Below are 72,089 nucleotides of genomic sequence, written 5' to 3'. Positions count from 1 at the left end.
GCAACTTCACTCGTGAGATCAGGGAGAAGGAGGTTCCTCAGTCCCATGTGGCGAGCAGGGTAAACACAGGGATCTGACTACAGAAGGAATGGAATGATGCGAGGGACCCTTTGCTCCAACCACCGCTTTTGCTTCTCATCTCCCCACACCATGGCCAGATGGCCGCCATCTCCATTCTTCCCTCTTTCACTCCTGCTAAATCAAACACTGAATTCATGTGGTTTGGAGCTTACTCTGCACAGTGTGAAGTATGAAACACACACACTCATCAGACACTGGTTACAGAGCTGCATGGGAGCTCACTCGGGAGAAAAACATGTCTTATTGTGGCTGCATACATTACTTCAGTAAGTGTGCACAGTGTGTGAGCTGTGGCATGCATTGATTTTTCCATGTATGGCTTTGTGTTCCAAGACAGCGTATGTTTTATACTCTTCCATCGGTTGTTTTGTAGTTCTTCCTGAATCTTGGCTCATCCAGAGCTGAGGAGTACGGTTATGAAAAGGGTGTGTCTGAAACTCCTCGTTTAGATTTCACTTATCAAGAAAAGTGTATATTTGCACTCTTCATGCACACGTAGCCCAGCTAATCACATTTGAAAGAGAAGCATCTGACCTGTGTTGTTTTTAAGGTACTTTCTAGCATTATCATTTGTATTTTCCACTTGAATCTTACAATTAAGTTTCTTTGCACGAGTGAGTTTTAGTTAAAATCCTCTGGTAATCAGAACCAGTTCTAATACACCTGGAGTAAACAAGCTGCTTGGCTGCGTGCACAGTTGTGCTCAGTGTAGCATGAAGACACAAACAAGCACCTCTGTGTTGATGGTTATTACAGAGTTTCTAAGACTTTATCCTTTTACAGTGAGGCATTTTAGGACATTGCCTGTCCAAAGGCTTCATATGATTTGCTCATTCATTTTGTTTATTTTGATTGCAGGACTTATCCATATGATCTTTCAGCCACTGCTGGAACATAAGGACCCGTCACTTCTTAAAAATGATCTCACCAGCTAATCGTATAACCGCTCACACTGACATAATTCTTGACAACAGTTTTGCTGAATTTTGGGACCAACACAGGACCATTCCTTTGCCAGAGACCGACACTTTAATTAGATTTGCAGAAGATATTAACCATCAATCATGTTAATGCCCAGCCAACCGCAAGTAATGACTTTCATGGTCTGATCAATCAGCGCGGCTTTGTCTCTTTATTAAAAATGCCAAATATATTTGCTTTGAATCTCTGTTTTGAATTCTGCATTCCTAATAAAATGCTGGTTTTTGAATCAGTGACGCAGGTTAGTGTGAAAAACAAAGTCTAATTAAATCAAGACCCAGCTTATGAGGGAAAGGCAAACTTTGCACTTGTTGAAAAAAAATGAAAGAAAATGTTCAAGAATAACAACAAATTACTTTACAGTTTTATAGTATAACAAAGGGTTTTTTCAGTCTCACACTGTTGCTTGAATTTGTCCCAAACTCATCTAATGCACCACTCACACTTATTCATTCACTCATTTAGCACAACTAAGTGGTAAACTACTATACCTTGAAAACTGCTTTTGTAGATTTTGTTTACTATTAAAATTATTATTAATAATAATTTAATTTAGATTACAGAATGTACAGTGTAAAATTCCAGTACAATGCTTGAAAATCTAGCAGTTTTTACAGAAATCAGCCATGAAAACCTTGAAAATCAGTAAATGGTAAATGGCCTGTATTTGTATAGCACTTTACTAGTCCCTAAGGACCCCAAAGCACTTTACACATCCAGTCATCCACCCATTCACACACTGGTGATGGCAAGCTACATTGTAGCCACAGCCACCCTGGGGCGCACTGACAGAGGCGAGTAACACAAATAAGTAGTGAATACAAAATGAACCATTCAGCCTGTCACTCTAAGGCCGCTGCAGTAGTACGGAGTACAAACGAAACACAATGTGAAATGCCAAACACTTAATAACTGTGAAACGTGGTTCAGTCTGCCTCTGTTTTGCATTTGCCTGCCACCATCCACTGTGGAAACACTTTAGAAACTAATTTTGTCCACAGGCAGCTGCTTTATGCAGCGTTTTTGGGGGGAAAATTATTTTTTCAGAAGAGCTCATCCTGAATCAAAGTTAATACCCTGGGGTGTGCTGAAGCCAAATCTGAGAGCAGCTCACTGGGCAAAAAACTCCGTAATGGAGGCACGCACCATTAAACAATACAAACTCAATCCATCTCTATCACAGCAGCGGGACAGCTAAATGATAGCTTTGTGAGTGTCTCTCTGTGTGTGTGTGTGTGTGTGTGTGTGTGTGTGTGTGTGTGTGTGTGTGTGTGTGTGTATTGTATGGTACTCTTCAAAACACTGTCACCTTTATCATTTTAAAGGCACCTGCAATCATCACAGGAGTCACTCTGTCTGTATTCATGCATTACATTAAAGACGTCCTTTAATACAGCACTTTTACTTTTTTTTAATATATACAGCTTTCTACTTTCTTGGTCATTTCTACATATGTTTCTAAATGTCTAACAAATGTTGGAACCTGGTGCCATAAATATAAGGTAAGTTATTTCTTTACAGCAGTGCAAAACTAGCGAATCATTTTACTCTGTGCATTGGTTGGACAACTTCAGGTTTTCAGCTCTCTTTTCGAGTTTTCATCTAAGAGTCCCGTGTCTTCTCTTTCTCCTATCTCTGCCTGTCAGTGACTGACTCTCACTCTACCCCTTATCACTGTTTCACTGCCAGCTGACAGTCAAAAGCACCTAAATTAGCTTATCAAAGTGCAAAGCTCCCTGGGTAACACAGTAAGCTAAGATTCCTATTTCAATTTGCCGTTTCAATTTCGTTTATACTGTCGACAGAACAAAAGACACTGCTATACCCATGAGTCCAAACGGAGATAAGGTAGAGATGCAGGGACGGACATGGGAGCCACTGAGACTTTGGGACAAACACAGATCTATTAACAAACAAGCAATAAAAAATGAGGGCGAAACTGAAGGAGAACGCACCAGTGAGGTCTTTAAAAGTTATGGCTGTATAGGCTGTTTTAATGCTATTGATGCACAGGGATCGATTTATAGACACCTGATTTTTTTTTTTCAAAGGAATAGGTCATAATGCAATAAAAAGTGCTGTCGGATTGCTCTAAACTGCACATTCCCCCATTAGATTACTTCTGTTTTTTTCCTTGTTAGACAAGTCAGCAGACCTGAATAGATGTACTCTCATTATGCCTCAGGCAACCATAAGTTCTCCTACTGCCATGCAAAGTGACCTGACACTTGTCTTTTTGTTCCATATGTGCTCCCTGACCAAAACTCTGTTTTAAATTGCATGATTTAGCCACACAAAATACATTTTTGAGAGAGAGGTGATGCAAATTACCCAATTAAGTGCAACAGTGCTTAAAGCCAAAAGATCCCTGAGGGAGAAGGGAATTACTTTAAAGACTCTCACAGCAAATAGCCTGACAGCAGACTTAGGCTGAACTGTTACGTGAGCTGAAATACACAACATCTGTATCTTTAGCTATGGTTTCTAACCCTTATTGCTTACACTTGTTTGTACGCATGACCATGCAATCCTGCAGAAAGTGATGAAGCAAGCGTCTTGGCTCACCACAGGCCCATCTCATCTCAATAAACAGCATGTGACATGACCTCATCTGCTTGGAGGACACCCTCTGGATTGGCTCTGAGACTTTAATGACACACTTATATTTCTGCAAATGCATGTGAGGTGTCCTGGAATTCAAAGCAAGGCTAACAAGTTGGTGGTCAAAGGTTCACAGTGCTCATCCAACACATGAGACATAGGAATGCCTAATTTTGGTCATGGAAGGGGACTGCTTTCTGGTTTCCATCAAAACCAGAACAGGTTAAAGCAGTGATGGTATGATTGTGTAAACCAAGACCTGACCAGTGCCATTTGAATTTATGAGTAACAAAGAAAATAGGGAGGATTTAGGAAACTTATTGAATGAACTTTTTAGCCTTGGAAACAAAAGAACATGTGTTCATAAAGTCTTTAAAGTCAGGTTAGCAGCACCAGAGTGTAATGGATGACATCAAGATAAGATTCTTGGCACTCATTAGTGTTTAGCCCAGACTGAGCCTTTTCCATGGAAATATCTACACTGAACTGTCCAAGATAATGGCAATAACATATGTGAGGTTTGTCAAGGGTGGAATTCCTGTCATCTAATATGTGAAATGGAACGGTGAAGCTCACTGACTGACTGTGTGTACGCTGAAGATACTATAAGGAAATTGAAAGGGTTTGGAAAGTGTCGTGTTTTCAATAAAACATCCGTAGTAGTTAGCAAGCTTCTTTATTTTAACGTGGCTCACATCCATGTACGTAAACATAACCTGCCGCTGCTTCTACGACACAGTATATATCACAATTTGGTTAGACAGCCCCCTAGTGGTGAAGCTGAACTACCCACATAACTCCTATCAACACATCCCCTTTTCTTTAGATGTTATCTGCTGAACAACACTATGGAAACATACCTAACATTGCATAGCTTGAATAACATCACAAACACTTGTGACAGTGTAAACTACGGAACACACAATAATGCAGAAAGTTCCTTTTTGATATATGCATATATATCTAGCTATATATGTATACACCAACATATACATATATATATATGCTTAAAGGTTTAGTCTATCAGGTGGCTTGATAGAGCGTGCTGATCTTCTGACAATGGGTGACTGGTCTCTTTGCTCCACACTGTCCTTCACGGGTGTTGTTGGTTCAGGTGGTGTGTTGTTGTCATCACACTGTTCTTCCGATGGTCCCATTGTCTTTTGAGTGTACAGTAAACTCCTCCGATTTCTCCTTAATATCAGTCCATCTTCAGTTTTCACATTGTACGATCTTGGGTTTACCTCCTCCAGTACAGTTGCTCTCTTTTCCCAGATGTTTGCATCTTCCACTCTGACTGCTTCATTGGGTGCGAGTGGTTTTAGACTTTTTGAGGACTTGTCAAAGTTGACCTTTTGTCTCTTCTGCAACTGTTTCATTTTGTCTCTCACTTGTTTATGTTTCCTGGTTGTTGTGTAAGGAAGAGTGGTCCGTAGTTTTCTTCCCATTAATATTTCTGCTGGTGACTTGCCATGCTCCAGTGGTGATGCTCTGTAGCTCAGTAGTGCCAAATAAGGATCTGCCTTACCATCTTGTGCTTTCTTTAGTAACTGTTTCACAATGTGCACACCTTTCTCTGCTTTCCCATTGGACTGTGGATGCAGGGGGCTTGAGGTCACATGTTTAAAGTCATATTCCTGAGCAAATAGTTGGAATTCTCTACAACTATAGCAAGGTCCATTGTCACTATGAACAATCTGTGGTATCCCATGTCTAGCAAATATTGATTTCATGTGCGTTATGACACAAGTAGCTGACATGTTGGACAATAATGCCATCTCTGGATAGTTTGACAAGTAATCAATAACCAGCAGGTAGTTTTTTCCTCCTAGGTGGAAAATGTCTGTTCCGACTTTCTGCCATGGTTCCTCCGGTATGTCTGTTATGGTCAGAGGCTCTTTTGGTTGTTTTGCCTGGTGTTTGATACACGTATCACAAGTGGAAACCATTTGCTCAATGTCTGCATTTATACCTGGCCAATAGACTGCTGTTCTGGCTCTCCGTTTGCATTTCTCTATGCCTAGATGTCCCTCATGCAGTCTTTTCAGGATGTCTCCTCTCAGTGAGTGTGGAATTACTACTCTGTTTTGTCTTAGCAGAAGTCCATTCACAACACTTAGTTCTGCTCTTATGTTGTAGTATGTTTTGCATTCACCTCTTGGCCATTTCCCATTCAACAGTGTTATAACTCTTTGCAGACTAGAGTCCTTTTGTGTTTCAGCCTTGATCTGATGTGATTTTCTGTCTGACACAGGAAGTGACTCTGCTACCAGGTTTACATGTATATTTACATCCATCTCTGTGGAGCTTTGCTCTTTGTTTGGGGTTGTGGCCCTAGAGAGTGCATCTGCTAACACAATGTGTTTACCTGGTGTGTAGATCAAGTTGAAATCATAGCGCTGTAGTTTCATCATCAATCTTTGAATGCGTGGAGACATTTCACTTAAGTTTTTCTTGATTATGGCTATCAATGGCTTGTGGTCAGTCTCTGCCACAAATGTTGGCAAACCATAGACATAGGTGTGGAACTTTTCAAATCCAAAAACAAGCCCCAATGTCTCTTTTTCTATTTGGGCGTAGTGAGATTCTGTCTCTGTCATTGCTCTTGAGGCATATGCCACTGGCCTCCAGTGGTCTCCATAAGCCTGCAACAACACTGCGCCGATCCCGGCCTTCGATGCATCTGTTGACACTTTTGTTTTTCTTTTTGGATCAAAATACGCCAAAACTGGCTCTGTTGTGTCTTTTTCAGTTGTTGCCACTCGTTTTCCAGTTCTTCATTCCATCTGAACTCGCAGCTATTGTGTAGAAGCTGTCTCAGGTGCACTGTTTTGGCCGCCAGGCTTGGGATGAATTTTCCAATAAAGTTAACCATTCCCAGGATTCTCAACACACCTTTTTTATCTTCAGGACGTGGCATTTCCAGCATAGCTCGTAGCTTTTCCTTGTCCGGCTCGATGCCTTCGGCTGTCAGCTTGTCACCGAGAAAGGTAATGTCACCCACGCCAAACTGACATTTTACTCTGTTCAGTTTAAGTCCATAACGTTTCACCCTTTCCAAAACCTTTACTAGTCTCTCATGGTGCTGCTGTAGTGTGGATCCCCACAAAATGATGTCGTCCATATAAACTCTGACTCCCTCGATTCCCTCGATCATATGCTCCATGGTCCTGTGGAATATCTCAGGAGCTGAAGAAATTCCAAAAGGCATTCTCAAGAAGCAGTAACGCCCAAATGGCGTGTTGAACGTGCAGTATTTTGTACTGTCCTCATGAAGCTTGAGTTGCCAAAATCCTTGGGACGCATCTAGTTTGCTAAAAAATTTTGCACCAGCCATTTCACTTGTTATTTCTTCTCTTGTAGGTATCTGGTAATGCTCTCTTTGTATGTTAGCATTTAAGTCTTTCGGATCCATGCAGACTCTAAGAGCGCCGGTTGGTTTTTTAATGCACACCATGGAGTTAACCCATTCAGTAGGTTCTTCAACTTTTCTTATGACTTCCAGTGCCTCCATCCGCTCTAGTTCCTCTTTAAGCTTGTCTTTAAGAGCAGCTGGAACACGTCGAGGTGCATGAACCACAGGCTGAGCTCCTTCTTTCAGCTTTATCTTGTAGGTGAGGGGTAAGACTCCAAACCCCTTGAATATGTCTGGGTACAGATCCACGATTTCTTTCACACTTTTGGGCTCAGAGCTGTTTATACTGTATACCCGTCTGACTAGGCCGAGTCTCTCACATGCTTTATCTCCCAACAGAGATTCATGTCCCTCTGGCACAATGATAAACATCAGACTGTGATATTTTCCTTTTACTTGTACCCGGAGCCTGCATTTACCTTTGGTTTTGATTGGTTCTCCATTATATGCTTGGAGTAAACTGTTATTTTGGAATATGTGTGGTTTCGTTTTCATCGCTTTCACATCCAGCTCATTCACCAGATTAGCCTTGGCTCCTGTGTCCAGTTTGAAAGTTACCAGGGCTCCGTTCACTGGTAACATCTCTGTCCATTTGTCCTGCTTCACTGTACTGACTGCAGGTTGGTCCATGGGTGTATCTTGCTGCATTACCATTCCCACAAAAAACGTGTCACTGAGAGCAGTTTCTTCTACTGTGTGTACTCTTTCTTTTTGTTTATTCTTTGAAAAACATTGCTTGGCAAAATGGTTTTGTCCATTGCATTTTTTGCATATTTTACCATAAGCTGGGCATTGTTTCCTTCCATGTTTTGTGCCACATCTTTTGCACAAGAAAGTGTCTTTTGATTCTTTCTGTTCTTTTTTGTACGTGCGCCCTGCCTGCCGTGTATTAACTGCAGCTACAGCTGTGCTTTCCGTGTCTGTTTCCCTCGGCGACCTGCTGAAGGTTTTTGCATGTTGTATGGCGAGCTCGCTGGCATGACATACTTTCACAGCACTTGCTAAAGTCAGATCCGCCTCTCTCAGAAGCCTCTCTCTTATCTTTATATCTTTTATTCCAAATACGATCTGATCTCTTATCATAGATTCTTGCAGCTGTCCAAAATTGCATGTTCTTGCCTTTAACTTGAGGTCAGTCAGAAACGTATCAAAACTCTCTGAAGGTTGTTGTATACGTGACCGAAAGACGTACCTCTCAAATGTTTCATTCTTTTTGGGCGAACAGTGTTCATCAAACTTTCTCACTACTTCGTCAAACTTTTCTTTGTCTTCTGCAGTTGCGAACACAAACGTGTTATATACTTCCACCGCTTGTGGACCTGCTACGGTAAGAAGCAGTGCAATCTTCCGTGTATCAGGCTTACTATCTAGGCCGACAGCTTGCAGGTATAGCATAAACCGCTGTTTAAAAGTTCGCCACTCACAGTCCACATTTCCGTTCCAGTTGACGGCATCTGGTGGCTTAACACTGTCCATGATGACCTGCTTTACTACCCCACTCCTGGTACCATGTCGTGTTTTCAATAAAACATCCGTAGTAGTTAGCAAGCTTCTTTATTTTAACGTGGCACACATCCATGTACGTAAACATAACCTGCCGCTGCTTCTACGACACAGTATATATCACAATTTGGTTAGACAGCCCCCTAGTGGTGAAGCTGAACTACCCACATAACTCCTATCAACACAGAAAGAATGATGAATCTGACATTATTTTCTTTTCATAACGAGTAGGATCTCAACTTCCAAAATTAATTGGCTTGCACAAAGAAACACTCAAATAATGCTGGAGACAAACTAGACTTTCAGGGATTATAGTCATTTGTTGTTGATTTACAAACCTAAATAAATAAGGCGATTAATTATGCTTAAAACTTTTTAAAAATTAGGTTTTGACATGAGTTGAAACATAAGAAATATATTTGTTTGCTGCTGGAGAACAAAATGGAGAAGAATTTAGGAGAATGCCAAGATTGTTTCATCATAAATCCAATGGAAATCTACTCAAGTTTTTACTTCATTGTGGCTCTTGATGGTAAAAAAGGGTAACTAAAACCATTAAGACACGGTGACTATAAAAGTCACAACAAAAAAAGCAAAATATTACAGTCAGGACCAATCCAAAATATTGGAGTACCAACCATTAGAACAGCATCGCCATCCCGAAAATCAGTTTTCGCTCTCATTATATTTACCGCTAGTAGTTGAATCGCCACACATTTTCCCCTGAAAATGACATTTTAACAGCAGGTGCCAGGAGTTTGAGGAAGATAATAAAAATATTGATCTAGATAAAAACTGGTTTGAAAAGCAAAAAAAAAAAAATCTGCACATCTGCCGGCATCGCTCACATTATCTGTGGCACACTGCTCACTGCAGGCAAAGAGGGTAAATGTCAGAAAGGGTTTCCTAGAGAGAGAGAGAGCTCCATGACATTAACAATGACTTTAACTGGCTGTGAACTACAGGAAAGCGGAGCAGAACTTCCTTGTAATTGAATTATACAGCCAGGAAGCTGCTGCATTGAATGACAACAGGTGCTACTTTGCTCTCTGTATTGTGCTGCTTCTTTTATGTGTTTACTTCCTGCAAAATGCAAAAAAATGTTTGTGAGAAGCATATAGTCTATAAATGTCACCTTTAGGTCTCCTGCAACATATTCTTCTCTCACATCAAGGCAGTCTAGATGTTCAAAGAACTCCACGTCATTGGCTGGAGCCGTTATTGTGACGTCTTTACTTCCAGTGCACGCTTTGAACACAATAGGGCAAGATCCCACTGGAGTATAGGCTATATAACATCAGAGAGCTTTAGAAGAATAGCCACATTTATGCTTCCATATCTAGATCCAGTTGCCAAATGAAACTTGATTTGTTGACCGCATCAAATGGTTTCTTGGAAGTTATCGCTGCCCAACTTTCCAGTTTAACTGTTGGATTGTGACACATTTTTCAGCAAGAACAAGATGTTCTTGGAGGATTTATTATTCCCGCTGTCATGCTGCACACCTCATCTGATCGCACAAATGACCGCAGGGCTGTTAAAATACACTGTAAGATTATTAAATGAAATGTGGGAGGATAGGAGTTGAGGACTCAACGCCAATGCTGGAGAGTCTTCTTCTTCTTCTTTTTTTTAAAGGGATCATTAAAGCTGAAATCTCAGCAACCAGAGAAAAAAAATTTACGGTACTTTTTGTGAAACACATTTTTAAGGTTTCCAAGACTAAACTTCAGATGTACAACCTTCTCTATATTTTTTAACATAAGCATTGGCAGTGAGTCTATGGCCCAAAGTTTTCCACATACAAAAGTTAGTTATGGAGTTCCACAGGGTTCTATAGTAGGGCCAGTATTTTTCAACAATTAACTTTAAAAAAAAAGAATATATTCATAATGATCACTGGATTTTTAAAGCAGTTTTTAATTACCACACCTAATTCTAATCATAAAATCATAATTTCATCCAACCCTGTGCTCACAGTCCCTGTCATCTTTACAGTCTCCATCAAATATCATGGTAGGAGCTCCCTGTTTAATACCTCCATCGCCCAGCATCTCTGCAGGTGACAGACATACACCGTACCCACTATAGAGGAATGGGCAAAAGCTTGCAAATAGGCAGACTGTCTGCAGGCGTTCTCTGATCTAATCTCCTCCACAATCTGGCATTTGGCTTCTGCTGGGATGCCAGGTATACCATTCAGATGTAGGCAAAAGCAGCTCTTTTTGGTTAAGAATGCACCCAGCACTGGACTGCAGGAGAAACATGGGCAGTACAGATGGCTGTAGACTGCCCTCTGGTGGAGAAATATAATCAGCACACTTGTATATGACGCTGCAACTCAAGTAGTGTTTGTTGGGTATATTATTCGGCAACTGGAAATTGTATCCTCATCACAAGGTTCAGTTTTTGTTTATGTTTCAATGGGAAACTCCGTAAGTATAATCTTTCTCAACTTCACTTAATGTATAAAAGCTTCTTTGTCTTGCAGTCTCAGCTGACTGTTCTGTCTAGTAGCTGGTGTTTTGCGCCTCTGGTATTCTTGCCAATCCCCGCTCATGTATTGACCCATGTGCCTGTTCATCTTAGCCGATATGATGCCTGACATGTACTACATTCCATGTAGTACTGAGGCAGGTTATTGGTCGGTAGTTGGATGGGACCGGTCCCTTCTTGGGGTCCTTGGGGATCAGGACCGTCCGACCTTCGGTTAGCCATTCCGGGTATCTCTCGTCAACTAGCAGCTGGTTCATTTGTGCTGCCAGACGCTCGTGGAGTGCAGTCAGCTTCTTCAGCCAATAGGCGTGAACTATGTCGGGGCCTGGTTCATGCTTTTCATACTAGAGACCCTTGCTTGGATGTCTGCCACCGTGATGGTTACTGGACCCTGTTCAGGGGGAGGAGGTTGCTATGGTCTGCCCTCAGATCCACTTGCCAACTTCTAGCCAAGCATCTCACTGCTGCCGTATTGTAGATCAGTCTCGGTAAGCGTGGCTGTAGATATCATCCGTAGTGCTGCATTAACATTATCGAGCAGACCTTCTGAGGCCACTTCTGCTACACTGCAGTAGTGATGTCGCGGTGGGAAAGCTCCACTTTACACAGTCTGCATTTGTTTACTGTGAAATGTTTTCACTTTTTAAAAAACCTGTTTCCATTTCCTTCCTTCTTCGTTTTGCCGTTCGCGCTAGTTTCTTCTTTGTAGTATTGAGTGCAGTCTTAGCAGAATATAGCTTACTGCAGTGTACTGCAAGTACAAGAAACACACTTGTGGGTTGTTTTTTGTTTTTTTAGAATAGGACGTGTGGACAATAAAATTCCGCGTCGTCGATTATAACGACGAATTGTTGCAGCCTTAATGTCATATTTTACTTTTGTGCAAATGTTATATTGTAATGGCAAATTATGTCAAATCAAGGACAGATACAGGTAATTAAATAAAAATTATTTTATTCATTTTTTTAAATAAATGCATTTTTACAGTCAGAAAACAGAACAGCAGGACATGCACTGCTACTCTTGACACTGAAGGCAAACAAAAAGTCAGAGAAATTAAAAATTAACAGAACAGTTTTCGCTTACCTCTGTTCTTTTTTTCTTTTTTTTTGCTGATTTGTCTCTCCTTCATATGGACATTATTTAATTGCACACTTCAATTGTGTCAAATACCAGACAAATAGTAAGTAGTGAAGTAACCTAAAATGGCATAGTCAAACTTGCAGCAAAAAAAGCACATCAATGACAATGTCAGTTCTTTTTTTAAATGAGCTAAAAATGACAGAGCTACAAATGGAAATGTAGAAGAGAAAGCAGAAATGGGGGGAGACAGGGCACAGTGAAAAAGGCTTGTGTATCTGTATTTTAGAAAAATATATATACTCAACAGAACTTCTTAACCAAACCTGGAGTTTGAGACTAGTGTTATCTTCATATATATTCACATATATCTTCATCTGAAACTCAGTAAGACTACAACATGAGCAGGCACATTTACTACACGTGTTGACAGATGGCTTACCTGCAAACCCCCAAAATGCAGAAAAACAAAACAAAACTGTACAATTCTATAAAAATGTTTGTGTTTTTTTTACATTAGTTACAAAAAAAATACTTCATTTACTGATCCTTCATACTGAGGACAGAACAAAAAAAGTTTGCATATTTATTTTTTAAACTCTGTGACCTTTTGCTGGTGTGTACTGATAATAACGATAACAACAACAACAATAATAATAATAGTAATAATACTATATGGTGTGACAAACAAAACAGCGTTAATGTAAAAGCCAGTACAAGGGATATGTGATAATGTCCCTCCTGTTATGTAGTGTACATGCACTACGCTATGAGACATCAGTGGTTTCAGATCTGAGGATGCCGTTCAAAGCTGACCTAAAACTGTGGTCAGAAAAAGAGCCATAAACAGATGTGTTAATGCTCTCTGGCATAAAATCTGTGCACTTTAAGCTTTGTCTAAACAGAAGACTGCTTACAGTTTGGAAAATATAAAAAGACATCATGTTTTAAAGGCATGTTAATTACCTTAGTTGAACATTCTAACTGAAAATTTTTACACCTTACTTTAAAAAAAAACTAGTAGGCGGTTGTAGTCAGCGCTACACTCTATCAACATTTCTGCAGCAAGGACATTTACATCAGCCGGAAACCAGATAACTCAAACCCACTTGATGCTCATGCTGTTGCACTGAACTGTAGTGTGCTCTCATTTTTAGCGGTCTATTAAATACAGAGTACATCTCACAATGTCAAACCTGTCAGCTAAAACATAATCAACAGAGAGACTCAACAGGAAGGACACAAGTTGTGAGGCAACGACAGAAATCAGAAGCAAAAAAATAAACGGAAAGTTCAGGACAGCTTATTCATAAACAGGACTATATACTGCACAAGTGCACTTACACGTGACTTCAAAGAAAAACCTTTCACAGAGTGGACAGGATGGACATGCAGATCTGATCGACTGACCTCTGCTGTTATAGATACTCTTGATAACCACCTTTTAGGATGAGTAACTGTAGGTCCCTGAGGCACTACAATTACATTTTTATCTACGTTGTTATGTCAGCCTCTTTAGTCCAGTTCCAAAAGAGAGAGAAAAAAGGAAAGTGAAAAAGAATAAGTGGGGAAAAAAGATTCTTTGGGATTTATTCTGATGTTTGAATGGTGTTAAAGGGTCGTCATGGACGTAAGTTGGTGGCCAGTCCAGGAGGAGAGGAGACAGGTGGTTGTAGGACAACAGACAAACTTAGCTTTCTGCTCAACCACTGGAGTTCATCTGAACTGCATCCACCACAATATTAGTGTTGCAACAAATGACCTTGTCAGCATTAATGCAAAAAAACCTCCAAAAAACTATGACCTTAAAAATAGCGTCAACCATGGCAATAGTCATGCTGCTCTGGGCTTTTCAGCGCAGACCTAAACAATTAAAAAGAAAAAGTAAAATAAATTCATATATTGAGGTTTCCCCCCGACCTCCAGCCACTCCCCCTCCTGGCCCCTGACCTACAATCATTGAACCCTGGCAGCCTGGAACAGCTCAGACCCAGCCGCTTGTCAGCTTATAGAACATTTCCTCATCTAGAGACTCATTCTGGTCCTTGGCACGCGTGGACAGGAAGATGTAGCCACCAATGAACTCGTGGACCACCTTACAGTCCACTTCGGCGCAGATGAATGAAAGACTGGGCTCGTCTGCAAATTCCACAGTCACCTGTGCACACAGAGCACGTCACATCAGTCACATCAGTCACATCAGTCGTTTTTTGGCTGACATAGTCGTTTTATATGTGTGATCAGCTAAGCTAACATCACAACAAGCAATGCAAAGAACTTTCACTGTTGACTTCCACCCTTTTTACTAGATTAATAGATCAACAAATTCAAGTCATTCACTTGATTATCAAACACAATTAAACAAACCAGCAAAATAAATCCAAGAAGGTTAAAAGGAAGCTAAATTTGCCTCTTCTGTTTTATAACACTGTGTTAATTTTGTATCTGATCGAATCAGTGTGCCTGTCATGTTCCAATAATGTTTTTAAGAAGGTAATACTAAAGGTAAAGCAGTTATGTGGGTTTCCTACCATCTTGATCTCCCAGTTGACGTTCCACTGTTTCATGTTACTAAAGCGCCATGTCTTGATGGCATCTCCGGTGCTGGCGTCCATCCGGATCAAACGATTATAAGTGATACCGATCAGCTCCTCCCGCTTTCCACCCTGGAACCTGCAAAGAAGAAAAGAGTTAGAATCTATTGTGGAATGAAAGTGTGTTGATACAATGACTAAATATGTGACTGTCAGTATGTATGATGAGTTTTTTTGGATGAAGACACATCTTTAGTCAGTTGTTACAAACATACTTTGCAAGGAAATGAGTGATCCCAAACTCAGGAAGGGACTGCCATGCCTGGATAAAGCGCATCTTGGCCTCAATGAGACTCATTTGGGCCACATTCTGGTGGGCTTCAAGAATCCGGGCTGAAATCTGACAGAAACAAAACCGCACTCATTACACACATGACTTTTTTTTTTTTTTTTTAATGTATTTTTTATTTACTCCCACCATTTAAAGTATTCACGAACATACACACTAATGACTGTAAACAAATGCATCCCACACACCACACTCTAACAACCCAATGCACCAATTTAACACACACTTAAAGTGTAAACAAGCTGTGGTTAACCCCATAAAGCTTTCAGAGCAGGGTGTCAATAACCAGTGAACGTTCACAGTGAATGTCTACTACGTACAGCTAGAAAACAATTATGAATCCGAGTCTGCTTTAGAACCCAGACTGAGGTTAATGAGCCAACTTAAGGAAGCTTTCAGGGTGAACTGTGTGAATTGGCATGCATGTATTCACACATGTGTGCCTCCCTCCAGTGGTGCTACATGATTCTTAAGGCTGTAACCTAAACCTTACCATGAGCACAGGAGCAGAAAGTCAAAATGACCACATAGCCCAAAACAAGGATTCTACCATTTCTGTCAGTACACTTAGAGAATGAGTAGTAAACTCCCCTAAAGATAAGTAATCCATCATGGACTGATCATTTTATACATTAAAAAGGTTGCAGTGAAGCTGCCTGAACATCACAGCTTCTCTAATGCACTTGAAAAGCTTTAGTGGTCTCTGCCGGACTGCATTACAATAAAATACGTAAATTAGATTTACCGTGATGGATCACTTATCTTCAGCAGTCTGGGCTCTGCTTTACATATATTAGAAATACATGAACTAAAATAAGCATCTAACTAAAGGCTAAACATATTATTAAAAAAAAGAAAGAATAAAATACATTAAACTATTCATCAGTCTAAAAACATTTTCACAAGGGTCTGCTCTATTACATCAGTGAGGCTAACGTTAAATGCTGCATATGGACTGTGTGTTAAATGAGCTAAAACATGCAAAAGACCTGCATGGTCCATTTGTTTCACTCAGTCTGTATATTTATAGCCCCACACCACACAGATGCTCACTTGATACAATTATGTGTTACTTTCTTATCTTGTACACCCCAAAGAACACTGTTAGAGTTAATAACAAGTGACATACAGAAACTATACCATCTACTATGGCGGCCACTATGACTTGCTATAGTTATTGTTAGGTTTGATAACCCAGATACATAAATTGTTCAGAGTTCAAACAATCATGCAAGTATCTAAAGCTTAAAACAGCAGCCAGTGGACACAACTTACCAAGTCCCTGATATAGCCTGGCTGAGGAGGAGAGGTAGGTATGGGAAGATAGATGGGAATGAAGGAGATGCATACAGATAGAAGGAATACAACGTTTGGACAAAGAGAAGAAGACAGTAAGATCACTGTTGAGAGAGGAAAGATAAAAAAAAACAACAACAACAATGCAGGACATGACTGTAATAACAGAAAGCGGGGAGGAAGGCTGTGGAGCTAAAGGGGCATGCAGCGTTCAGCCAGGAGGAGGAAAGTACAGCTGCAATCAAGGAAATCACACATTTTCACATAAAGGAAGTGGGCAGTGTAACTGCAGATTTTAGGTCAGATCATGCCTGCCTGTTCTTTGTAAACACAATGAGCCATTAAAAAAAACAAACCAAAAAACCCTGAAGTCAGTTTCTATGTAATATCTTTGTCAGCCACAAGATGGCGATGTGTGACAGCAGCAGTGAAAGGTGTTGGGCTTCTCCAAGCTGCAGGTCTTTATTTTCTGTTTAAAATAAACCCATTTATCCAGAAACCACCCTGACTCACGTAATCACAAAACTCCTGTGTGCGTGTATCTGGCTGGAGATGCAGCACAGAAGTCTACTCTGACAAATCTTGCAACAGGAAGTCCAGTTTAAGGGAGGTGGGGAGGGGCTGCAGCTGGCCAAAGAGTTAATGGGCTTATCCCAGACAGTTTTCCCGCGCAACATTCCCAAGCATGGCTCATTTCCGGATGTCCCACGCCCACTACATATGTGTGTGTGTGTGTGTGTGTGTGTGTGAACAAGGGACTGTACACCATTACGCTTTAATGTTATGCCCAGGGAGATCATCTATTAGACTGTGTTTGAGTGCGAGACTGGATCTGTGCCAGAAAGGACCACAGACAGACACACATCCTGTGCTATTACTACTAATACTCAAAAAACAAAAAGGGGAAAAAAACCTTCCTATTTAAGCTAGCCCCAGTTCCATGCAATTATTTTGCTACAGAGTGTTGCTTTTCTGTAACCCCCCCCCAAACAAAAAAAACCCCTTATCTATTTCTACACCCCTTTTTTGTCACTGGCCACAACTGCAGCTCTGATTAAGTTATACAGCAAGCATGTAAGAAAAATGTAAAGAACTCTAAAATAGTGCAGGAAAAGATGAGCCAAAGTGAGCTAGGACTCTTCTCTGTCTCTCAGTGACATCAGGTAAACTGTAGGTTGGGCAGTGACACACATTTATGGCATTTTTACCTGACACTAAATCAACTCTTTGATTTTATTTTTTTTATCAGTAGGTTTTGTTATAGATGTGGAAGTAATTTCATGTGGGTGACCCCAAATATATTTAAGGGATTTCCTGACTAAACTAAGAAGATAGCGAGTCAGGCTCAAATAGAAAGACAGAACTGAAACTTTAAATTTGAGCTGTTGTAATTTGGGATTAACTGCTGACTTTTAGTACTGCTGTGTGTTTGATCTCTTAACATGCACATTTCCTCTATGAAAGGAGCATTAAAGAGAAACACTGCTTTGTACTGTGGTAACCTATAGGAAGTTTGCAGCACAGACTAACAAAGTCGAACTTCTCCTAGAGTGTCAATAATTTCTATTTCAACTGCTTTTAATAACATTCCTGGTTTCCTATGGTTCAAACCTGCCTAGATCCTTTCCTGTTCTACGTCCATTTTTACCCCTTTATTCCCTCATTTCTTTGAGCAATTTTTTTCCAGACATCAATGATACTTAAAGTTATGCTTCAGATAATATTTGAGTCGTCACCTGCTGTACCAGCAGCAGCTTCCCAACATCATTCTAGCCTCCTAGCACCACTGTATTTTCCTACTACGATAAGAACAAATCCAGATTGAGTGAATAAGCTACGAGAAGAGAACCCCCTCCCTCACCCATCCCTGACCATGGCAGCTGTGTACTCAGCTGTTCCAGGGTACACAAACACACAAATCTACATAACACTTGAGAACATTCATCGTTAATGATTAAATGTTACACCAGATTATAACGAGGTCCATAATAACGGGTTTTCTGATCCATTGCATCTGATATGTATCCATATGACTCTCTGCTCTTTAAGTCCTTTTGTCTACAATCACAGAGCTGAGAACGTGGTGGGTAGAAATGTAGAGAGGAGGAGTAGAGGAACAGGTATTTAAACAACTCAGATGTTAGGAGGACCCCACCTGGAATGAATCAGATGCTTTTCAACCTTTCAACCATGTAATCAGCTTTTCTAAAAACACACACTAGACTAGATGATAACCCTTTTTTTCCCCTTACCAAACATTTCTACCATTTTAACCTCCACATTGCTGTAAACAGATCCTAACCTGGACTACATGGCTTACCTGTTTGTTCTTGTACTTCTTCAGGTAGCGCGGAGACACCAGGCATTCTGGGTTGATATCAGTAGCAACTGGTTCAATGGGTAGGTCAGGGTTCATGTGCTGCATCTTAAGGAAGGACAGAATGTTCTGGACCTCCAGGTTGTATGAGCTATCCGCCATGGTCTTCCCCTTGGAGGCCAAGCGGCATGCAGCCATCCAGTGGGCGTACTGTTTCTCCTGGAGATGAAAAGTCATAATTAACCAACTCTAAAAAGGAATAAGACAGCGCATTAAAGGGTGCACCAACTTCAGCCTCACCGTGTCACACCGAAGCCAGATCTCATTCATGCCATCAGCCACAGGGATTAGCAACTTGATGTTGAATTTCTGACCAGAGATGTTAACATCTGGCGTTACCTCACAGCCTACAAATAGAAAAGCATGGTGCAGGCAGGAAAAAGAGGTCAAGTGTCAGAGCCTGTTCTTTAGACATGCAACCTCAGATTTTTTTTATTTGCAGGGAAAAAATAAATGGGCATGACATTGAGGGTTTTTTTTTTTTTTGTGTGTGTGTGTGTGTACTCTTATGCAACTAGGGATGTCTCTGCACCTCTAAGATTCATTTGATGGGAAGGTGTCCCATGTGCCTCCTCTTTACTCTTGTAACAGGAAATTGTGATATCCTTGAATGTGCACCAGTACTGCTTGTAGCCCTTCAACGTCAGTTTCTTGGGTCTAGAGAGAAAAAAAGCGGAAGACATGTCAGAGTTCAGGTGGGAGAAAAAAAGAAAAAAGGAAAAAACAACCATTTTCTTTATTGGTGGTGAGGAGGAACAGCGGGGGAGGGGAGATCATAAGTACAAAGGAGGGGGAGGAAAAGAAGTAGAGCTTCTCAAGTGCAAAGTCAGCGAGATGAATAGGAAAGAAGCCAGCACTGTGGAAAACCATTAAAAGAGGAAATGCCTCTTGATATCATACCCCCCATTTTATGAGACAACCACCCAAGGGGCCACCTGCCTGTCAGCAAAAGCTTCAAGCCAAAAATGAATATGATTCGAAAGCTTGGTCCAACTATAATCACTCTAGATTTTTTGCCAAAGAATATTTGCAGGCTGAGCTTTCAGGTTGCCTTTTAAGCTCATAAAAAAATAGAAAAACAGGCTTACTTGGCCAGAGAATGGTCCCGCCATAGTCAACAGCTTTTGGATAAAATGTAATCTTGCATAGACTAACATGCAGTGTTTAGTGGTTTTGCTAATAGTAAAGGTGCATTTAACCTCATGGCACTGGACTTACTTGAAGACTTTAACATAGTCTGCTAGCTCAGGAATAGATGTGATGTCACCCTAGGAGAAAGGGGAAAGCTATTGTTAAAATAAGCCTGGAACACTTTAACATACATACATATATGTGAATAAAAGGAAAGAAAAAAAGGGAAAGGATTAAACACAAAACAATGACCTCACACTTGACTTTGTACATTTTCAATGTCATTGCTCAGCACAGTAAGCTGGCTTCTTATGTAATATCTCAGAGGTCAGTTTCCTCTGATAAGCTAAATACATGTTTCAAGAAGTTGTTGTAACAGTAGAGACATATTTTCAGTGGGGCCTTAGAACCCCCAGCTCTTTGTTAGATGCAGAGCTTTTGAATAACTGTGAAATTTTGCACTTCCAGCAAACTGTAGTGCATTGCATTGTCTTTGTGCGTTTCCTGTCATGTTTATGAGTGCTGATGAAAGGACACTTCGTCACAAGTAGAAACAAAAGCACCTAACTGATGCCAAGATTTCACAATTGGGAAAAACAAATTCACATAATGACGCCCATTTGGACAAAAAGGATGCAGGCAAGCCCAGTGCACACTCAAGCACCAGTGGTTTTGTCTCATACCAGTGTGTTGGAAGTCTTCCCTCCCTCCAAGGTAATCTCCAGATCTGACAGGGCTGCATCCACTTCATCCACCTCCTTCTCACTATTATTCATGTGGTTGTCTGATGACATGATTGACAGCTTGTTGATGTGGTACTGAGAATGAAACAAAGAGCGATGCTCTGGTTAAAAGCATGAAACCTGCAATCTATTACTAAAGTGTCCATTCCCTTAAAGCTTCCAGGTCTAAAATAAAACACTTGAGACACGGGGATTTAAAGAAAGTGTGAGGTGGAGATAGACTGTTAGCAGCTTGTTATCTGTTGCACCAACATGGTCAACAGTATTGCTTTTTTCTATAAAGTTTTGCTGTGTGCTACCGGTGCATAAACGCTCCAGCTACATCTTATAAAAAGGAAAAACAATCTGTGATAATTGCCATATAAATACTTTAAGATGTGATGGCATTTGTGTTAGCAAGTGCTGCCAGCATACACCACTGAGTTTACCAGCTATGCCGTTTTTTTTGGAAGAAGCTGAAGATAAAGAAAGTTGTCTAAAGAAGAGAAGTGTGCTAAAGTTACTGGTAAAGATTCACTGAGGTCAGGCTGTTATAGGCAATGAAATTGTTTTTACCAAGTGTATACTGAATGTAGGACTGGTGCAAGACTGTAGTAAGAGATTGTTCTCTATTACAAACCCCCCACAAACAAACCCATCAGTGAGTCACAGATACCAAATTTAGCTTGTAGATAAATGGTATTTATAATGTCACCCCATCAGCAACCCCCACCAATATATGAATGAACAGCTGTCAAGAAAGTGAGCGATACAATGCAGCGTTTGATAGAGATTTAGCTGATTTAGCTAGGATTTAGCTGGCTAAGGCTTCATATTGTAGGACAAAGAGCTTGCCATGATGTCCAATCCTCTGGCTCATCTTTAAAAAATGCAACTCTGTGAAGGAGTGTTTCCCATTTTTCTGTTTGTTTGTGTGATCATCAGAGTTACTTCTTTATCTGCTGAAGTACTGACTACAACCTGTGTCCCAAGTCCATGACTATGAGGTCAATCACTAATCTTGACCACTGATTACCTCATATTTGAGAACTACCATAGTGATACATCCGGGTGACAGCATGCTAAGTCCAGCCAGCTGCATACCAGAGTTGGACAATCATTGCTCTTTATTTAGACCTTAGTATCTGTCAACAGTGAAACCTAAGCTAAAAGCCAAGACTGAAACGCAGTAGTAGCTACTAAAGTGCTAAAAGATAGGCAGCAACAGTCTACCTACCGGCCCAAACACCCAACTTAGATTAGCATCTCTCCCAGTGCAGTGTAAGAAGAAACCAGTGAAGTGTAATTACAACTGGTCAGACGAAACAAACCTAACACCTCAGAGTGAAAGAGTGGGAAAAGGAATGTGAACAGGTCTACAAGACCTTGTCTTTCTGGGGTGGGTGGTCTGAGGTATGGGGTCCTGTGCTCCAAGATGCCCTATAATTACCCTCAGGGTGAAGACAGGGTGGCGTCCTCAGGTCTTGGCACCCACAGTTTATGGGGGTCAGAAATAGAAGGAACACCACCCCAATGGTACATGAGGAAACCTAGGGGTGTAAAAGAGCTTCAAATCTGTACATCACTCCCATTCGAGCCAATATCCATTCTAGCGACTGTCATTTCTACTGATCTACTTTGAACTTGTCTCAAAACCCAATAATCCAATGCCACCAGTGCCTTTAAAGTCCACCCAGACCAAAATTGTGTTTCTGTTTTACCGAGAGTCACGTAATAATTCTTGGGTTCAAACTGTTTGACGAGTACACTTCTGTAATAAGAACCTCTCTTTAAATCTAAAAGCCTATTTACTTTGTTATTAGTATGAACTAAATAGGAAACAATACACAATAATCAAGATTTAGCCTGCATGCTGCAACAGGGCTTTCAGCATTACAGCTTCACTCTGAGCTGCAATCCTATCCAATTCATTACCTTGAAGCTGAGAAGAAAGCGTGCCTTCCACCCAATAAAAAAAGGTCAGCGTTTCTTTAAATTTCATACCTTGCCAACTTAAACTGTATCAGTACGCAAACACTCAACCTTCTTACCTGGAGGGCAGCAAACATCATCATTTCCTCCTCTGTGCATTCAATTTCCTCCAGGAGAATGGCCCACTTGGCCTGTTCATAGAGCTGGTTCACTCGAATGGCATCATACTGTGGGCACATCAAACCATATTATTGAGCAAACTGGACAACTTTGAATACAGTGATGTCAAAGGTAAAGGTTGTATGAGATTAATGATACAAAAGTATCAAATAACTAGTCTTTCAAACGCCCCATTCAGGTCATCGGTACCAGATATAGAACGTAAGCTCTACAGGCCAGTGTTAAACAAATATTTTTACCCAAATCATGGCAACTAATGCCTGGATGTATCCCTGCTTACTTTATGATTATAATAACTTATATCTGGTGCTTTTAGGTTATGATGATACAGAGCTATTCGGCATGGCAGGGTCTCAATAATTATCTCAACTGACTACAATGTGCTGTGCTTTTTCTGTATGATTTACCTTTGGATTGAGGTCAAAGAAGCTGTGATATTTAAACCTCAGCAGCAGCACCTCATTCTCCTTTACATCCTGCTCCATGAGAGACCTGGACGAGTCCAGCCACCTGTACAAACAGGGATTACAGCTAATTAGAATATGTTATTTTTTCACACAATATGAAAGCAGTCTCTTGTAAATGTTGTCTGTTAACGACCTTTTTTTTTAACTAAACCACTAGGCAAAGTTTAACTCACCCCTGATTGATTTTGGCTTTGTCCAGCAGGGACTGGGGCTTGTACAGTTTGACCAGAATGTCTGGTGAGGAGATTGGCTGGCTCACAGCAAGGATGCTGGGATTGCCCTCTGACAGGGGACTGTCTCCGAACCAGGCGGAAGTTGGTGACAAAGGGCTGCCGTCCCTTGAGTCATAGGTGGGGGTCATGGTCTTACTGTATAAGCCTGGACTAGAGTAGATGCTCCCTGAAAAAAGATAACCATCAGTTACCGTATTCCCTTGCGGAGCCAGAAATACAAACCTAACACAAAAAACTTCCAAATACTGACACTCACAATCAAGTTAAGTACACATAAGTCACTAACACAGCATTGAGGGGGAAGAGTGAAGACTTCTCAGCACACGCAAATGCAGCCTAGCCTGACCAGTTAGTGGTCAAAAACACCATGTGACTACCAGCACAAACTTTGCAGATGAGTGACTTCAACACCACCCTCCTGCTGATGGTGGGGTAGATGTTGATCAGCATGCAGGTGATGCACAACATGATCAGGTTTACCCATTTACTTACAGACCAAAAGAAAAACCAGCAGGAATGCACTGCACACAGCAAACTACAGCACAATTTACCCACGAGAAAGAGAGAGAGTACAAAAATATTGGAGGAGAATACATTGAATATCTTTTAAACATGTTAAAGGAATATAACTAAATAAAAAAAAACCTTTGATAAACTAAGTGTCTAAGCAACTTAAATGCTGAGTTATATGTATATTTGGTCTGCAGTGTTTTAATTTGGGAGTCTGGCTACAAACAAAAGCCCCCAAAGTGAAGTTATTTGCATTTCCTGTTAGTCCAAGTTCCAAAGTATTTTCATTCCCCTCCATTCCAACTCTCCCTCTGTAGGGTCAAGCAACACTGGCTAAACCATTAAACCCCTTCTGAAATGAGGAAGTGGGCTTGGTTTCTGTATGTGAGTGTGCATGTGGATGTTTATGTTTGCAAACTGAGGTCATGAGAACATGTTGCTGGCTATGGCCTCCCCTTCCTTGTGGGGGAGGGTGATCAGTGGTTCTTTCAAGGTTTTCCTCCCAATGCAAAGTTCATCAGGTCAAGAAGACTTATCCTATCACCCGTAGGGTCCCCTGGGGAATGCCAAATATCTAGGGAAAGTGTGTATAAATTGAAAGCTGGAGTTCCATTAATAACACAAAGGAGCCTCCTCCATCCTGTTTATTGAATCTCAAATGCTGGTGCAAAAACAAAGAATGCTAACATGACTTTACTCCCTAATACTCCCACACTAGTGATTCATAGAGGGCTTAGATGGAAGGAGCAGGACCACCATCAGCTGTTGAGACTACAAGTAAACCATGGGATGGTGGTCAATAAATGAACTGTCATGGATTTGGTTTTTACAGCGCTCCTGTGTGGGCTGCTATTTGAAGCATGCAGATAGGATTATAAGCATGTGATTTTAATTCTGAACACAAGTTTATGGGTAAAAACACAAATGTCCTACATATAACTTGCCCGATAACAACCATCTCATATCTGCATACTCAAGCAAGTGATTGGCTATCCTGCAGGCACAGTGAGCAGGCCCCTGGAGTAGCTTTAAGAAAAGTGAGCAATGAGCTAATTGCTAAAAGGGCGCAAAGCCTTTGTCATGACACCACCCGAATCAGCTGACTTCCTTAGGAGGACCAGTCAGGTGACTCGGTTGCTAGTCTCAAATGCTACATATGTCATGTGACCTTAACACACCAGCTGTGGGGTGTAGAGAGGAATAAGGAGGCAATGCTGAGGAAGCAGTGCTGAAAAGAAAGGACAGAGGAAGGGGAAAGCTTACCTTTCACAGGTCCGATGTATATTATCTCAGAGGCTAGGATGAAAAGAGAAAGAGTAAGAAAAAGAAAGACAGGAAAATGTAGAGGGAAGGAAACGGGTAGAAATCAACTCAAGTGGACAGATTTAAGACAGAAAACTCTACAGGCATAGAAGGAAACAGAGGAAAAAAGACAACAGTTGAGGAATACAAGAATGGGGTATATCTTTGGCATTTCCACAGACACTGCCAACTGCTAGCCTCAGAGTGGATGACTCAGTTTACCCTCTTCACAGAGGGAGATCGCCCTGGCATGACTAGTGAAGTTCTGCAGTTTCCATCCACCCATTCATAACCATCCAACGCAGCATGACTGATTGAAAACCCAGGCAAGGCGTTGGTCAGAATGACCCAGCCTTGCATGTATAAAGTGCAGCACATTTTTACAAAGTAAAGGCCATTCGAGGTCTGTCATTCTCAACACTGACAAGACAGACGATTACAAACAGCGGGCATGCCAAGGCGTAGCCGCTCCACTGGGAGCTGCTGAACTGGCATCACAGGCAGCGTCGTGTCTATGTTCGTGTAACAACAACAGCTGAGGATGAGTAACATGGTTTTTCTACCAAAAATGACCAATTACGTGAGGCAGGTCAAATGAGTGTGGAGACATTTCCTAAATAGTAATTTTAAATATAGAGATTGAGGTTTTGGAAAAAGATTGCCAGTCTACAAGTGGAAATAAATGGTCATGTACCCATTATGGACTTGTTGTTTAGACAAACACCCATTTCATTTGCTTCTGAGATCAGTGTGGAGCTCACTGTACAGTACACATAGGCTATTTTGCATGTGTTTAGGTACTCTATAGGCACACATTTCTTGTATGTATTTCTTTTACCGTTCTCGGCAGTAATAAATCAGTTAAAAAGACATTGAGAAAAAGGCAAAATGATCTGTTTAAAGCTTGAGTATCTCCAAAACATTCAATCGGACTCAAATACTTCAGAAAAGTGTTAAAATAACTGTCGCGTTCTTATGAATGGTATTATAATCAAATGTGTTGTTTTATCAGCTTATTGAGAAAATATAATAATCGCATTTAAAAAGGTGGATTGTGAAAAGACTAATAAAACTGTTGCATATTAATTTCCTGTAGATTGAATAATTGGTTAACTAAGTATTGCAGTTCTAAATGTGATAAAGGTCGTTCTGTGGTACTGATTGCATCTTTTCAAAGCCTTGTGATTTCTATCAGGAGATCTGGGCCAAGAGGCCAGCCCTTCCTCACGAGGGGACGGAATAACATCTTACAACTTGGCCATAAAATGTACTTTGACTGTAGCATGTGATCTGCGATCTGATGTGTGTGTGTGCGCTCACATACACACACACACACACACACTCTCTCACACAAGGAGACTGGTGACAGTAAACAGATTCTCCACATTCCTACTGAAACTCTGTTTCTCCTCACCACCTAATACTCTGACCACATTCACCCACTGGGAACAAAATGTATCTAAACCAAAGGCGTAGAGGAGTGTGTAGCACACCCCTTAAAATGTGGTGATGCAACTCTGGGCATGGTCGATGTGTTGGGAAGTAACTGCTTTTTGCAGTTTCAATCACTCATTACGTTTAAATATATGAGTGAATAAATACACCGTTCACTCTGATCCACATAGGTTTGTAATGATACTAGAATTTTAAACTTGATACAAAGTAATGCTCAATAGCATTCTTAGTACCATGGGAGGAAAATAAAATAAGACACATGACTCTTTTCTACAAGATAAGAACTAAACCAACAATAACATCAATGTTATTTTATATATTTAACAATATCTTATATCATTTTAAGCAGTGCAAAATTTGAGGTTGTCTGATGTAGTGCTGTGCATCTGGTGAGTTGGCACCATCCTTTCATTGTTGATCAAATCGTACTGTTAGGGGGTAGAGCAACACACTTTTTAGACACAAATAATTGTGCTAGTCTAACACAATTTACACAGCCTATTAATGTCGGGCAGGTACTGATAACGATTCCTGCCTAGTTCCACCATTAGCATCATCATTAGCACCTTAATGATAACTTAACAGCAGGCTAATGTAGCTACCAGGTAAATGCTAATAGTTAAACAGCAAACTTTTATGAGTCCAGTAGCCAGGTTAATGTTTCTGATAACCGTTTAAAATGTCTTGAAATTCCTTGAAGTGTTGTCCAGTGTTGAACTTACTGTTCATGTGTTCAACTAGTGAGGGGAGGGGCTGTGTGCCTGCCTATCTGCAGCAGTGCTTTTTGAAGGTCTGTGTCAACTAGAGGAGGCAAAGACAGCACTGCCGGGTTGAGTATCTAATCTGAGAGCCATTTTTAGTATCAAATAGTATCCGAGTATCAATTTTTTTGACAACCCTAGATCCAAATCTGTATTTCAGGAGAATTTGTTTTTCACAATGAGTGTTCAGGCTGCTATCCCTGCAACTGGTGAGTCTATATAGTCATTCAGTGCACACAGAGCTGACTCTGCAGAGCAGAAAAGACTAATCGCACAAAGAGTCTCATTCACCCTGTCTGATGGTGTTAGCAGTTCTGCTTAATGCTAACTCTGTGACAGCAGTCTGTTTTGTTCTGCTCCTCCCTGCTCAGATGGTTGTAAGTCTCCCATCAGGAGGGAGGAGGGTCAGTATGACTGCACTCCTGTAGCCTGGTTTGGGTTTAAAATGGCAGCGTGACCAACTATGTGTGGAATCTCAGCCATTTTTAGTCCTCCCTGCCAAGGAATTGAGAGCGAGGGCTGTAGATCCCATGCAGGCCTCAAACTCACACATTCATATTTGGTCACGAGAAGCAGGGCGCACCAAACTCGGGTCATCTTAGTGTTTTGGGTGGGTGTTTGTTTTTTGTTTTTTTTAAATCGCAAGTGCATGAAATACAAAAAAGAATCTAAGAAGCTTCATGGGGCCAGCACAACCTGCCATACAACCTGCTGTCCCAGGAAAATAGGAGCAATTGTTTTTCACAACAAAAGAAAGTGAAAATTCTTCCTGATTACCTAAAAACAGATCAGAATGTAAAAACCTAAATGGTTAGGTTTATACAAACTTTCAACTCATGGGTTGGGAATATGAACTCAAAAATACCCTGGCTTTATTCATCAAGAAATATTTTTGTTCCTAACAACTCCAAACTCAGTTGGAGTTCTTTAGGAAACATTGTTAACGAGCCATAGAAGCAGCTCACCTGATCCAGGTGTTAACATCGGACCCTCCAGTTCCAGATCATCTTCTTCTGTCTCCTCCAACTTTTTCTTCTTCTTTTTGGGATCACGGGGCTTGCGCAGTAGAGATAACTCCTCTGGGTGGCGGATATCTTTTGGGGAGAAACATTAAGAAGATCCATTCAATGTCACATAAGCATAAACCTTGACTAGCAACAAAGCCATTTGGACACAAAGACAGACAGGCTTGGATGTCATAGAGTCCCCAAAACCATACAGTAATTTGTGTTTTTTCAACTATAGGCTTGAAATAAAACCACATGACCTCAATGACTTTAAGCTGTATAGTAGGTGAAAATAGGGACACTAAACCAACCCAAATCTCAAAAAAAAAAAAAAAGGTGAGAGGCAGATGGGGGGGGAAAGAAGGACAAAAAAGCAAAGGGAAACAGATGCAGACAGCTGTGCACATAAAGGGTGGAATACTGTAAATCCCTTTTCTCAGGGCTCTAACAAATCTTGCTTTAACTTTAATCCCCAGCTGAGACTGAGCAGACATCCTCCATCGCCCTCCTACTCCTCTTCCTTAGACAATTCCTCCAACACACATTAATAACACAATTCAGCCGACATTGGAGAATAGTAAGGTAGCGTTACTTTTACCCCCCTGCCCGCCAAAAACCCTCCCAAAACTATTCACAACAAACAGGTAATAAAGATGAAATGAACCAAACTGTAACTGCATGTATGCAAATGGAAGAGAAGTGTGCAAGATCCAACTCGGACAGTAAGACACCCGCCATATTGAATATAATGACTAAAACAGAGCAGTCTTTATTCCCTGGCTTCTCGCTCTTTTCCCTCCTTCCCTTGGGCCTGGAGGCCAGGGAACCATCACTCAGCAGCAGCAGAAATGATGTTTTAGGATGGCTTGGGGCAGTTCTGATATAGGCGGTGAGACGGCCAGAATGTGTCAGGACTAGAATAGATGGAGCTCGGCTAGAAGCAACGCACATCTGGACCCACAGCTGGACTTGGTTTTCTCGAGGATTCCATATTAACTGACGAGCACGCAGATACTTGAGAGCAATATTTCATATTTTTATGTAATCAAGTGCATAGCTATCCATTTTCTCATATCTATTGAATCAAATCATTTTTTTCAAGTAACTGAAGAAGGTGTTGTGGAAAGCACAGGCAGAAGGGTTGAGAGAACGTCTTGGCTTGATGTGCAAGCTTGTTTGGTTTGTGTAACTAAAGCAAAAGCATTCCAGGAGTTTTAAGAACTACCAGATGGGAGCTCACCCTTTCTCTGCCTCCCTCCTCCCCCATTCTCACTCTGCTGTAACAGACGAGCACAGTCCCCGTGCCCTTATACAGCCATGTGAGTTCCAGGCCTGCTGCTGCGCTTTAGCCCCCGAGGAAGCAAATATACACAGTAAAGTGTGTATCAAACGGCAAGTAGATGGATAGGACTGTGTCTTTTTGTGAGACATTGCAGAACCATGTGGCATTTAATTACAACCTAACTCTGTTTAATTGTTATGAGCCTATCATCAACACTGGGAACTTTTCCATATTATAAATATTAGCATGACAAACTCTGGGGGAGATAATGCATCTGATGTAATCGATCTCTATTATTTCAATGAAATGAGTTAACGCCATGTTTTTCAATTGTTTACACTACTTTGAGTTTGTTGTCAAAACCAGACAGCTCAAAAACTTCATTTAATTAAGAACTATAAACATGTACACGTATGCAGCAGTCTATCTGATTTCTGGAAAAATCTGTGGCTGCTTAATAACGTGCAAATTTGTTCCACTAAAATGCACCGACATCCAGAAAAATTATCTACTCAGGAGATCATTTATGCTGCTCGTATGCATGATTACATTCTTTAGGTCACTACCCACCACAGTTAGTGGCCATAGGTGGTAGGAATGTAGATTATCTCCATAACTGTTGAAACTACATCAATCACCCTGCTGATCTTCTGCTCAGCTCTCCTCGTACTTGGCAACCAGGCTTCAAGACAGCTAAATGCCTCCATTTAAAGAAATACTTCACTCTTAACTCAGAGCAGGCAGTACACCCTTTTCTGGCTGACAACCATGGTCTTGGAAATGCCAATCCTCATCCCGGGCAAGTGTTGTAGTTAATTTTTTGCTGACATATTCATACTCCTACGCTCACCACTTTTGGCTGGTGTCAGGAGGAGGAAAGAGGAGGAGGGTGATGGTCAGAATGCTTACAAAGGCTTGGTGGATTTTCATTTGCAGAAATGACACCTAGACAATAAGATCCCAATCTTCTGTCCTGCTGACTTGTGGCAGTAACCAGGCCTGAAGCCAGAGGAAAAGGATTGACTGGGAGCCAGCAGCGCATGCAAGATTTACTCTTTGGAACAGATGATTCACTGCAGTGAGTAAGACCAGCCGCAGAAGAATCACAAACATCATCACAGTCTAATTTTACAGCACTTAAGTTTGCCGTATAAACTGATATAGACCTACATGGGCAAAAAATTACAAAGGAATCATCTGGTTCCTGTGTTTCCCTTGCATACTCCTAAATGTTAAGAATAGGTGGTCTAGTTCCCACATATAGGCTTTACTTGGGCGGGCTGCCCAGGTATGTTAACAACAGGCCTAGGATATTTGGCGACTCTTTTTTTTTTTTTTTTTTTAGTTCTGTTCTTTTTAGCTGCTCACCACCAAGCCGGGCCCTTTGCTTCACATGCTACCAGTCTGGTGCTGTAGCGGTCCTCCATATAAAATATGGAAAACCTTTCCCAGTGGAAAGGACTACAAGTGGCGAGGATAGTCCTTCAGCTCAGAAGATCTACTGAGCGCTGAAGGGCACTTCAAACCTGCACCTGTAACAGGTGGAGTGGAGAACTGGTTCATGCAGCTCCAAGCCAAGCTCACATGAGTTTCAGAACAGGCTCTGCTGTCACCACACATGGAAGCTAGATGTTGCAGTTGAGTCACAGGTCTAAAGACTCACACACACACACACCATTTGCATTATATGTTTCAAGAATTGAGCTGATTACACATAAAGGAATGATAAACTTTTGGTGTTTATATTAAGTCAAATCATACTACGAGTTCATTCAGTTCTTAAAATGGCACAAGTCTCTTGTACTATTTTTCACTCTGGCTTTGACAATCTATACCAAACGGCCTTAGTGGCTTGGGAAGAGTGACAGTTCTCTTTCTCTGTCAGACACAAGGCTAAATATGTGCTAAAAGGCAACTCAGAAAGGATAATGATGCACTTACATTTAGGAGATGGAGCTGAGGCCAAACCACAGTACTCCTGTGTTATGACAACAGTTGAGAGCACATTTGGGCCCAGTCAAGCAGGCCACAGGTTGATGGGTCATAACTCTGCTGGACCAAAACGACAGAGCTAAGGTCCATACAAAAATCAGAAAGGTTTCTTGAGGACAAAGTGGTGGGACCAAAAAATTACAGATGTCTGCTTCAAAGTCACTCTTCATGTGAGGTGCTACTGACAAATTACTCATGAATCTGTTTTGCCAGACATTATTTAATGGCTCACTGTAACATTTCATTACTGGTGCTGCCTATTAGCCATTCCATAGAAAACCCTCTGTGTTGGTTTTCAAGCGCACAGTAGTTTAAAAGAGCTTGCACAGTTGCTCTGAGTGCAGCAGCTTGACTCTTGTTAGTCTGAAATGACGCTTTTCTAAGGGAGGCAGCAGATTTGCACCACCTCAGGCTCCAATGTCCCCAGTCATGTGTTAGTCAGTTATGAAGAGTACATTCTGTCTGCTGGCTCACAGAACAAATGGTGTTAGAGGGTGTGTGTGTGTGTGTGTGGGTGGGTGGGCTGAATATATATTTAGTCAATATGAGAAACCAGGTTGTGAAGATGGCACAGTGAGCAAAAGGAGGAGCTGGAATTTTGGTGGGGTGCAAAGCAGCTTGCAGGAAAGGCAGCTAACAACAGTACACCCTACTGTGGGATGACATTAGCTGATCCATCAGGATTGGGGAGTGAGTTGGATTTCATGACTTGTCTGAACTTTAATTACACAATATACCGAAGTTATTGGTTGCATCATTAAGCAAATGAAGATTCAACAATTTCTTCTGTTCTCTAAAACTTTAAGCTGAGTATCTTTTGGTGTGAATTGGGCCAGGAAATTGTGACAGAAGTTTTCCCTGTAGCATTGTAGTTGCATTTCTTCACAAAACAGAAGACATTACAAAAAGTGGAAAAAATATAATTTTGGAGAACTCTGAATTGTTTACAGAGTTCAAAATTGTTATCTTTAAACTAATTGTGGAAAATCCCAAATGCCTCTTTTTCCTATCAACTAAGCAGTAGAGGACACGATGTAAGGTCAAAACAGGAGTGGAACTGAGTGATTTTTGTGTATTACAGTACATCAGCCTTTTGCTGAGCCCTCTTCTCTTTTCCAGTCTTACCAGATGGAGTGCATTTGTCAAGAACAAGCTGCTTTGGACATGGGAGAAGTATGTAATGACAATGAGAGTGTTATGTTGATTTCTTATGCTGGATGTTCACTGACAGAATTCAATTGCTCTAGCGAGACTAAAAACCAGACAAGACATTAGTTTGGAGGAAAGAATAATGTTTGTTAATACTGCAAAGTAAAAGACTGTTGCATGAGGTAGTTGTAAAACTGTTTTCTCTTTCTGTTTTGCAGACTTGCACAAGTAACCCAATGACTGAAGAACTAAACACGAGAACTAGATCTGGTCTTAAAGCCAAGCTCATCATCACTGGAAAAAAAGAAGAATCAAATCTGGTTTCCGTCTTTCACTATACCTGCTCCTCCCTTTCTGCTGTCTGAAACAAAGGCCAGCTGGACAGGCCTCCACTCTTCCTGTCCACTCGTATTCACTATGCAGCTCACAGGCAGGCAGGAGAAACTATGCAGAGGAAACTGTCAAATTGAAAGCTGCCCAAATAACAAAAAATGCTTCCAGGTCACTGCAACTGTAAACTGTCATACATCTACAGCAAAAGGAAAAAAAACATCCCCACTCTCTATTTTTGAAAATAAAATCTTGCAACTTGCAAAGTCAGCTAAAATAAGTTTTTCTAAAATGTATGCTTATGTAAATGTGAATATAACAGATGTCTCTGCCCCGTATTTTCAAAAAAAGCTTCTTTGTATATTTACACTAAATAAAATGCTCTGCAGAAACTAAACTAAAAGCTAAGTCAAGCGATACCAAAAGGAGACCCTGTCACTGGAGCCCCGGATCCTACTTGCCGAACACAGTTCAGTGACCAGGACACAACAGGTGTGTTATGATCCTGTCTAAGGATACACGTGCGTGGGAGTTTTTTCAAACCTTCAAACTGTACTGTAGATAGTGATTGAGAGGCAGAGGCAAGGGGCAAGGGGCAAGGATTGAGATCTGAGCTGAAGAAAAGTGGATGTTAGTAGGTCAGGGGTTGTTGGAGTCCAGCATGTGACCTCAGTCATCTTTGGCAGATCAGCAGATATCTATAGTGTGTGCGTGTGACCTTTAGGCATTAGTTACGCCATGGAGGACACTTAAATTAGAACTGATGTTATAAGAAGGAGACTGTGACCAACAGTAGGAGTCATTTCTGTGTACCTTGTTGCACACCTTTGTTTCTGAGACAGATAAATAATCTCTGTTTACGAAACATTATTGTGAGACTGATTGGAGCCCAGGTTTCAAGGACATGACTTTAGATTGGGCTGAAAGTCAGGAGACACCACTTTGGCTCTGTGAGCTTAGACTGTGTTTAATAAACACAACAAATTGCCAGGGATAAAAACAAAGAGGGAGGAAGGGCATGATTAGCTATGTTTGATGTCGAGCATTTTAGACCTTTTCCAAAAATACTATCACCACAGGAAGTTTCCAGTTAAACAGGGTGTGCATAAGTAAACTGCATGCCCCATTTTGCAAGTGAAACAATTTCAAATACATAACTACTTGCCAACAACACCTCATCTCACACTGGCTTCATGAGAACTTTTCACATGTCCACTTAAAATAAAACTGTTCATTCTATTCCTCTGAAAAGGAGTCGATCGTTCACTCACTGAAAGTTTTGCAGATGTCCGACACGGCCTTGAAGACCCGGTCAGAGAAGTTGACCTTGACTTTCATGTGCTTCATGTTGGGGAGCTGGAGCCGTAGCAGTTTGTGCTGCGGCGTAAAGAGCAGCCTGGCGTCAGCTTGGATGCCGTACTTATCCAACGTCCAGTGGGTTTTTAACAGCCATGTCTTCTTCTTCTCCCACCAGAGAGCATGGTCCGACCAGTCCCTCTTTACATCTAAGAGAAGGCAGAAAAAGATGGAGAAGTTACAGTGATCAATATGTAAACTGAAAAGCTGCAAAGAAAACTAAGCAAAGAACGGAGCATTGATATTGCTGTATGGTAGAACACTGTATAACACTCTACTGATAACCCAACCAAGTATATCCCCTCCCAGCTGGAGGTCACACTTGATTGAAAAGGGGCACCAGCACATTATTGCAGAGATGGTGAAGTCAAAGACAGAGGAGGGGGGGAAAAGACTGAATGTGTGAAAGACGTGGCTGTTTGTGTGACGCTGAGAGAATATCAGGTTCATACCGCCCTCTTTGTTCCAGAGTCACACCGTGATCCCTTTAAAGCAGACGCAAGGCACCCAAAACCCTGCATTGCTTCCAGGCTTTTGCTCTGCAGGGGATCACCAACAATAGCGACTGACCTGTAGTCTCATGGTGTATGTGTCTCACTTCAAGGGGAAGGTGAAAACCACAGGGATTTGAGGGAACTCAAAGCATCTGTTTTGCAGATCACCTGGTTCTCGTCGGTATGTGAGCAGCTCAGCAATGTGCTGAAGCTCTATTTGAATTGCAAATCAAAGTGGTGAGCAAAACCGAATATTCACAGACATAGTGGTAGCTCTGTTAAAACCATTGTTCTCATGTATTAATGCGATTCATCAGTGACTGGGATACATTCACAAATTAGCCACGCAAGTTAAGCGGTTAGCTCAAAGGCTCATAACTTTACACGGTGTTTAAAATACCAACCGGCTATTTATGTACCCCACACTGTGCACGTGTTCCTTTATGATCAAGAGTAAAATTTAACAGTCTTGTTAGCAGACTGATAGTTGAGATGACGTGAATAAGCCTGAAGTTTTTTTTTGACTACTTTCAGATGTCCCCCGAGTAGTGATGTCATTATCCCGACATTATTTCAGGAAGGCATTTCCCAGATCGGTCTCATTTCCTCCACCCACATACCTCTTCACTGTTTCTCCAGCTTATTCTCAGTCTCACTCTGAGTCTCTCTATGCTCTTAGTGAGTCATTGCCCAGACAGAGACGTCAGTTTGCTCAGTCACCGTTTAATCAAATCATTCGATACTGATACTGCGGGGTCAGTGAGGGTGTTTGAAAAAGGTCTGTATGCTCGTCAACAACCTATTGTCAGACAGACGTTTGATATCCCTACAAAGATAAGAAACCAATAGTCAGATCACAGGAATATAGTGCAAATACAGTATATTGGCACATCATGATTCAGGTTTCAGTTAGAAAATACAAAAGCTCAGTAAAGTTTACATATGCAGACTAAGGGAAAGGTTTTACCACAAAATACCCCTATGAAGCTTCCAATTGTGCTATTTAATCTCAACTAACTCTAATTCAATGAATTATCGAGTCTGTACATTAATGGAAAAAAATATGTGCTTTCTTCCTCATTAAGGACACCGACCTAGTTTGCATTCAAGGCTGGTAGCACAGGAGAGAATACGTCGTCAGCTCATTACATCTTCTGCTGTTATGACACGAGGAAGGACACAGGTAATAATGCACAAACTGGAGCCATAATGGATTGCAATTACCTTCAAGTACACTGTGAGCAAGCAGCAGTTACACACAGAACAGCGCAAAACCTCACATCCATTTTCCCTTTATAATGTTGATGTTTGCTGGTAATTCATTCTATAAATTGAAAAGTACATCAAAGTGAAAGACTGCAAAGATGATCTTGAATGTTTCTCTTTGCGACCTTCTCTGTCAGTCAAACAGTTTGGTGCCACCATGGTGGGCTTTTGTTTCCATGTGCTGCTGTTGTTTTCCACGACCTTTACATACAGGCATCTATACACACTGTTGACACACTCCTGCGGACTCTGCCTAAAAGCTGAATGAATGGGATTAGTGGGTGAGGAAGTGAAACAACAGATTGTCTCTCCTTAGACCAAGGAAGCAAGACTGCTGAGATGTGAGTAAAGCAAACTGGGCTGAGGAAAGGATTACAAGAGATGGGGAGAACAAGTTTAAGGAAAAGAGTGGCCACCAGCATGTCAATGCAGATGGCATTGTGAAAGCCTAGGGCTCTGTGAATTCTCCTGGGGAGGGGTTGTTTGTCAGGCTGTTGGCACTGTTTACTCCAGTGGGCAAACACTTGGTACTTGAGTGAAAACATTCCAGGCTTTCTGAAGCCCTGTGAGAGTTGCTTTAGCAGCATGGGGTCTAGCTGTCATCAAGCAGTTCTGATGCCTCAGCTGTGCAGATAACAACTTCATATGCTACCTTTAGAGAAACTGCTCCCTTAAGTCTTCTACAGCTATTAAAGGCTGAAATAATGAGAGGGAGCACAGAGAGAAAATCTGAAAATAATCCTGAATGTATTTTCATAACTCTGCTCACAGTTTTTCCTCTTTCAACCTTGTAATTTCTGGTGTCTGGGAGCCCTGCAGAACAACTAGCATTAACGTTTGGCACTCAGGTCTTCACCACAGACCACATTCTATAGAAATATCCTTATACTCGGCATGCATGACCACCATACAATCTGTGGCAAGACATGAGTGCACTTTTTGGCTGGTCTCAGCTACCCTCAAGAAGCTCTCTACGGCCCCTGCTTCTGTTTCTTTGTTGCCATCTTATGCCAAAACCTTCCTGGACACGACTTTACCGTCTCGTTGCTTGTATCATTACGCAGTGGGTCGATGTGTCGTGATTGGATAAGGGCAGCTCGGGCAGGCCTCCATTGGACTCTTAAAGCTGTAACATGGTAACTCAATCCACAGATAGAGGGAGGGCCAATGGCATCTACCAGCTAAAAATGCAGTCTGCCAAGCCTGACGTAATACAGCAGCCAGAGGAATGGGGGGCCTAAGTAATTGGCTGCATTAAATGTGGACCCACAGCGCCTTAACAGAATGATGTGTGTGTGTGTGTGTGTGTGTGTGTGTGTGTGTGTGTGCGCACGTGCGCATGTGTACAACTTGAATGACATGAGGAGGGGAAAGAGAATGGGAAAACCGTGTTTTATGACCTCTGCAGGATATGACAGATGATACAGAGTATGTGTGAGGAGGTGTGGGTATTAGTCTAGGGGAGGGTGGTCTTCTTATGCATGCACTAACTAAATTAGCTCCCTGTGTTATGTGCGTGTTCATGATTTAACAAGCGAAATTAATTCATAAATTGTGCCCAACCAACTTCTTTCCCCATTCGTCACCCTTACTGCCGCAGCTTTCAACCAAGACCACTTCCTCTGCTTTGTGCACCAGATACCACAACCAGAATTACTGGTTTAGAAAAAGAAGAGGACGGATTAATAATGCCATTGTTTTAGGAGGCATTTAGCAAAAAAGACAACAGACAGACAATGCTAAAATTGTACTCTAAAGGGCTTGAACTGCCACTCCCTTCTACATCCTGCCTCTTCATCCATTTTCTTTTAGTCAGCATCGGTGCAGTTTATATTAAGTGACTGTGTGTAGAGAGCCCGTCTGTGAGGGGGAGAGGACGGGACAACAGAGAAAAGCATGAGAAAAAGGGAATGAGAGAAAGGTCATGGAAAGGAGGAGTGGAAGAGGATGAGCAGAGGACGGGGAGGAGCTCTGTCTAGGGACACAATGTGAGAGGACAAGTGATAGGAAGCATCAGGAAGAGGAATTTCAAAATGAAGGTCTATCTGTGAAAAACACTAAATATACAGAAACATCTTCGATTGTCCTCATGCCTCCAAAAACTAAAACATTCATGTTTGCATCTGTTGCAGAACAATGTCATAAGCTCATAAATAAATCTTATCTGATCAATGGAAACCAATTCTCAATTGGAATAATGCTTCTATATTTCTAAAATGTACAGAATGACGACAAAAAAAACAACCAGCAGTTCTGCAATCATGTGACCATGTTTTCAGCTAACAGTTATATTTATTTTCTGAACTAATCAGCTAGTCTTTAAAATGTCACAAAGTGTCTCTCTCAGTTTCTTGAAGCTCAACCTGAAATGATGAAACGGCCAATTTTCTTCCATTAACAAACCAATTTACCAACAAATAAGACTGAAAAGAGCAGGAAAAGCCCACAAAGGACGGAATTTTAAAAACATAAATGATCTGAAAATAGCTGATTATTTTTCTATTGATCACTAGATGAACAACCTATTACCTAATTGTTGCAGCTCTACAGTAGATGGGACGCCAACAACAACAACAAAAAAACCACACAAGTCATTCTTAGATGTGGTCTCTGTGGACTCAGTGACTCATGCCCTCTCTTTATTGGGTTTCAACCAGCACAGTGACAGTCAGCTGTTGCCTAAAGCAAAATCCAGGCTCATTTCTAGCTTCACTGATGGAGATCATTTAAGAGAAGACATGGTTACAGCTCTAGACTATTTCTTGTGTTAGCAAAGAACAAAATGATTGTGGCTATCACAACAAATCTGTTAGCTGTCAGTGATATCCAAAGCCACGCAGTGCAAGATTGTATCTTTTTTTTTTAAGCTGCTGATAAAAATTAGCTCGGTCATGCAGTTTCCTTGGTGACTTCTGGCTGACGCCACGGGGAAGTGGTGCAGGGTGACAATTTGTTTTCATACACAACAAAGACAGTGCAGCAGGTTCGTCAGCCTTATATCTCACACACACACCCACACTTTCTCCCCCTGTACAAAGAGAAAGCCCTTCTAAATATATTCCACATCTAAAGCAGGGTGAAGGTTGGTATTGACAAGCAAAGATACAGCCAACAACTGCAATGCACTAAAATAGAGTTACAGCAAATGGCTTTTAGGTTCTTTGTAGCTCGTACGGTCACGCTGGATAGCATCAACATCAGATAGCCAACATGTGCACAACAGGTTAAAAAGAGAGGTGATGACAGTATCTGTATGCAGGGCATCAGACAAAGTCACGGTGGATTGTATTTAAAGATCAAAGCGATACAATGAATTCAGCAGCTGGTGTTAAAGACAATGTATGGAGTTGTAAACAGTGTTAATCACTACACATCAGAAGACAGCCACACGATGCACATGTTACATGTGATACACAACTAAGAAAAGTGTAAAGTTAATAAGACAAACATGCAGTGTTAATCCCTTTGCTATTCACAAAGCAACACTGTTAAAACTGCAGTGCTTTCCATTGACAGGCTAAGTTAAATTAGCTGAGATTACTTCAGCCTCTTTTGTTACGTAACACAGAATTCTTCCAATACCTCAAACATGCCATTTATCAAAGGAAAGAAATATGCAATACACACAGTGCCCAAAAACCATTTAAGTGCATTCTGATGTATTTTGGAATTTATAAATCCCCCCAACACACACACCCAGCCTAGAAGACTCCTATTTACACAACAACACTCGAAACTATACCATTACTGACGTCATCTTCATGACGGTTTCACCACGCCTTTAAAGGTCTTTAGTCTTTTGTCTTCCCACCTACATCACATGCTACAAACTACATCTTTTCAAGCATAAACAGGCCCTCTGGGTTTTCACATTAGGCTGGTATATACTTGAACGCTTGTGTACAAGGTACAGAGGTAATCTGGTTGGTTGTTTGGTCAACACCCTTTCATTCAACCAAAATTGCTAGACAATAACAAGTTTTACTTTAAAAAGGAGGAAAATGACCACAACAGTGGCCTTTAAGAACTGGTCTGTAATCACCAAAGGAAAAAGATCTACCCTGCATTTTCATGGCTGCTAGCTTTATTAAGGTTTACATTTACTGAACTCTTTTTTTATCGTTGGCTTAAAGTTTAATTGGCAGTGACACTGTCTAAAAGAACAGTACAGTAACTTGTCTCTGTTAACATGTTTTACCAGTGTTGGTGCAGAACACTTTGGACTTTCCATCTATCCATGGAAACTTACCCCACTTAGGGTCGTGGGTGTGAACACATCACAGTAATAATACTTTTATAATGAAACAGCCACAGATTCATGAGCCCCAGCATTTGTCAGCAGCAGCTAAAACCAGACCAAGCTGGTCTCTCCTGCAAACAGGAAACTGGCCGCGTCTGTTGTTATGATTTCAGTTGAAAATAACAAGTTCAAATAAGATTTCAGATACGATTTCAGCCAGGATAGTTTTTTTGCTTCAGTTAACCTTTGATTATATATAGACATGAATAGCACACCCAAGTACTTACTCCTATTGTACTTCTTTGAAGTACACTGCCTGCAGCGCGTGTGAACCATTACACAATCTATAGAAAAGACCCCAGAGTCGCATATAATTGGCAGGCATCACGGTCAGGTCTACTGATGGGAAGGATGGTGGTTCAATACCTGGCTTCGCCAACCTTAAAGTTGAAGAATCCTTGGGCGATATTGAGCCACAAATTGCCTCCAATGAAATAAAAGTGTGTGAATGTTAAGCAGCAATTATACTATCTGTGTCTGTAAGATCTTCATGATCGACTCAGGTCCCAGAGACATAAATTTTGTCATCAGACAGTCCTTGTGCCTGCCTGTTTTCTGTGACCACACCAACTCGTCCATGTAGAATTTACATTAGAATACACAAACTACGCATGTGCCCCAGGCAGTGGTCTTCGAGCGTACATCAAAAGACATATAACGCCTAGATTAGACTCCACTGCAGATGCAACAACAACAATGATCAAGTAGTCATTGCTGTTATACTTGTTTGACGTACGCTTGAGGTCCTCCACCTGATGAGAATGCGTAGTTGGAGCATTGTAATGTAAATTTTCTGCGAACGAGTCATGGTCACATTAAAGTCTGCATAAACCCCAGCTCGTTGATTTCAAAATTTACGCCACTGGGACCAAAGTGGACCCTAGCAGACTCCCGGATGTGGAAAGTATAATTCCTGCTTACCCAAATGGCTACTCGTCTGTCGTGTATCTAGATGTCTATCGCTGCAATGCGGTAAAACCTAGGCTTTAGGTTAAAAGTGTTTAGGCATATAGGGAAAAAGCACTTGCATGAATGTGTATGTGTAAATGGGTGAATTTCACTTAGAAAAGTGCCACGTAAGTAGCCCATTTAATATTACCCCTCGTGCTCACTGCCTAATGATGAAATTTAGGTCACTCAGAAACCAAGCAGACCCTCGTGCACTCGCTGACACATGAAGTGAAATCAAGGCCTTACAGTTTTACATCCCAGTCTCATCTCAGCAACTTACAACTCTGCAGGACAAGATCAAGCAGCTTCAACTATAAATGAAGAAGACAATATGGAGGCCTACACGTAAGATGGTAGTGTAAGAGCTGCTGAACTAGGCTTTTATAACATTGAATGAGATATCCTAACATGAAATTTACTGATAGGAGTAAAAAGGGTGTAACAGCGCTGGCTTTGATACATTAGGAAAGGCCAGAGGGCTATTAAAGGAAAACTCCTTAGAGACAGATAGTTTGTATCCATTTGTGTCATAATCCAAACACAGCAAAACAGTGAGGGTACTCCTCCTCCACCCTAACACAGCTTTATGCAATTAAGTGTTCAGGGACCCGGTGGAATAATGACATTACAAAGTTACTCTGGGACTAAGATCAGTGGAACAGATACACAATACTCATTTGTCCTCCATGTATGAAACCTACCAGACGTGCCTTCAGGACTGTGATAAGCTGGCCCGCTGATGCCCCTGTGATTTGGATGGCAAAAAACTATATTGCAACATCATGAGAAATTCTCAGGAGAACAAACATACCAAAGTGAAAGTTCTAAATACTGGAGGCAGCTAAGAAACTCTTATTTCAGATGATTTGATCACTGAAACAAAACTTTTCTCTATGAATGGGAGAGCAGAGGGGAAAAAAAAGAGGTGGGGACAGCTTTAAAATGAATGAATGTGGGCTGAGAAGCAGAACAAAAACTCCAGATCAGTTTACTCCATTGACACACAGGTGTGTGGTGTTACAACAACAATGTGGAGCGCTAACATTTCCTTCCACTGGATCCTTTGTGCTGTTTGTACTACAGAAAGGTCGGGGGGGGGGCAAAAAAAACAACAACCTGGCATCAGTGTCGCAGAGGAGCCAATAATATTTTGTTCCGGTGCATGTTTCAGATGCCAAACATAATTAATTAAATCATCCATAACAAACAGCAGTCCTTTCATACAAGTGCTTACAGAGAGAAGGCAATGGAAAACAATGATATTAAAATCCAACTGGATAATGGTGCACTTTTCAAATCTACATTTGTAAAGGGGATCAGATTACCAGCCATTTTCAGTGGGTAAATCATAATCTTGATAGCATTAAATGAATCATTATTAAATTAATCCACTAATAGCTCAAGCTCTGAACCTAGCACTCATGAGATTCTGGTTGCATCAACTTCAGCTGTATAATCAGCTGAATATTAAAAGGAAAAAAGAAAAAAGAAGTAGCTCAGCAGACCTAATTGGGCTGCCAAACACTTCTATATATGGCCAACACAGAGTATGTATAGAATTATACTGACCAATGGCCAGCATATGATCACATTTGCAAGTCTAAGTACAGAGCAACACAATCACAGCATCTTACCGGTGAAACAGGAAAGCTCTAGCCTGGGCAGGACCACCACTTAGGATAAGTACTTCCTGCCAGAGAGATTAGACAGTAAGATGAACACACAGCCTGCCAGGCCATTTCTCACTTCATGAGGGCAGACCTTTCGAAAGGCTCCACAGCCACAATCAATGAGTCTCATTAAGTATAGCAATTTGTTTAAACCGTGTGTCGGGTCACGATGATAGAAAACAGAACACAGGTGGTTATAACCACCTATCAGTGTTGTCCTTTGTATACTGTAATAAAAGTAAAAGATGTGAGAGATGTGTTCGCTCTCCTCGGGAAAGCTATAACTGATATTGCAGACCCATCTCTCTCTCCTCAGCCCAAGGCGAGGATGCAAGGCACACAGGCAGGAGAAGGTGCATTTAAAAAAGAAAAACCATAGCGGAAGGTCAACATCCTGTGCTAAACGGCAGCTGTTTCCCAATGAAACCTGGACACCACCGTCTTAAACCAGGGCCTTCTGGTCACCACAACCTGCAGCAGCGGCAAGATCAGTTTTATTAAAGACACCAAAGTTAAATAGCTGACCAAATAAAGTATTATCTTGAAAACCAAATTTGTTCAATGCAAACATTACAGTCACTTGCAAATCAATCCTAATTCAACACTTAACAAAAAAAGAACATGGTGATCATCACAAATGCATTGAGGACATGCAGCAAAGGTTTTCTGTGGTGGGTTTGTGGTGAGGGATCCAAAAACTGCAGGTCACTCACTGGAAACAATCACATTAACTCTCAAAAATATGCAAGCTCTATTTTTGTAACACTTAACAGTCAGTGTAAATGAACAAACCTGTGTACCTCTGTGTTTGCTATTGATTATTAAGCCTTGCTACGCCAGAGAAGTGGATGGTTTTGAATATTCAGACACAATAATCAAAATATATTTGAAAAAAGTGGAACAGAGAAAAGAGGGTGAAGTCAGAGCGAAACATGGAGAAAGGAAAAGACAGAAACAGAGCAGTAGGTGGTTGAAGCAGGCAGCAAAGACTCCAGCAATGACGGCAGCGACCAAAGCAGCATGCCAAACCTTTGGAGTCATTTCCTGCTTCGTCGAAGACTTTTATGGAATTTTAGCAGCGTAGCTAACGTCACAATGAGGACAGACAGCAACAGGAGAGACAGTTCAGGCCTATACTCTATACAACTTCCTCTCCCTCGCTTTCTACTCTAATTTCTTCTTCTTTGCGGGAAAAAGATGAAACTATATATTTTTTTCCTGCAAAGAAGAAGAAATTAGAGTAGAAAGCGAGGGAGAGGAAGTTGTATAGAGTATAGGCCTGCCACTTCTAAAACATTAATCGATTATGCACTTTACCCCAGTTTACCCAAACTAAAAGCTGCACAACTTCCTAATGTTGTTTGTACAATACTTGTTTTGCCTCCTAAATGGCGCAGAATTGCCTTTTAGAGAGGAGTGCAGCACTTTTAGAAAACATCAACAAAGTCAGAGAAAGCGCCAATGATTGAGCACAATGGCAGGATGAAAGGATTATAAGAGCAAGGGACGAGGGGTTGGTTAATCAGCTGGCTTTAAATACTGCTCTCCTGGAGTTTTGCAGGGAAATGGAAGCAGTGTCCGCTGCTGTGATCAATAGCGGAGTGCCTTCCTGGCATTTGTCTATTTAATCCATTATCGAAGGCCATCTGAGCCTGCACTGTGGATGGGAGACCTGCAGCACAGAGGAAGGGTTGAATGATGAAAGCAGGATGCATGCGGTTGACACACACCCACCAACCCACACAACCATACTCGCATGTGGAAACACATGGACAAATACTACTAATAGGAACAAATGTATAGCCTGTTGTTCTTTGCATAACAGGCAGACAACACACACAAACACGCTCATAAAACTATTATACGTACTGTGTGTGCAAATATACCCTATCACACATATTAACAAATGGTGCTGACAGCAAACAAAACAGTGCTATCATCATTGTGGAAAGCAGCTGAAAAAACTGAGTCAAAAGGTGGTTCCTTCATTTTAAAATGCAAAAGACCAAAATACGAAAAGAGGAGGGAGTGTGAGACAGAGGCCTTGCTTGCAAACACTCTTACACCTGTGTTCTTTCTCAAAGCACCATGTGAGAAATGCCATCTATGTATAACCACTACGACCAAGCCACCAGCAAATCCAACAGCGAGTACCCGACAACACTTGAAGGGTGTTTAGTACGCAGCACTCTCACTACCGAGAGCTGCGAGATATGGAAACAGGTTACTGAAAACGTCTTGCTTTTCATTTCCCCCAAACTCAGAATGTAATTTGAACAAACAATTCATATTGTACACCAACACAGTAACAAAACTTCAACTAAGATAAGAAGTGCGTGTTCAAAGCAGCCAAAATTCTGTGTGACAATAATAGTGCATGCTGTCCTGCAAAGTGCAGTCATGTGGATAACTTATACTGTCTATTGGTTAATGATTACAGTGGAAAACAAACTCGTGTTTAGGGATAGAAGAAAGTCCCAACAGTCTCCATAAACATGTTAGAAAGCACAAAAACATCAAACCATCAGAAAGCAATTTAATGCTACTACACAAGCTCTGCTCTACCTTGAAGTATACTTGAGTAAGCCAAATTAACTGCAAAAAGGTTGCTTGCAACATGACAGTATGGAAAAGATTCCAATATATTTTATGAATGTAAACAAGGCTGAAGCTACAGCACTTTTTTATTGTTTGATGGGATGTGACAAAGGCACAAACAAATATGTGAACCCACCTCCTCCTATTTTACAGCCAACATCAAGCTTAACAAATCAAAACTATTTTCAGTTGTGGACGTGAAGACCTCAAGTCACTGGATTCTTTAGGAGATTAGAAGAATAAAAGAATAAGTCATCAATGACAACATCCTTACAAACAGGAAAACAGAAATTATAGAGATGGTGAAAACAAAAGATAGACAATCAGCCTTGATGCGGCCTCTGATACATGATGATTTAACTGTAATAAAACTGGTCTAACCTAAAACACCTTTTATGTTACGATATAAACCTATCATATCCCATGTATGAAACGTAATGACGCACAAACACCAACAAATGTTTGATGTGCTTTCAGTACACTACATGGCCAAGAAGGTGAAGAAAAGTTAACTCAGAGAAAGTGACAAAGCCATGCCTTGAGCAGAAAGACCAATGAATTCATCTCGTCCCACGCTCGTCAGCAACACTTCCCTCTCCTAGCAGAGATGCCACTCCGCACAGTCGACCACAGCGAACAAAGACCTCAATTATGTGGAGCTCTAACAGGAGAGCTAAAAACAGTACCATGGGCAGGGAATAAAACCTTGGAGCGCTGCAGGAATTCTGAGCATTCAAGCGTCGTCAACACACAACAAACTGTCACTCCCAAATGGCACTGCAACCACCACCGCTACTGACCTTTCTGCAGACTGCATGAAACAGGGCTGTGTTCAAGTGGCTGGAACAGAAGACTCTTATGCTTACTTTCACCCAAACTTGTCAAGTGCATAACTGCAGCTACACAACAGTTCATGAAAGAGTGGGGGGAGGGAAACAGTGTATGGTTCATTTTATACCTTGGGTTACTGACCCATATATGCTGCAGGGTAACAAAGAGCAACATTAAGCCCCGTTTGAGCTGGTTGCAAGCAACTTTTATTCTCATTAAGCAATTTGCACAGGCGAACCAACAGGCTGCCCTTTATTTTCAAAAACAATAGCAAACTGTGTCCAGACTCTAAACTGATCCCCTTCCTCTGACTTTCCTTCTGATTCCTAAATCCATACTTTTAAGCTTTGCCCATATAGACTTTGTGCTTTCACAAGAAGAGCTGTGTTTCTGTGTGGATGCTCACATCTAATTTGAAGAGAAGTAGTATTTACTGCCCAGCAAACATGAACAGATAACACAAATCAGCCACACGTCAGAAATTCACCAGTGGCAGGATGACACAAGGAAAGGTTTATTACAACAGGAATACATCTAATTATGTATCTGCTTATTGACTGTGGATTGCTTTCTTGTGTTAAGACCACGCGGTGCCTGTTTATTACACTTTAGATTAGCTGATTAAAATAGTCACAACCACTCCAGCAAGCAGCACACTCGCATACCTAACTTCTCCACCAGTTTGAGCATGACTCCACCGATGTGGATTTCCCCAGTGACCCTCAGCGACACGTCCCTGTAGAGGTCGGTGACATGAATCTTCAACTCCCACGTCCCGTCGGCATAGCAGCCATCGGGCATCCGGATCCCATCCAGCGCCATCCTGCCAAACAGAGCCAAAGTTTGAGGGACTGAAAGAGAGAGGGGGGCAAAGGTCTTATCTAACCTTTGTCACACTGATGTGAAGAGAAGCATTTTGGCCACTGTAAGTAAATGCATGTGTCGCAACCCCCAATGCATGCTTTCAAGACCTTGAGTAAGAAGCCTGTTAGATGCCTCAAACAGAAGGCTGATTTCCTTAGCATGGGTACATTTACTTTAGTAGTTTACTAAAAACATGTTACTTGCTCATTTCTTGAAAGCACAAACCTACTGTGCTTTCAATTATGACATTATCATGTCATTAGGGTGAACAACACAGGCATTTACAAGGGACAGGGGGTATTTTGAGATACAATTGGTGCACATTGTGGGGAAATCCAGGATACAGTGTTTCCAGTGGAGTGTGCAAGGTCACTGTGGGAAGTGTTACCTTCTGTGATTAAATAATTTACCGATTGCCACAAACATCTGAATGTTGGTATAATAGTTAACCCCCATTCAGCCACTTTTTAATTACTTCTTGAAAACACTTCCACGCTTATGGCAAAGCTGTAGTTCTGACAGTTGTGGTGAACATTTGACCCTTGGAGAATGATTAAGTGAAGCAGGACGGAATTAACCGTTTTTCCATCGCGCCACATCTCTCGCTGGGAAGAAGACGAGCTCTGCTGTTGGAGGACCGCCAAAAAGTTACAGTATAGCCAATTTGTCATTCCTTGATCGGAGAGTGTCCGACAGATCAAAACAGCCGTCCAATCAATAAAAAACAGAACAAAGGCTATAGTCCCCAGGCTACAAGTTAACCAGAGGCCTTTGGCAGCGGTTATTTACACAAAAGTGCCGGTTCACCTGTTAAAAATAACGGTAAAAGCAGCCTTACAAATAGGCAGAGAGGGGGAAATTATGTAAGCAGAGCTCGTACAACAAACTACCCGGCCCCGTGTTGCACATTCACCGAGTCGGTCCGTAAAGCGGTAAGTTCAGAAGAAAGTGTCTCTAAAAGCAGACAAGCCTCTTAAATTAGCCGGAAAAGTTATTAATATTGAACGTTTTATTGAACGCAGCACAGGCTGTAGGAGGAAAAAGAAAAAGGTTTTCTTTTTATGTATTTCACAGCAGAGAACGGGCACAGCTTTGAGGTCAGCATTTAACTCTGAACACTCACCTTCACAAAGACGAAAAAACGCTGAAGCAGTCGTCTACACGGTAGAGAATAAGTCCCCCGTCTTTAAATCATGTAGAAAGTCTGTAAAAGGAATAAAAAAGAAGAAAGAAATCCCCGAAGAACTCGCTGAAGAAGTGAAGTATCCCAAACTGTTTTCCCGCAGGCTTCGGCTTAATGGAGTCCAGCCTTCCCCTTTCCTCCCTCCCTCTCTTTCCAGCAGTATAACGTCACCGTCACTTCTCCAATCCCACTTTTCCTTTCATACTGGGAGCTTTTCTGGTCGCGTACTGGTCCCTTTGTCGCCTCTCACACACGTAACACTCGAAGCTTTCAAATGATTTGTGTGCCTCTGTGTGTGTGAGAGAGAGAGTCGCCTCCCTCCCGATACTTTATGCGACGTTGTAGAAATAATAATTAGCGTGACATTTAACTATTACTTAATTAAAATGCAATAAAACAGGACATTAAAAAAGGTAAAAATAATAGCATCAAAATGAACTCAAAAGTAAAAGTGCGGTGCTGATAGATATACCAGTAATGTATATCCCCTATATATAGTACAGTATTTTAATATTTTTAGTAAATCCATGATGGAAGAAAATCGTGTGTCTATGTGATTTTCATTATGTATTTCTGCCTACTTTATATAGCTACAGATTGGAGCTTTAAGCAACAGGAATGAAAAAAAAATGTACTTCTACAAATATATCATCTTCCTTATTCTAGATCTTAAATGCAGCATATGAGACATAAAATCCAACATAATGGCTCAGGTTTTAAAAAGCTGTCTGACAAATTCATACATTTATTTGACAATCACGCCATCTAAAAATATAAGTCATGTGTGAATGTGAGCTATATGTGCAAGCTGTTTTATTACAGCTTTGCTTTCTGGAATAAGAAATTCATCCGTTTCTGGTAGTGTTATTAGACATGCAGTTAAGATCTCAAGCTACCTTTTATGGCAATCGTGCTGCTGAGCCTTGCAGCAGCATCCAGGGATCTTTGGTTCTTTATTCATGGGAGTAAGTGGACAGAATAACAGGGAATTTTGGTTTCATCACTTTTCCAATGTGTTTTTCCAAAATCCCACTTTACTGATAGCCATAAATACTGTTATTTTCTTTAAGTGAACACTATTTCAGCCAGTCGATTAATATGAAGTGTGGAAATTAGCCAAGCAATGCAGATCCCTCTGTTCTTTGCTGACATTGAAACATTTGGCTGTAAAATTTGAGCCTGTGAAGAAAACTTCCTCACAAATATTTATTTTTATCTAATAGAAAACAATATACCAGAGCATAAGACGTAAAACTCCAGACAAGAAATCTAAAAAAGAAGAAATAGGTCAGTAGTGAATAAATAATCTTAATTAGATTATCCAATTCCACATCACATATTATCTTTTGTAAACTATATTTAACTGTCTCTAAGCCACTAATTACACTGTATTAGAAACTAATTGAATTACAGAAGCATCACATGTTGAGTGCTGATAAATCATCAGTAACTGCAGAGAAAAGGGAACACTGGGAGCTTTTAGACATGCTTTCTGTGAGGTGATCAAATGAAAACTTTGTGGGGGGGAATCAGAAAGCCAGCCATCTACTTTCTCTCCAGAGCAGCAGAACAATACCCGCTCTCCAAGTGAGATGCAGTAAAGGGCCATGAATCATCAGTGTTTCTGGCTCTGTCTTCTGATGAACTCACTGAGCTCCAATCCTCCAGCTCAGGAATCTGGGCCTTCAGACTACGGTCGGCATCAAAGCGATTTATAACCGCTCTCCTTGCAGCTCCGACCCCCTCGTCAGTGTCTGGCAGTCGACCCATTGCCTTTTATAGGCTGTGTTTTAATTGCAGAGTAAACATTTGAGTCAGCCAGATGCAGAGCAGGAGAGTCAGATGGAGAGCTGGCTTGGCTGCTGGTGATGTGGATGAGGACAGAGGAGGTATAGTGGAGGAAGCAGAGCAGTGAAGGAGGTAAGGGTAGGAGGTAGCGGGGTGCTCAGGGATTCACATTTATTGGTTTTTTTTGGCATTTGTGGTTGTAGATGGCTGTAGTACATTCCATTTTTCCTTAAAGGTATATAAGTGAACACAACAGAGCAGTCATGAATATATTTAAGCATATTAATACTGCCAAAAATAGCTCAACTAGGTAAGAGCAATAGATGGAAATGACTTAAGAGGAAGGACACTGGACAGCTGGTCACTGTGGTCCTGTTTTTTTGAGTATTATCATTAGATGACCAATGACTGACCTCTTGTGGTCAAACACAGAACAACAGGGCCTTTTGTGAGTCACCTCTAACTGGTCCCATCTGTGAGCCTCGCCTTTGCAGATGTTGCTAAACTGCATTAAACTCGCCCCCAGTGGAAGCCACAACAGCTTTAATACAATGCAGGCTATTCACAATCTATAAGTCGGCTTTGTTGTTCACTTCAGGGGGCGCCTCGGAAAGAATCTGGTCTGAGTTTCAGATGAACAAACGCTTCTTTTGTCCTCAGTCTGGAAATGAGAAATGAAAGCATCGTCCTCCTCCACAAAAAAAGTTTCCAATCTCAATATTTTACTCTGATTATTAAAAGTAAAAAAAAAAAAAAAAAAAAAGACAGTTAATGAAGTACTGATTACATCCAAATTGGAATACTTTATAAAAAGGACATTTATACAGTGTTTTGGATGGCAGTTAGAATCCAATACAGGCATGAGTTATTGCACAGCTCCTGGGACATTTCTCCAGATCACCATATCCCTCATCATCCCATTTCATTCAACACACCCACAGTTTAATGTACATCCATTTCCCCAAAAGCCATTTATAAAGGTCTTTAGTCTGTGGACACCTGTGCTAAACTGTTTAATTATGGCTTTAATCTGGTATTGACAAGAGTGTTGAACCTACAAAAAATGTACAAGCAGACATTTCCCTGATACTTGTGGTATCTTTGACAAGACAAAAAAAAAAAAAAATGTATTGTTGTCATTCAAAATGTTGTACATCAAAATCTCATACAGTAAAACTTACAGCATATTTTACCAAAATTATCTTTAATGCGCTCCAGTTTCTTGCCTGTGACACATTTGAAAATAAGCCTAAATATGAAAATGTGCAAATTTTCACACAAGTTTTAGAAACAATGTTATTGTTACAACTACGTATTTGCTGTGTTGAAACTCACAATGTTTGACTCAATGAATGCAAAGTAAGAACAGCACTGTGTATTTGAAATACATATCCAGATTGTTTTATGCACCGTAACAGACGGGAAGTAAAGAATAAATAAAAAGTCAAAAACGGGCTGTGTTAAAATAGTTTCTGTGCAATTTATAGCCCATGAATGTTCAAGAGCCACCAGATCAAATACAGTAACACTTAACTACCCCCCTCCCTTATTAGACCCAGCTTCTGCACTACTTCCTGGTTACCTATCAGGTGATCTCCACAAGGCAGCCTGGTTTAAGTCAGTAGGCCTTTGTACACATAACACAGAAGTTAAAGAAACGACAGTCAGCGACAGCCCTTGTGTGGCACAGTAAAGCTGCAGCTTGCACCATAACAAATTCAAAAACAGCTGATTACTACATTACAATAAGCAGAACACAAGTTAAAGTTGACAATGACAGAAAGGCTCGTCTGTCACATAAATATTTACGAGGACAGTTTCATTTCATAATCTACAGCAAATAAAATCTATTCATTAGAAAAGCCAAAAGCAATCACACGTTTTTAGTCAGAATAAAGTTTCTTGGATGTGTGTTGGCACGCAGCATTATTCTTGTCCCAACAATCCATTTACTATTAATTTGACACCATGCAAAGTGAGTAAGCACTAACTTGTGCTGAATCAGTACTTGGAATTATAGCTACAATAACCCCCATCAGTACTACTATTATATTTTTATATATAAAATTTTATGATTTTCCATCATTTGTCATCTTTCTTTTCTATTTCAACTGAATTTGTAAGTAAACGATCAAGCTAGCAAAGTGTGAACTGTGGACAAAAAAAGGCAAACAAGACATTTGTTTTTATAATGAAGGTAACGTTTAAAAATTAAATAATCTACTCTACTTTTTTAACTCCAGGCCAACCACAATTTTGCCTTAGCATTAATTGAGCAGGGCATCTAATAAAAGGTGACACATACAAGTTATTTGGCCACAAGCTCAAATCCCTTTTTTTTTTTCTGAGGTAACATCCAGTTTAAGATCCCCAAAGTGTCCGAAAGTTACTAGGAAAAAATATTTCTGTATTTGTTTTAAGAAAAAATACATCTAGTACCAATGATTCATCAATACAAAGCCACGCGGGCAAAAATCATCTCCATAAGTTATCCCTAAAATAGAAGCTTGTATTTAGGAGGAAATAGTGATATTGTTTCGAGTGAGTATGTAAGATTTAGATTTTAGACTATGGTTTAGATCTCTACACTGTAAGAAAATAAGTAAATACAATTTAGTCACTGTGTTTGTAAGACACATCTGCCCCCTTGGTACTGCACTATTTATCAGTGACGATTAAACACAAAGGAAAATGTTATACTCTATTTGTGCAGTATAAAACTAGTGTTTTACTTGGGCTTTATTTGGTGCACTCTATTTCAAGACTCAAATAATTGAAAATTTAAAAAAATAGAGGGGGAAAAAGTACCAAAATAATAATTATTATAATAATTTGCCAAAATAATATGATTTAATTATAATGCATTATGTGTATTTTATGTGGGAAAGTAAAGAAATATTATATATTACACATTGCCTTTGTTTGCTCCCATGGGTTTCTTAGCATGCAGTAGCTAAATATTCAACTTGAAGAAGAGAACTTTGCCAAAAATGTTCTTTTCTTTATGTTTGTGTGTGTGCGCGCATTTGTGTAACAGAGAAAAACAAACAAACAAAAATATCAGACATAACTTGACACCTTAGTGACTGAGGCTTAGTCAAATGTGCCCCAAAGTTTCAGACAGAGTCTGTAGCTGAGCAAATTGACTTAGGTATTGTTTTACATGAAATCGATGGACATGATAGACACAGTTCAGCTGTCGAAATTCACACTGGGAATGAAGTTAGAAGTCTCTTCCTCTGGGTGCAACAATCACCTATGCATCAGTGCTTTTGTTCCTAAATAAGAGTTCCTGGTCCACCGGATCCACCATCAGGGTAAGCAATTGTGCAGAACGTAAAAAACAAACAAAAAAGATGAAAAGTTTGGAAGAAAGTTCTGAGTCTGTAAGTAATGATTCCCAAGTATTAAAAGTGCTTGATCGGGAGCCAAACAAAGACAGGATTTTCTTAGCGTATTTAAGTTTGTAAGCAAGAAAAAGTAATGAACAAAGTCACTTTATGTGTCACAAGAGATGCTTTCACTCTTTCAGTGTTGTGTTCCGTTTTAAAAAGCATGCTGCCTCACTCTGGATCCGGGGTATCTGCTGGGTTAGAGGGTGTCGCCTTCTGTTTATATATGAAGGTCAACAAGAAGAGAGCTATGTCATGTGAGCACCAGTAGCTTGTGTGTGAGGTCACTGCTGACCAGTAGCGGCTCTCAACCAGACCCTCTCTGAGCTCAAAGTCAATGCGACGCTCAAGCTCCACTGCAAGACAGAAAAACAAATGAGTAAAAACAGGAAGTATCAAGACAAATGCATAATAATACATGATTAAAAACAGACACCACATGACATCAATAGCCTGCACATAAAAGATGTCCATAGCCACACTGACATCTAGTCGACCGAGCACGTAGTGAGTGAAAGTGTGAATCTGCCTGGAAACCAAGGGCACATCATGCTGATAGTAGTGCCTTGTTCATCACACAGCAGACATGCCCTAGATTACTCTGCTTTATCCAGTATCCGTTAACTTCACTTACTACAAATAAAAAAATCATTTTTATTTAGTCTAAGGAGCTTGTAAAGAAAGTGACTGGACTTCATTACATTTCTTAAAAGACATATCACCTCTCATCCGCGAAGCTTCTTCAGTTCTAAAAAGAACTACCATGACCCTGAAGACATCATTTTTATTTATGTATTTTTTCACATTTTCATATTTTTAGACTAAACTCATTAATATCACGAATCAAGAGAACAGTAGGTTTATTTTCATAGACATCTACTCTATCCTCCTTCTTTATGCAAAGAGCAGTCGCCCCCTGCTGGCTATGAGAAAGAATGCAGGTGTAGGCCGTTTGTCACTTTCTCTGGAGGCTACAAACATCCTTTTCTTTTAAATAAAAACAAAAAACATTACTATATTACTACACTATACTATAACTATGTTACTGCATTATTTATTTATCTTTAAATCTAATTTAATTAGATTTAATCTAATCTTGAGTACAGTGAACCTCAGTGCCATTTCAAAAACAAAATACTTAATAAGAAAGTTAACAAATGGATGTGGATGATATACTTTTTTGCCTTATTTACAAACCAAAAAAAAAAAAAAAAAAAAAGAATATAAACATTACTCGAGGGATAAGTGAACTTACAGGATGTGTCAGCAGTGGGTGAGGTGGGTCGAGTCAACATAGAGAGGCCGTATGCTGACTGACTTTCTGTGCGCTTTTGCTCCTCTTCTTCAACACTTGCTCCACCCTCAAGTCCCAGAGACACTGAAGGCTGGCTGTTGGAGCGGGAAAAACGTGAGAAGAGGATTCCTCCAATGCCCTTTCCTATGCTTGCTGCTCCTGTAGTGTCGGAATAAGACAGTAGATAAAGGTAAAGTGTCTATATTATGATTTCAAAGTATAAATGCATTCATTATTATAAAAGGAGCATATTCCTCTCATTTCCACTTGATGGCACTGTGGAGCTAAAACTGTGATTTAAAAAAAAAAAAAAAAAAAAAATCTCATCTTACCTACATACAACGACCTCTTAGGATAAAATAGATTCATTAATTACAAAGTACAAATAGCACAGGGATTTTTTTCCCAGCTCTCATTCTGAGCACATAGTTGTCATCAGAAATTAAAAGAACAGTCAACAACCTGCACTGATCAGCGACAGTATTACGAACATAGACGAGTGAAGTGTATAAAATTATCTCAGTACAATGCAAAGTTCAGCTGGAAATCCTTGGATCCTCGCATTCACATGGCTATTAATTCAACAGCGAAAACTCACTTAAGCATTTTTTCAGACTAACACATCAATTACCTTTTACCACAGTAGTCTGTTCCTTCAGGTTCATCTAATCTTATCCTGAAGTAGTGAACAACCACAGACACTTTGATCCTGAACAGTCATTACTCTAAACTTCCTTACAGACTATTTTTAAATTCTTTCAAAGTGTATAACTGATGCTGGATAACAAACACTTGTAATAACATAAACACATGTGCTCAGTTTGTGTTGGACTTACCCAATATGCTGGCCTTGCCCAAATTAGTGATTGACTCCCCATAGTGCCTCCGGGGTAGGACAGGTGATGTACTGGGGCTGGGGATGCTTTCTGTATCCGACGTGGGATCTTTAACAGGGTTGAGAAAAGTAGGCCTGATCTCATCATAAGTTGTGGGGTTAGTGGCGCTACACCTGATGAATACACAGACCACAAATAGTCAGAGAATAATTACTTATAAAATATTAAGAGTCCATTCAAGGAATAGCAGGGTGATAAAATTCAGATTGTTACCAGTGTATCTGAACAGGTGCAATGTTGCTATAATGTTTCAAGATGAGTGGCTCCAATCTGTAGGCCTAAAAAGGCAGTAAAACAGGAGTTATTGACATTGCACAGTGGAAAAAACAAAAAACCTAAACTCTTCAGAACAAAGCGCGCTCTAAATTCATGCAGACAAAACTAAATCTTGACTTTAGCAGTTACATTACATCCACCACATTTCATGTGCATTCAGAAAAAACGTGTGCTCACCAGCAGAGTTTAAGTTTGCTCTCACAGCTAACTTTTATCCTTTAAGTGCACTTTCCCAGACACAGAGCAGCCAAAGTGTCAAGATGGACTGCTGTAGGACTGTATGGAGATTGATCAACTTGAAATGTAACAATTTCATCAGCTAATATATTCACTTTAATAATTAATACAGCAAATGGAGGCCAATTCAGATTAATCGGAAGGGGAAAAATGCACCTGCTATAAAAAAAAGCTTTATCATCACTCTGGGATTTTGGCTAGCTTAGCATTAGCATGCTGTCTGTGCAGATGCTTGCAAAGACCCAAAGTGCTGTTAGCAGCAAAATGCCGTTGTTTTTGCTCTGAATGTAAATAAAAATTAAAGTATCGTCCATATCCATGCTGTAAACTGCGCCACTAATTTCCTCCTCAGACACACGAACTGAAATCAGCTGTTTGTAGTGTAAATGGAACTGATAAGCCGACGCGATAGGTAAGCAGACCGATAATTCCAAAGAACTGAACTACTGGGAACCGGTTCTCGATTTCCTTTCCTGCTCATCTATAAAGGACAAGACAGTGATGGGTACAGTAAGGGTACTGACCACAGGGTCTGTGGGATGGAAGACATTGAAGAGCCTGCTACAGATTGAAGTGGGCAAGATGTGGTCTTGGTGAACACTGGTACCAGGGCGGATTCCTCTTAGTGCCAAAAATACTGCCAGAGGAGAACCCATGCAGAAGAAATTCTCTACCTGAGAAATGAAAGGTGCCAAGATTATTTACTGTAAATGTAGAAGTCTTTCGTATTTATACAGACAGGATTTATTTGTTGTGTAAATGCCACATTTAATTTCCGTTTTATTTCCTATATGGACATATATTCATTTATTTTAGGAGTACAGAACATATTAGTTTAACACCTAAAAGTTTGTCAAAGATTCTTACACATTACAGTAGTGATATTTTACAAAGCAATATAGTACCTTAAATTTCAGGGCTGGGGGGGCTGAGGGTTTAGAGGCCTCAAGTGTGGCGAGTTGATTTTCCAGCTCTTGTAACCTGCAACAAGAAGCAAGTAAAGAAGCCCAAACTACACCTTATAAAGAAATTTGAAACTTCTAAACTCCAGCGTGAAAATCTCTTTCAATATTGATACCCATTGCCCTATTAACAAAAGAGGCCAGTCATCAAAAAGTCCCCTTTTCAGTCAGATCAATAAACCTTATTACAGCATTTTCTTGTCTTACAAAGTTAATGGTGCACACAATAATGGCACTGTGCACACAGCGTGATGGGCAGTGGCCAGCTGATGTATTACTCTGCAGCCCACACACACACACACTAAAAACAAACAAGTAAAAATAAAACTTTAAAATAGGGCACGAGAAGAGCAGCATGCAGCACATGGCGTATTTATTTTAAATAAATATATAACTGCTCACCCAACACACGCGCACACACAAAAATATTAGGCTTGATGTTAAATTTAAGGATATAAACTGAGTGACAGTAACACTGAGCCACTGATGTTATGGCATAGATGATTAAGGGAAACATTCGGAGTAAAGTAAAGTTCAATTAATCAGATTTTTGGAGGCAAAATAAACATTTAATTATGAGCTTTTCATTAAAATTCAGTATGAGTGGCTATTTTTTAAAAATATTTTAATAAACATGTTAAATTTAACCTATCTAATTCGACTACAAAGCTGAATTGGGGAGGGGGTTGCCATTAAAGTATCAAAACTCAATTCTCAAGGCTCCTTGACATTAACCGCTTTAAACTCATATCTTTTAGGATCCAAACAGACACAACTGAACTGAACACAACTATACATACAGCGCAGGGTGTCATTAACCTACAAAGGAAAGCTCTACCTGTTCCTTGTTTGCCTCTGCTGCTCTAAAAGGTGCCTCTCTTCATAGGACATCCAGCGAAGGTCTAGGTCCTCCTCCACAACGCGATGCTCCTGCAAACAAAACCGCACGGGATCCCAGCCAGTAATGATGTCATACGCGATGACACAGCCAAGAGAGTGAGACACGATAGACACTTTGCCACCCTTTTTCTCGAAATCAGGGTTCCGTGAACAGAAAAGTGAGTAGAGCTTGTTCAGCTCCTCTGTTAGACCCTTGGTAATCTGGAGAGGGAGAGAATGTGAAATAATGAGAAGAGACGAAGAGAGAGCACCAGGGACTCTAATTACTGAATCTGTATGACTCTTACTTCATCCCGGTAAAGAGGGCTGTTGTAATACATGATATCCATGGCACTGCTGTTGAGAAGGTCTCTCAGTCCTCTCACTTTGTCTGGTGTGATGGAGTCTACCGTATCTGCAGAAACATACCCACATCTGAGCACAAAAAAAAGAGCTAACGACAACAGACTATTGTTCATATATGCAGTCATCAAAAATGTATTTCTTCCACAAAAGACAACAACATGCATGCACACCTCCGTCCAGTGTGAGTTTGGAGCGCCACTCGACAGGCAGGAACTCCACATGTTCCTCATTGTGCTCTGAGAAGTGTTTCTCCTCCATCTTCCTCACACCTTCCCGCAGCCTAAACATACAATAACAAAACAGCATATAATGTATTTAACAACAATATTGCAGATATACAACTGAAGGACTTAAGAGTGCATTTGGGAATATGCTGTTTAGTAACCATGTCATTGTCACTTTGTCTCAGGAGCAGTTTATTATAACGACAGATTCGAAGTCTAAATCTATATAGTCTTAGTCATACGACTGTCAGACAGAAAAGAATGATGCCCATTTTACTGATGCAGCTGCTTCCCTTGTGCAGCATGCATACAAAGGCTACACTGCTATTAGCCCTATATGGGACACCATTAGCTTGCAGGATACACTAAATACACAAAGAGAGAGGGGTGAGGCAGTTGTTGACATGGATAAATGGAGGTTGGGAGAGGCTTTTAAATGACTGCACTGTGAAAAGAGCACCTAATGCAGGTTTTGACAGGACTTTCAGTGCAGGGGAAATGCTCAAAGGTCTGAGTGCTGCTTTACAGCTTTCCCAAGTTTTGTAAGGTTTTCCTTGCTTTTAGATTGGCTTTAATGAAGACAGTCAGGTTTGGCATTTGAGGATTAGCAGGTTTACACTGTCTGATTTTGTTTTAGGACATTGTAACTGGAACATCTCACCACAATTTGCTTCATCAACATACATGTAAGAGACTGAAAAGACAAATACCTAATATTACTTCAGGTAAAAAGAAGCAACCAAAAATCAAACAAATACATCAGGTTTTCAGGATGATTGTTTCTCTTGGCTGAGAAAGTGTGTGCGCTATAATCGACATGAAGATAGAAGAAATGTTTACAATATGTTTACAGTAAACATTTACATTGCAGCTTGACTGTGTACTTTATCTGCTTTAACTCCTTAGTTTGTGACACAGTGACAGTTCTGCACAAGTGTAATTAAAGCTTCCACACCTATGGTCCAAGGCTATTTCAGTTATTCCTTTAGATAAAAACAGACATATGAAAGGACTGCATCTAGCTTAAGCAACATATGATCAATACTGTATACACAGCTGAACTCCAGTGAGTTTAAAAGAGAAATTGATGCTGTGATAACTTACTTTATCAGATTTCTATAGACAGAAGTGTCTATTGTGCACTGTCATTTTAAGCTCTACATAATTTACAATTTTCTAAGTTCCTCATAACCAGATGTAACTTTTGAAAGACAAAAGAAACTCAGTAGGTTTATTCAAGTAAAGTATCAACACAGCATCAAGCTGACTGTTTTGTTTTTATGTGTCGAGTGCTCTATAGAAGATCCAAATAAAAGAGATACATCTTCCCACTGGCATGAAATCTGGACAGATGAAGGTTATATAACCAATAAGTATATAAAACACTGAGACAGAATGGCACGACTTGATTAGGAACTGATTAGGACTGGAAACATGGGCAAAAACTGTAACCACATTTTTGCCTATGTTTCCAGTCCTGGAAACAGCTGGTTTTATTCTGCAACATGAATCCTGTCATTTTTCTTTACTTACTTTTATAGAACTGCATTTCCCTGTTCTGTTGTGTCTATGTGTGTTATTTTTAAGGTTTGGTACACTGTGTGATCACACATTAACAACGCAAGTGTAAATTAACAGAACGGCATGAGCAGACCAAGAGTGAGAAAGATGGGTAGAGAAAATCAGGCAGGAGAAGAAAACAGAGTCTGCAGGAGTGGAGGGGGGAAAACTGAATGATTTAGTGGATACTGTTGTATGAGCAGTGCTTCAGTTATGCACTCTGACACTTCAGAAATGCACTAGCTACATAATTGGCAACAAAAGAAGACAGACAGGTATGTGTCAGGTTTATGTCAAATCCATCATATCACATTGCAAAAAAACCACAACAAAACGATGTAAGCTTAGTTAGGAGCACAGAAACGTTAACACACAGAGAAACTATGAATCTACAAAAGAGGAACAAGAAGTGAGACTGTTTGTTTTTAGCAGAGAGAACATGAACTGTGACAGTTCCAACATTACACCACAGTATGTCCCAGGAAGACTTTTCTTACATTGCCTTTGACTTCATCTATACTAGGTTTTAATTTTATTCCAGATTCCATTGGAATGAAATTGAAAGTACTGCTATCATAAAAAGAACAAACATACAGGTATCAACTCACATTCCAGTGTTTTTAATAATGCGCCCCTGGTCCATCTTCTGTCCAATGCCATGAACCACAAAGACAATGTGCGTAGTCTGAGGCGGTCTGTCCTCGGGTGAGGCCTCCTCAACATAACCCCGATGGAGCCGCGTACCGCTGCTTGAGGCTAAAAGACAAGTAAGGACGGGGTTGGAGTTTCATTTTACAAAAGCAAGCTTTAAAAAGAAAAAAACCCCCAGCTATTTAAACTTAGTGTTTTCTGTAGAATTTATGTATTTAAAAACACATTACAACTATGTTCACCAGAAAGCTATAAAAAGCTGCAGTGATGGAGTCCAAAGAGGCCAGTAGGTGAAACCTGGGAACCCTGCTGTGATTGTGGCTGCCAATGTGTCAATGGGGCCAAGTGTGTCACCTTATTTAGAATCTATAATCTAGTCTAGTCATGTGTTACACAGCAGGGTAATAGAATCTACTGGACTGCTGCCTGGTTAGCACTAAATGAACATCTCAGGTAAAATTGAAATAACCAGGTCCATTTTGTCCAATAACCTGAAAGCAGGAGAGATTAATGTGCTGTAGGGCTTGAAGACTGTAGATCAGAATAGAGTCATCCATCCGGATCAAACATCAATTGCTTTTTGTTATCTTTTCAGTAGCACATGGGCCCTTTAAGCACTTGGCAGATGGACACAGAGTGACCTCCTGGGCTAATCCAGTTAGGACACTGCGTTTAAATACCTGATGCAAACTACAAATGCATTAATATACAGGTCGTTGTGTGCACTGGACGCTTGTTCAAGCTCACGAAATAGGAAATCAATTCGATTTTCTGACTAAACACTTGGCTTCACACATTTTATAGGCATATCCTTAGCAAAGAGGATAAACTTTATTGAAATAAAATTTTTCTCCACCTATGCAAGTGTGCATGTCGAAATCTGTAAGGCTTGAGTCAGTTACTTCATGCTAACCTTTAGCAGATATGCTTACCATAACAATGTGTTAGCAAGCTGGTGTCGGCTGAATACTACACAGTAGAACACATGCATGTAAAGTCAAGGGATGCTAGTAATTGTAGTTTGAAATCATTTAAGCAGATATGATGCGTTTCTGTACCGTGCTTTCATCAGAAATGCTAGTAAATAAATAAAGGAAACCTTAAGTGGTTACAGACCTTTGGAGAAGCCCAGTTTCTGGGTGACTGTTCTTGCAATTTTGGAAGTTGTGGCATCGCTGTAGAGGTAGATCTCGTCCACGCTGTGCCAATCCACATGTGATCGACTCAGCTTTAGACTATGGATGGCTGCAGGGGGCAGTGAGAGAGAGGAGTGAGTACATGAACAGTTAGAGGAAAGACAGGACACAAGGAGATTGGTCTTGGGGGGGATAGAAGGAAAACTTAGGTAACAGGAAAAATCAAAATAAATCAAATTTACAAAGCAGTAATTAGGAATGTGGTGCAAATTAGCAAAAGTAGGAACAAACTAGTCTAACGGCTTGATGAAATGCAGCACAGAGCATTGATCTGCAGACAGAAAAACACATCAAACCAACACAAATTATGTTTGCAGATTTCAGCTCTGGCTTGTTGCCCTCCTTGTGCATCATCAGCTGTAGATATATTTGGTACTGATATCTACATTTAGTTCTCTTACTGTTATTTTTTTTCCTCCTGGTTCTCAATTCAAAGTGTAATGCAGTGACTAGAGCAAGTAAGAGCAGAGGTAGACTAGAGAGCAGGCACCATTTGCTACAGAAGCTAAGAGCAATAGGTGAGACTGGTTCACTCAACAGTTATTTATGTCTCTGTCCTTTAAGTGCATTGTGCAATCAAATTAATTTGAACAAGACTGGTGGAAAACTCATGCACTGGTCCAGTGCACAGTCTATTGTCTGGTTCACACACTATTGTACAGCAGCTGAAGGTCACATTTCTTCACATTGCTCGGAACCAAACTGGGAATTAAAACCCTTAAGAACAAAAAAGTATAGTACTTGGAAAAATGCCATTTTCCAGATTGTGTTCTCTAGTTTCAAACTCTTTAATATGGTCACACAAACCCTGGGGAAAAAATGGAACTGCATTACTATTACGCAGAGAATCTAATTTCTTAAAGTTTAAATGCAGTTTTTACTTAATAACAGAGTACTGAAAAAAATGAACATGTGTCACAACTATGCATCATTTCCATATTTTTATTAATTAAACATTCCTAACAAAATGGAAAGATAAATAGTAAATAAGACATCTGTCAATAAATTTGAGAATTTACCAGCTCCCTCTAATACACCTGAATTTAAAATGTGCTGATGCATCTGTTAAACTGGTCTACTGTTGCTTGGCAGGATACTTTCACTGTGGGTAGGTTTGCTTTATGGGTAATGTGATGACAAGCCCTTATTAAACTGTACTAAAGACCTGTTCACTTTGAATGTAACCAGTCCCAAGCTGAATGACTGCCTCTAAGAAATGAGGATAACTTGTAGAGATTGAAAAAAAGAAACGTTTGTTGAAAAGAACAGGCAAAGTGACAGGTTGTCACTTTTATTTGGCAGATAAAAAAATAGTTTGTTGTGACATTCTTTCCATTTGAGGCAATTCTTAGAAAGTTTTCTCTGTCACATATATTTCCGGTCATTTTAAAATTGCATCACCAAATACTGACAGTAATCAACAAGAAAGGGAAACGAGCAGTTCTTCTTAGAAGAGCGCCTTTTGCCAACCAGGCTGGTTTCATCTCAAACAGACTCCTTACCTCATATCTCTGTACCCAGAAGACACCATACAGGTGAAAAGGAGGGTGGCATTTGCTATAAGAGCTGCACAGTTCTAAACAAACTAGTTTGAGGCCAACTCAAACTGTTGAGACTTATCTGTAGCCAAATCCACAGTAAAACAGGAGATACTTAATAACAGGAAAAAACTAGGAAGTATGCCTAACTTCTCCACTTTACTGGTTTTATTAATATCAAAAGTTTGAGTGAAAATTGTTGACTGATGTTTAGTGCTGTAAAATAACACTTCCTGTTTTACAGTGAAAGGCAGCAGGTAAGGAAATGAAGGTAAAAGAGGAGGGGATCAAAATGTACACAGGGACAGACAGACAACCCAAAAAAAGAACTCACTGAGCTAGATCTCTAACAGCCTGTCAAGAATGACCAAGAAACACAGGATGAGAGTATTTGTTATACAGGGATGGGCAAGGAGTGAAGGAACTGGGGAAACTCTTGAAGAAAGAAACTTCATGTATGCAAGAATCTCAAATCTGGAGAGAGGTAAAAAATAAATATTGGGAATAAGAATAAAAGGCAAAATTGAAATAAAATGAAATAAACTGGCCTGGGACTGTGACATTTGTTCCTGACGAAAAGTTTCAACTTTTTTCTTGACTATGTCTTGACAAAAATAACAGATTCCTTTCATCCAGGGCCACCTCAGAGCAGCAAAGACAATCCAATTTTCATGTAATATAGCAGCTAGGCTTTAGATCGGCTGCTTCAGATTTACTAGAAGATGAGGACACAGACCCCAGGACTTCTCTATTCAATAAATCCAGAACTAGGACAGTGATGGACTTGAAAGAAGCTGTTAAGGGTTATAATAGTAACTGTTCATAAATGGCTTCTCTGTTTGGCTCATCAATTGTGCTTGGGTCTCAACAAAGAGCTTTGTTCATGGCCCTTAAAGTGGGAGCTTATGATGGTGGTTCATTAATGGTACAGTCATACTGCCAGAGGACTGAGATAAAGAGAGCAAAGAAAGAGTGAGTAAGAAATGGAGAGGAAAGGAGTTTTTTCGTTTTTTTTGTTTTTTTAAAGACAGCAGAAGCCTTCAAAAGGCTTTTTTGAAGACTAGCTTATTTATTCCATGTCTACTGGCATTAGGGATCTTGCTCTGGTAGTTGAGTGAACCCTGTTGTCTACTCACTATTCCAGCAAGGAGATGAAAAAGACATATGCAGGATTCCCCAAAAAGCAGCAATGCTAACAACTATAGCACAAAACTCTTAAGTATATGCACAAAGGAAGATGTTCTAGCAACTAGGCCCAGTTAAGGCTGCAGCACAGAAAGCAGCCTAAATTCCCTTTAAAACAACTGCTAACTGAGCCTAGGTCTAGTTTTTAAATAGTCAAATTATTTCAAAAGTTTGAACCACACAAGAAAGAAAACTCAAGTTTCAAAGAGACCAAGCTGCTATAAGAAGGGGATACAAGCTAGATCTAATACACCAGATTTTTTAGGGAGAAGAAAAAATAAAATTGTATTTTACAGTACCTTGGCAGCGTTTGCGCTTGTGACATGTAGGTTTAGTACTCATCTGATATCCACTCCATTTGAACAGAAAAGGGAGGTAGAAAGGGGGCAGGTGGGAGAGAACTAACAACCAACAGTGAGTGAGTAATGGCCATTACCCTGGTGTCACACAAACTACTGCTGTCATCACTCTTGAACAAGTAGCTCTATCAAGTAGTGCTGCAGTCAGGTTACCACTTTAACCAGGACAGACTAAGAGTCTGTGCTGGTTACCGCAGCGACCTGGTGGCTATAGGAAATGTCCTGATACAACGCGAACTTATTGTGAGCCTTCAGGCCGAAAATGCAGCACTGTTTGACATGTGCTATAGACGACATTTTTACACTTATCAAAGAAATACAGAGAATATCTACACATGGCATGACTCTGACTATACAGGCTACAAATCCCCATTATTTCTTTTTGTTTACGTGTACTACATAAGTTCATGTCTAACAGCATTAACAGTACTTATTTTTCTATTTCACTTAATGAATAATTCATATGTTCCTATTTATAACCATTTTGAGGAGGTGATGCTGAAACCAACCTACTGACTACATTTTTACAAAGAGCTCTGAATAAGTATCTGGGAGATTATCTCCAATGCCTCTCTTACCTGGAGCACAGATTAGAAGATGTATTTCTTTCCACTGTGAATAATCTAATTGCTTTGTATATGATTTAATTAGTTAGAGATAAGTAGGTGTTTTAGTTTAATTGCAAGCGCTTAGAAGTGGTGAGAATGAGGATAATTTACTGCCATATCTTATTGGATGACTGATCTAATTTCATTTTCTCCTTCAATAAATGAGTGTCAGCTTGTGAAAACAGCCATGTAAAACCACACACATAAGTCCACTGTTCGATAGAAACTAAAACTTGGTTATTCATAATATTTTATCATGACTGGGTAATTTTTTCTCTATTGATTTTATTACTAAATTTATGCTAGTATTTTAATTAGTAAGAAAAATGCTACGTGACAAAATCAGTTCCACAAACATGTAGGCTTTCTCAAATTTGTTAATCAAATCAGCAAGTGCACAAGACATGTCTCACTAAAACATTCAATCAAAGACAACCCAGACATCAGACTTGCAAATACTGGTAGAGGTGAAAAGCTGTGGAGGACAGAACTGCTGAGTGTATGGGAGGGTTTTGTTATAAAAGCTACCAGTAATGTGCATTTGGGTATTACAGCACTGATGGATCCATTCATAACTAAGTGGTTCCTTATGATTGAGATACCGAGTATGAGAGGAAGCAGTCCAAACAGGTCACAGTGAACTGATAACCTTCATCTGTTCTGCATCATATAATATAAAACTATCTTTGCGGATAAGATAAAACAAATCCCTTTACCAACTCTTTGTTACAGTAGGCTGTGAATGTAAACACTGTAAACCTGACTCTTCCTGCCAAATGACTTCTTTGTTTGTATCCTAAGCACAAGTCAGTACCATACATCTGTCAAATGTACGCTATGTTATTAAGTGTGAATTTTCTGTTTCTTTTAAGTATGTATCAGTCATCAATTATCCCATGGTGTTCCTACACTCTGGTGTTTAATAAAATGTAGCAGAATATGCAGCACACAAACTAACTTATGAGGCTTGCCTACGTCAAACGACACACACTGCATTGCTCAAAGATGACACAGTGTCCAGCCTGCACGCTTTGTTTTTTCCCTGACGTCTTTTAAGGCTGACATACTGGACACGCCCTATAGTTTTTACTACTGGCTTACACCAGTGATCACCATCTGCGATTCCTGTCAGCTTAAGACTCAAATGACAGCAGGCATTCCTTGAAGAAAGTGTCAAACGATAACAATAAAAAAATTTAAAAAAAAGGAAATAGGGGGTGACGCCATTGTTTAATTTTCTATAACAGTAAAAATCACAATGAATCTTCACTTCATAAAATACACCATATCACGCATGGGTGACACATCAGATTTAACTCTTCCTTGTTTATTATTTAAGAAGAACCAGCAGAAGCAGTATATCAGCCCATATTTTGCACTTGCACCACACTGATGACGATGTACCTGCAGAGCATACTGGTATGCCTACCATGTCTTCTGCTGCACTAACATTTAGTCTACGCTAGGGAACACAATAAAAATAGTAGCAATAGGTAAAGGAGACAGCGATATCTTGGGGAATGTATTTACTGCAGTACTGTCAGGGATTGCTGCCTTATTGAATGACGCATTTATAGATCGTGGTGCTAGCCCTTATTGTTGTCAGGGCTTCAAATGATTAGTTTCAAGATAAAACATATTTCTTTAAAAGCTGCCTGAAGGAGGAACTCAAACAAGGTGAATTATCAGGAGCTACCATTCACTTTCCCTTCATGCTTTTACAAATATAAGAGGAAAATACTTTTTTTTTTCCCATGCAGATCTTGAACGTTGCCAAGATACGCACTACATGAATGCACATGCAAATGATGGTTCTTTAGGTTTTATTAACATATATATCTTACGTATGGCTTTCAAAGGGTGAGTAGGTTATTCTCCCTTGCAATAGTACATTAGACAAGTTAAAGTCTTATGATCTGCGCATTGAGTAATGGAGAGTCTGCCAAGTGTCACAAAACCAATTTGTGTGGCCTTGTACATTATTTCTCTCACCTTGCAAATAACTGGACTTTGAGCCTTCTTTCCACTAAGACTTTATACACTTGCATCCATATACTTCTAAATCTCTTAGCGTCCGTGTACACAATGCGTGTCAAACATGAGCGACTTTATATCGTTTTCTCTTATATGTCTTGAGATTAAATAAAAATTGAAGAAAAATAGTGACATGTAATGTCACTAAGATTGAAGCAAGGTATGCAATGTAGTACACAAGTCCCAGATTACCTTGGTGATATTGTGAGTCTTGTTTTTACAATAAAGACTAAACTTTTCCCACCATCTTTATCAGCTGCTGCATGCTTTTCTCTCTGCTTTTGCTCTATTTATCACACACCCACACACTTATCACCAGTGAAGGTCCTGTAGATCTGGCTGCGTAAAGGAGACTGCTGAATCAAAGAACCCCTTTCTTATTGCCTTTCACAGCTAAATGCTGCTACATTTCGCTTGAGCCAGCCCTCAGAGGAGGACCAGCCAGAACGTACGAGTTGCACCTGCTATATACTAGAAGGGTGACATGACAAAACCTACACCCACATGAATGGACACACCTGCCTCATTCATTTCAACTGAACGTGCATCTACACTAGCAATTTTGAGCTGTCTCAAAATTGCTCATTTATGACTCTGGTTACTTTTATTCTAGTTTCACTGTTTCACAGATTTGGTGCGTTTTTCACTGACTTACTTTTTAAAGGAATTTATAACCAGCAATGGCTATGAGAGCATTTAATCTTCTCACTTGCATTCGCAGTCATCAGTAGATGCATTGGAAGGTTATTACTCAAAGACATTCTGGCTAATGCAACAATCAGCATCAGATTAAGCTATGATCTAGTTAATAAGTTCATTTATTGTGTTAGTTATAAGAATGGATGCTTCAGTGCTGTGTTCTTTAACGCATTTTTGTCTTTAAACGCTTTATATTACAGAATTTACTGCACCAAGGTTAAGGCTGTCCTGCCCTTGCCCTTCCCCAGAGCTCACCATCTTTACTATCAATGGTCCTGGGAACCAAATCCATCTCAAAGGTATCCTGCACGTGTTGCCCACGGAAATGGTTAAGGTGCTCCCGTTCGATGAGGTCACTTTCGTCTTCATCTAATGGCAACCAAGTACCATCGATAAACCACTGGCCTCTCATCACTGGGATATGGTCTTGTTCTGTAGGACAACAGCCATTATCTAGTATCAAATCCAAAACAAAACAAATAGCTCCTGCATGGATGGGAATCATGAAATTTCAATTTTTGGCAAGGAATAAATATATTGTTTTATTTAGCAAGTAGAAATGAAAGTAAGTCGGTTTCTGGAAACTGAATCCTTTCGTTGTAACTCAACAAGTCTGACAAATCCTGGGGGGCAAAGTCTCAGTGGTTAATGCAGAGAGGCCATGTTTGATTACAGTCTTGAGTGACATCATTAAGTAATTCTCTGGTGGTGAATAAGAGTGTAGGATCTTAAATTAGGCTGCCTTAGAAAGAGAACTTCTCTCTCTCTACAGAGTGAGCCTGTTCAAAGTCTGTCTATTTCTATTTAAAGACAAAGTGTTCTAAAGCTAATGTAGACACATAGACTGACAGTAGGTACAGTTCAGTCAAGTAAGTTTGTTAGGCTTGTCGGCAATATGCCAAACTAAAGCTAAGAACTATTTAACACAACCTTGATTTTTATTTTTTTATTTTCTAAATAGTCTGATGTTTTCTATCTTATAGTATATCAATGACCTTTATACATGTTCCATTGTGTAAACTAATCTCTCACTTGTGAACTGATATGCTTTGGATGACTATTCAAACGTCCTCCTTTAGTATCTATTTCACATTCTTAACTGTTAACGTAGCCGTCAGACCACACTGAAAGAGTACAGAGAGGGTCTCAATGCATCCACAGCATCAACAACTGTGAAAATAACCTCTTCTGTAAATGTCATTTGAAATTAAGCTTCAAAAGACCCAGTTAACCATGAACCCTATTCATTCAGGTCAGGTTTTCCGAAGCTCTATAGCAACTGCCTTCCTTTGTTCCCTGCCTTTTCCAGGAAATATCAACGAATTAGTTAATGCAGATCAGCTGAGCTCAATACACTGACATCCAGAAAAAAAGGCCAGATGAAGTACTTAGCTTGCAAGAAAAAAAAAAAAGAAAAAGAAAAGACAACTATGCAGTCTACAGTAAAAGTCTACAGAAAATGTATACTCAGCTACAGGTTTAACATTTAAACTAGAACCTTTTACAGAACAGTGTGAAGTGTTTTGTAAGCTAATATATTGCAGATCTCTGTAGTTTTCATAACATCTACGTGAGGTTTGACTAATAGAAGTTGTGTTTCTTATTCTCTACCAGGAGCTACTTTACATGTGACTGATGCAGAGGTGATTTAATTTGGGTTGCATTGGGGTGATTATACTTACGTTTCCAGTAGACAGGACAGCATTGTCTCTGTATTATATCAACCTGATAGAGTCCTCCTCGCACACACACTGACTCTACATTGAGTTCAATGCTTTCAGCGTCCCTCTCATCAGAGGACACGGTGGATGTGTCCAAGGACCCGCGGCCTCCGTGCACACTGCTGGTCCTCGTTTCTGCTGGCACTGCACCGTTCATCCCTGTGCTCTCCAGCTCTCTAGACCCGCTCTCCTCCTCTCTTCCACTGGCCTGGGGGCATGCTGCACCGGGGTTCAGCTCGCAGTGTTTCCGAAACATTAGCTCAATATTAAGTGAATCGTGGCCCAAAAAGGGCTTCCAAGTTTTTTTGTCCTCTTTGTAAAACCACCGCACTTCCTCCGGACCGAGCTCCGTGACCACCTCGTTGAATCTATGTCTGGAGCTGTTGGATCTAGATCTCTTTCTTCTCTCGAACAGAGGACCGGTGTTATTCCCATAGTTGTCATACTCAGGAGAGCTACTGCTGAGGTAGTCTTCCTGGGAGTTCAGATCCAACACCAGACCGCCTTGAGCGCTGTGATGTCTGGCGTGTAAAAGCGGCAGCTGCCCTTCCAGTCCCGACTGGACTGAGGACATCCCAGCCTGCAGTGTTTCATCGTCGAGACTCATCTCGTGACAGCACGAAAACACATCGCTTCTCAAAACTCACTCTTTGTTGCCGGTAGTGTCAGCGCTGACCTTTTAGTATAAAAAGAGCTTAATTGAGGGATTTTGGTTGTAATGTTGATGCTGCTCATAACTATCCAAGAAACCCGACCTCAGCGCTGTGCTCACTGCACCTTCAGAAAGCGGTTACTGCTCCGCGGCAGCTATCGTCAGGCTTCATATTAGTCCAAAAATGAAACTTTCATAAAGAAACACGCCTAGACCAACTTCCATCACATTTTCTGAGCGCACCACAGCGGTCGCTACATCACCTTGTTAGCCCAGCTTGCTAGCTGGCTAAGCTAATACCGGCTGGAGAACTCGGAGAATTGCGTATTAGCGAATCTGCAGCGATAAAACGAGAAACGAGTTTTCTTGCCCTTTAAGTGAAATAAAAACATGTCAAACCACTTTCCTGTTATCGACTTGCTGTAACGCTGCTTGACAAGAGTAAATATTACCGTCACTATACTTTGAGTGTTCCGGGTCACTGTGGAATTTCTGATTCATTCGTTGACAAACAAATCTCGCGTAGTGCGCTAGCATGCGTGTGCTTGACAGCAGGTCACGGGATCCATGAACGCGCACGTAGAAACTGTGAGAACATTACGTCACTCCGCCCTCTGTTTAAAAACTGAATTGTTCTTATCGTGCACTAGATGGAGATAGAAACCTATAATAGCCGTTGGGCACGAGTCTATTGCAATGATCGTGACAATGCTCTAATTCCCACTAGATGACAGTAAAGACTTGTTCATTTTAAAGAGATTCCTAATATCACCGCTTTAGGAACTGTTTAAGGAACTGCAAGTTTACACTTTCAAAACACATTTCTATACACAATTAACTATTATAGGGACATATTAATAGAAACAGTTGACAGTGTTGAATGCCCTTTAAAA

The 72,089-nt window shown here is 40.4% G+C and overlaps 2 protein-coding genes across 6 annotated transcripts; both read right to left on the bottom strand.

The window, feature by feature from the left end:
- Nucleotides 1-12,014: 12,014 nt before the first annotated feature.
- fermt2 (FERM domain containing kindlin 2) lies at nucleotides 12,015-48,877 on the bottom strand. 4 transcript variants are annotated; one of them, XM_085442639.1, is made up of 17 exons: nucleotides 48,620-48,877; nucleotides 47,298-47,455; nucleotides 34,438-34,671; nucleotides 28,372-28,500; nucleotides 25,152-25,184; nucleotides 23,319-23,544; nucleotides 23,086-23,188; nucleotides 22,618-22,725; nucleotides 20,528-20,662; nucleotides 19,932-19,981; nucleotides 19,246-19,370; nucleotides 18,954-19,060; nucleotides 18,657-18,872; nucleotides 16,316-16,336; nucleotides 14,967-15,091; nucleotides 14,689-14,830; nucleotides 12,015-14,315 (listed from the first exon to the last, which is right to left on the bottom strand). In XM_085442639.1, the coding sequence occupies exons 2-17, from the start codon at nucleotides 47,452-47,454 to the stop codon at nucleotides 14,142-14,144; spliced, it is 2,085 nt and encodes a 694-aa protein (XP_085298765.1). In that variant the 5' UTR covers nucleotide 47,455; nucleotides 48,620-48,877; the 3' UTR covers nucleotides 12,015-14,141. The 4 variants fall into 4 exon arrangements, with proteins under 4 accessions (XP_085298765.1, XP_085298766.1, XP_085298767.1 ...); XM_085442640.1 differs by lacking the exon at nucleotides 16,316-16,336; XM_085442641.1 differs by lacking the exon at nucleotides 25,152-25,184.
- Nucleotides 48,878-51,244: 2,367 nt separating this feature from the next.
- On the bottom strand, nucleotides 51,245-71,746 carry ddhd1a (DDHD domain containing 1a). Of its 2 annotated transcripts, XM_085440958.1 has the most exons (14): nucleotides 70,506-71,746; nucleotides 69,079-69,255; nucleotides 65,423-65,524; nucleotides 62,321-62,449; nucleotides 61,162-61,309; nucleotides 58,940-59,049; nucleotides 58,712-58,818; nucleotides 58,363-58,625; nucleotides 57,468-57,543; nucleotides 57,087-57,236; nucleotides 56,263-56,327; nucleotides 55,990-56,162; nucleotides 55,115-55,312; nucleotides 51,245-54,215 (listed from the first exon to the last, which is right to left on the bottom strand). In XM_085440958.1, the coding sequence occupies exons 1-14, from the start codon at nucleotides 71,149-71,151 to the stop codon at nucleotides 54,031-54,033; spliced, it is 2,529 nt and encodes an 842-aa protein (XP_085297084.1). In that variant the 5' UTR covers nucleotides 71,152-71,746; the 3' UTR covers nucleotides 51,245-54,030. The 2 variants fall into 2 exon arrangements, with proteins under 2 accessions (XP_085297084.1, XP_085297086.1); XM_085440960.1 differs by lacking the exon at nucleotides 65,423-65,524 and having other exon boundaries at nucleotides 70,506-71,745.
- Between the last annotated feature and the right edge of the window lie 343 nt (nucleotides 71,747-72,089).

Source organism: Copadichromis virginalis, linkage group LG19 (genome assembly GCF_057382275.1).
Source record: "Copadichromis virginalis isolate Kocher_CV1m ecotype Utaka linkage group LG19, C_Virginalis_male_GT1.1, whole genome shotgun sequence".
Classification (NCBI taxonomy): Eukaryota; Metazoa; Chordata; class Actinopteri; order Cichliformes; family Cichlidae; genus Copadichromis; species Copadichromis virginalis.
This window is presented reverse-complemented; position numbering and strand designations above follow the sequence as displayed.

Coding starts and splice junctions, on each gene's coding strand:
- fermt2 (XM_085442639.1), bottom strand. CDS start 47,454: ATGGCGCTGGATGGGATCCGGATGCCCGATGGCTGCTATGCCGACGGG. Junction 23,545..25,151: donor ATACATCGGACCTGTGAAAG/GTAAGCTTTCCC, acceptor ATCTTTTTTCAG/GGAGCATCTACTCTAGTCCA. Junction 14,316..14,688: donor TCAACTGGGAGATCAAGATG/GTAGGAAACCCA, acceptor CTGTGTGCACAG/GTGACTGTGGAATTTGCAGA.
- ddhd1a (XM_085440958.1), bottom strand. CDS start 71,151: ATGAGTCTCGACGATGAAACACTGCAGGCTGGGATGTCCTCAGTCCAG. Junction 59,050..61,161: donor ATTATTAAAAACACTGGAAT/GTGAGTTGATAC, acceptor TTGTATGTTTAG/GCTGCGGGAAGGTGTGAGGA. Junction 57,237..57,467: donor CCCCAGCCCTGAAATTTAAG/GTACTATATTGC, acceptor TTCATTTCTCAG/GTAGAGAATTTCTTCTGCAT.